Source organism: Petromyzon marinus, unplaced genomic scaffold (genome assembly GCF_048934315.1).
Source record: "Petromyzon marinus isolate PM22_M1 ecotype Great Lakes invasive population unplaced genomic scaffold, UKy_Petmar_22M1.pri1.0 PM_G_Scaffold_84, whole genome shotgun sequence".
Taxonomy (NCBI): Eukaryota; Metazoa; Chordata; class Hyperoartia; order Petromyzontiformes; family Petromyzontidae; genus Petromyzon; species Petromyzon marinus.
Window position 1 is genome coordinate 151,280 of NW_027423040.1, and position 72,089 is coordinate 223,368.

Here is a 72,089-nt window from a genome sequence, read left to right on the forward strand (position 1 = left end):
AGAACACACACGGGAGAGAAACCCTTCAAGTGCACTGTGTGTGTGAAGGCATTTTCACAGTCATCTGCTCTTAAAACACACCAGAGAACACACACGGGAGAGAAACCCTTCAAGTGCAGTGTTTGTGGGAAGACATTTTCATGGTCATCTGCTCTTAAAACACACCAGAAAACACACACGGGAGAGAAACCCTTCAAGTGCAGTGTGTGTGGGAAGGCATTTTCACAGTCATCTGGTCTTAAATCACACCAGAAAACACACAGGAGAGAAACCCTTCAAGTGCACTATGTGTGGGAAGGCATTTTCACGGTCATCTGCTCTTAAAACACACCAGAGAACACACACGGGAGAGAAACCCTTCAAGTGCAGTGTTTGTGGGAAGACATTTTCACAGTCATCTGCTCTTAAAACACACCAGAGAACACACACGGGAGAGAAACCCTTCAAGTGCAGTGTTTGTGGGAAGACATTTTCACAGTCATCTGCTCTTAAAACACACCAGAAAACACACACGGGAGAGAAACCCTTCAAGTGCAGTGTGTGTGGGAAGGCATTTTCACAGTCATCTGGTCTTAAATCACACCAGAAAACACACACGGGAGAGAAACCCTTCAAGTGCAGTGTGTGTGGGAAGGCATTTTCACAGTCATCTGGTCTTAAATCACACCAGAAAACACACTGGAGAGAAACCCTTCAAGTGCACTGTGTGTGGGAAGGCATTTTCACGGTCATCCGCTCTTAAAACACACCAGAGAACACACACGGGAGAGAAACCCTTCAAGTGCACTGTGTGTGTGAAGGCATTTTCACAGTCATCTGCTCTTAAAACACACCAGAAAACACACACGGGAGAGAAACCCTTCAAGTGCAGTGTGTGTGGGAAGGCATTTTCACAGTCATCTGGTCTTAAATCACACCAGAAAACACACACGGGAGACAAACCCTTCAAGTGCAGTGTTTGTGGGAAGACATTTTCACGGTCATCTGCTCTTAAAAAACACCAGAGAACACACACGGGAGATAAACCCTTCAAGTGCACTGTGTGTGTGAAGGCATTTTCACAGTCATCTGCTCTTAAAACACACCAGAGAACACACACGGGAGAGAAACCCTTCAAGTGCAGTGTTTGTGGGAAGACATTTTCATGGTCATCTGCTCTTAAAACACACCAGAAAACACACACGGGAGAGAAACCCTTCAAGTGCAGTGTGTGTGGGAAGGCATTTTCACAGTCATCTGGTCTTAAATCACACCAGAAAACACACAGGAGAGAAACCCTTCAAGTGCACTATGTGTGGGAAGGCATTTTCACGGTCATCTGCTCTTAAAACACACCAGAGAACACACACGGGAGAGAAACCCTTCAAGTGCAGTGTTTGTGGGAAGACATTTTCACAGTCATCTGCTCTTAAAACACACCAGAGAACACACACGGGAGAGAAACCCTTCAAGTGCACTGTGTGTGGGAAGGCATTTTCACGGTCATCTGCTCTTAAAACACACCAGAGAACACACACGGGAGAGAAACCCTTCAAGTGCAGTGTTTGTGGGAAGACATTTTCACGGTCATCTGCTCTTAAAAAACACCAGAGAACACACACGGGAGAGAAACCCTTCAAGTGCACTGTGTGTGTGAAGGCATTTTCACAGTCATCTGCTCTTAAAACACACCAGAGAACACACACGGGAGAGAAACCCTTCAAGTGCAGTGTTTGTGGGAAGACATTTTCACAGTCATCTGGTCTTAAATCACACCAGAAAACACACACGGGAGAGAAACCCTTCAAGTGCAGTGTGTGTGGGAAGGCATTTTCACAGTCATCTGGTCTTAAATCACACCAGAAAACACACGGGAGAGAAACCCTTCAAGTGCACTGTGTGTGGGAAGGCATTTTCACGGTCATCCGCTCTTAAAACACACCAGAAAACACACGGGAGAGAAACCCTTCAAGTGCAGTGTGTGTGGGAAGGCATTTTCACAGTCATCTGGTCTTAAATCACACCAGAAAACACACACGGGAGACAAACCCTTCAAGTGCAGTGTTTGTGGGAAGACATTTTCACGGTCATCTGCTCTTAAAAAACACCAGAGAACACACACGGGAGAGAAACCCTTCAAGTGCACTGTGTGTGTGAAGGCATTTTCACAGTCATCTGCTCTTAAAACACACCAGAGAACACACACGGGAGAGAAACCCTTCAAGTGCAGTGTTTGTGGGAAGACATTTTCATGGTCATCTGCTCTTAAAACACACCAGAAAACACACACGGGAGAGAAACCCTTCAAGTGCAGTGTGTGTGGGAAGGCATTTTCACAGTCATCTGGTCTTAAATGACACCAGAAAACACACAGGAGAGAAACCCTTCAAGTGCACTATGTGTGGGAAGGCATTTTCACGGTCATCTGCTCTTAAAACACACCAGAGAACACACACGGGAGAGAAACCCTTCAAGTGCAGTGTTTGTGGGAAGACATTTTCACAGTCATCTGCTCTTAAAACACACCAGAGAACACACACGGGAGAGAAACCCTTCAAGTGCAGTGTTTGTGGGAAGACATTTTCACAGTCATCTGCTCTTAAAACACACCAGAAAACACACACGGGAGAGAAACCCTTCAAGTGCAGTGTGTGTGGGAAGGCATTTTCACAGTCATCTGGTCTTAAATCACACCAGAAAACACACACGGGAGAGAAACCCTTCAAGTGCAGTGTGTGTGGGAAGGCATTTTCACAGTCATCTGGTCTTAAATCACACCAGAAAACACACTGGAGAGAAACCCTTCAAGTGCACTGTGTGTGGGAAGGCATTTTCACGGTCATCCGCTCTTAAAACACACCAGAGAACACACACGGGAGAGAAACCCTTCAAGTCCAGTGTTTGTGGGAAGACATTTTCACGGTCATCTGCTCTTAAAAAAAAACACCAGAGAACACACACGGGAGAGAAACCCTTCAAGTGCACTGTGTGTGTGAAGGCATTTTCACAGTCATCTGCTCTTAAAACACACCAGAAAACACACACGGGAGAGAAACCCTTCAAGTGCAGTGTGTGTGGGAAGGCATTTTCACAGTCATCTGGTCTTAAATCACACCAGAAAACACACACGGGAGACAAACCCTTCAAGTGCAGTGTTTGTGGGAAGACATTTTCACGGTCATCTGCTCTTAAAAAACACCAGAGAACACACACGGGAGATAAACCCTTCAAGTGCACTGTGTGTGTGAAGGCATTTTCACAGTCATCTGCTCTTAAAACACACCAGAGAACACACACGGGAGAGAAACCCTTCAAGTGCAGTGTTTGTGGGAAGACATTTTCATGGTCATCTGCTCTTAAAACACACCAGAAAACACACACGGGAGAGAAACCCTTCAAGTGCAGTGTGTGTGGGAAGGCATTTTCACAGTCATCTGGTCTTAAATCACACCAGAAAACACACAGGAGAGAAACCCTTCAAGTGCACTATGTGTGGGAAGGCATTTTCACGGTCATCTGCTCTTAAAACACACCAGAGAACACACACGGGAGAGAAACCCTTCAAGTGCAGTGTTTGTGGGAAGACATTTTCACAGTCATCTGCTCTTAAAACACACCAGAGAACACACACGGGAGAGAAACCCTTCAAGTGCACTGTGTGTGGGAAGGCATTTTCACGGTCATCTGCTCTTAAAACACACCAGAGAACACACACGGGAGAGAAACCCTTCAAGTGCAGTGTTTGTGGGAAGACATTTTCACGGTCATCTGCTCTTAAAAAACACCAGAGAACACACACGGGAGAGAAACCCTTCAAGTGCACTGTGTGTGAAGGCATTTTCACAGTCATCTGCTCTTAAAACACACCAGAGAACACACACGGGAGAGAAACCCTTCAAGTGCAGTGTTTGTGGGAAGACATTTTCACAGTCATCTGGTCTTAAATCACACCAGAAAACACACACGGGAGAGAAACCCTTCAAGTGCAGTGTGTGTGGGAAGGCATTTTCACAGTCATCTGGTCTTAAATCACACCAGAAAACACACGGGAGAGAAACCCTTCAAGTGCACTGTGTGTGGGAAGGCATTTTCACGGTCATCCGCTCTTAAAACACACCAGAAAACACACGGGAGAGAAACCCTTCAAGTGCAGTGTGTGTGGGAAGGCATTTTCACAGTCATCTGGTCTTAACTCACACCAGAAAACACACACGGGAGACAAACCCTTCAAGTGCAGTGTTTGTGGGAAGACATTTTCACGGTCATCTGCTCTTAAAAAACACCAGAGAACACACACGGGAGATAAACCCTTCAAGTGCACTGTGTGTGTGAAGGCATTTTCACAGTCATCTGCTCTTAAAACACACCAGAGAACACACACGGGAGAGAAACCCTTCAAGTGCAGTGTTTGTGGGAAGACATTTTCATGGTCATCTGCTCTTAAAACACACCAGAAAACACACACGGGAGAGAAACCCTTCAAGTGCAGTGTGTGTGGGAAGGCATTTTCACAGTCATCTGGTCTTAAATCACACCAGAAAACACAGGAGAGAAACCCTTCAAGTGCACTATGTGTGGGAAGGCATTTTCACGGTCATCTGCTCTTAAAACACACCAGAGAACACACACGGGAGAGAAACCCTTCAAGTGCAGTGTTTGTGGGAAGACATTTTCACAGTCATCTGGTCTTAAATCACACCAGAAAACACACACGGGAGAGAAACCCTTCAAGTGCAGTGTGTGTGGGAAGGCATTTTCACAGTCATCTGGTCTTAAATCACACCAGAAAACACACGGGAGAGAAACCCTTCAAGTGCACTGTGTGTGGGAAGGCATTTTCACGGTCATCCGCTCTTAAAACACACCAGAGAACACACACGGGAGAGAAACCCTTCAAGTCCAGTGTTTGTGGGAAGACATTTTCACGGTCATCTGCTCTTAAAAAAAAACACCAGAGAACACACACGGGAGAGAAACCCTTCAAGTGCACTGTGTGTGTGAAGGCATTTTCACAGTCATCTGCTCTTAAAACACACCATAAAACACACACGGGAGAGAAACCCTTCAAGTGCAGTGTGTGTGGGAAGGCATTTTCACAGTCATCTGGTCTTAAATCACACCAGAAAACACACACGGGAGACAAACCCTTCAAGTGCAGTGTTTGTGGGAAGACATTTTCACGGTCATCTGCTCTTAAAAAACACCAGAGAACACACACGGGAGAGAAACCCTTCAAGTGCACTGTGTGTGTGAAGGCATTTTCACAGTCATCTGCTCTTAAAACACACCAGAAAACACACACGGGAGAGAAACCCTTCAAGTGCAGTGTGTGTGGGAAGGCATTTTCACAGTCATCTGGTCTTAAATCACACCAGAAAACACACACGGGAGACAAACCCTTCAAGTGCAGTGTTTGTGGGAAGACATTTTCACGGTCATCTGCTCTTAAAAAACACCAGAGAACACACACGGGAGAGAAACCCTTCAAGTGCACTGTGTGTGTGAAGGCATTTTCACAGTCATCTGCTCTTAAAACACACCAGAGAACACACACGGGAGAGAAACCCTTCAAGTGCAGTGTTTGTGGGAAGACATTTTCATGGTCATCTGCTCTTAAAACACACCAGAAAACACACACGGGAGAGAAACCCTTCAAGTGCAGTGTGTGTGGGAAGGCATTTTCACAGTCATCTGGTCTTAAATCACACCAGAAAACACACAGGAGAGAAACCCTTCAAGTGCACTATGTGTGGGAAGGCATTTTCACGGTCATCTGCTCTTAAAACACACCAGAGAACACACACGGGAGAGAAACCCTTCAAGTGCAGTGTTTGTGGGAAGACATTTTCACAGTCATCTGCTCTTAAAACACACCAGAGAACACACACGGGAGAGAAACCCTTCAAGTGCACTGTGTGTGGGAAGGCATTTTCACGGTCATCTGCTCTTAAAACACACCAGAGAACACACACGGGAGAGAAACCCTTCAAGTGCAGTGTTTGTGGGAAGACATTTTCACGGTCATCTGCTCTTAAAAAACACCAGAGAACACACACGGGAGAGAAACCCTTCAAGTGCACTGTGTGTGTGAAGGCATTTTCACAGTCATCTGCTCTTAAAACACACCAGAGAACACACACGGGAGAGAAACCCTTCAAGTGCAGTGTTTGTGGGAAGACATTTTCACAGTCATCTGGTCTTAAATCACACCAGAAAACACACACGGGAGAGAAACCCTTCAAGTGCAGTGTGTGTGGGAAGGCATTTTCACAGTCATCTGGTCTTAAATCACACCAGAAAACACACGGGAGAGAAACCCTTCAAGTGCACTGTGTGTGGGAAGGCATTTTCACGGTCATCCGCTCTTAAAACACACCAGAGAACACACACGGGAGAGAAACCCTTCAAGTCCAGTGTTTGTGGGAAGACATTTTCACGGTCATCTGCTCTTAAAAAAAAACACCAGAGAACACACACGGGAGAGAAACCCTTCAAGTGCACTGTGTGTGTGAAGGCATTTTCACAGTCATCTGCTCTTAAAACACACCAGAAAACACACACGGGAGAGAAACCCTTCAAGTGCAGTGTGTGTGGGAAGGCATTTTCACAGTCATCTGGTCTTAAATCACACCAGAAAACACACACGGGAGACAAACCCTTCAAGTGCAGTGTTTGTGGGAAGACATTTTCACGGTCATCTGCTCTTAAAAAACACCAGAGAACACACACGGGAGAGAAACCCTTCAAGTGCACTGTGTGTGTGAAGGCATTTTCACAGTCATCTGCTCTTAAAACACACCAGAGAACACACACGGGAGAGAAACACTTCAAGTGCAGTGTTTGTGGGAAGACATTTTCATGGTCATCTGCTCTTAAAACACACCAGAAAACACACACGGGAGAGAAACCCTTCAAGTGCAGTGTGTGTGGGAAGGCATTTTCACAGTCATCTGGTCTTAAATCACACCAGAAAACACACAGGAGAGAAACCCTTCAAGTGCACTATGTGTGGGAAGGCATTTTCACGGTCATCTCTTAAAACACACCAGAGAACACACACGGGAGAGAAACCCTTCAAGTGCACTGTGTGTGTGAAGGCATTTTCACAGTCATCTGCTCTTAAAACACACCAGAGAACACACACGGGAGAGAAACCCTTCAAGTGCAGTGTTTGTGGGAAGACATTTTCATGGTCATCTGCTCTTAAAACACACCAGAAAACACACACGGGAGAGAAACCCTTCAAGTGCAGTGTGTGTGGGAAGGCATTTTCACAGTCATCTGGTCTTAAATCACACCAGAAAACACACAGGAGAGAAACCCTTCAAGTGCACTATGTGTGGGAAGGCATTTTCACGGTCATCTGCTCTTAAAACACACCAGAGAACACACACGGGAGAGAAACCCTTCAAGTGCAGTGTTTGTGGGAAGACATTTTCACAGTCATCTGCTCTTAAAACACACCAGAGAACACACACGGGAGAGAAACCCTTCAAGTGCACTGTGTGTGGGAAGGCATTTTCACGGTCATCTGCTCTTAAAACACACCAGAGAACACACACGGGAGAGAAACCCTTCAAGTGCAGTGTTTGTGGGAAGACATTTTCACGGTCATCTGCTCTTAAAAAACACCAGAGAACACACACGGGAGAGAAACCCTTCAAGTGCAGTGTTTGTGGGAAGACATTTTCACAGTCATCTGGTCTTAAATCACACCAGAAAACACACACGGGAGAGAAACCCTTCAAGTGCAGTGTGTGTGGGAAGGCATTTTCACAGTCATCTGGTCTTAAATCACACCAGAAAACACACGGGAGAGAAACCCTTCAAGTGCACTGTGTGTGGGAAGGCATTTTCACGGTCATCCGCTCTTAAAACACACCAGAGAACACACACGGGAGAGAAACCCTTCAAGTCCAGTGTTTGTGGGAAGACATTTTCACGGTCATCTGCTCTTAAAAAAAAACACCAGAGAACACACACGGGAGAGAAACCCTTCAAGTGCACTGTGTGTGTGAAGGCATTTTCACAGTCATCTGCTCTTAAAACACACCAGAAAACACACACGGGAGAGAAACCCTTCAAGTGCAGTGTGTGTGGGAAGGCATTTTCACAGTCATCTGGTCTTAAATCACACCAGAAAACACACACGGGAGACAAACCCTTCAAGTGCAGTGTTTGTGGGAAGACATTTTCACGGTCATCTGCTCTTAAAAAACACCAGAGAACACACACGGGAGAGAAACCCTTCAAGTGCACTGTGTGTGTGAAGGCATTTTCACAGTCATCTGCTCTTAAAACACACCAGAGAACACACACGGGAGAGAAACCTTTCAAGTGCAGTGTTTGTGGGAAGACATTTTCATGGTCATCTGCTCTTAAAACACACCAGAAAACACACACGGGAGAGAAACCCTTCAAGTGCAGTGTGTGTGGGAAGGCATTTTCACAGTCATCTGGTCTTAAATCACACCAGAAAACACACAGGAGAGAAACCCTTCAAGTGCACTATGTGTGGGAAGGCATTTTCACGGTCATCTGCTCTTAAAACACACCAGAGAACACACACGGGAGAGAAACCCTTCAAGTGCAGTGTTTGTGGGAAGACATTTTCACAGTCATCTGCTCTTAAAACACACCAGAGAACACACACGGGAGAGAAACCCTTCAAGTGCAGTGTTTGTGGGAAGACATTTTCACAGTCATCTGCTCTTAAAACACACCAGAAAACACACACGGGAGAGAAACCCTTCAAGTGCAGTGTGTGTGGGAAGGCATTTTCACAGTCATCTGGTCTTAAATCACACCAGAAAACACACACGGGAGAGAAACCCTTCTAGTGCACTGTGTGTGGGAAGGCATTTTCACAGTCATCTGCTCTTAAAACACACCAGAGAACACACACGGGAGAGAAACCCTTCAAGTGCAGTGTTTGTGGGAAGACATTTTCACGGTCATCTGCTCTTAAAAAACACCAGAGAACACACGGGAGAGAAACCCTTCAAGTGCACTGTGTGTGTGAAGGCATTTTCACAGTCATCTGCTCTTAAAACACACCAGAGAACACACACGGGAGAGAAACCCTTCAAGTGCAGTGTTTGTGGGAAGACATTTTCATGGTCATCTGCTCTTAAAACACACCAGAAAACACACACGGGAGAGAAACCCTTCAAGTGCAGTGTGTGTGGGAAGGCATTTTCACAGTCATCTGGTCTTAAATCACACCAGAAAACACACAGGAGAGAAACCCTTCAAGTGCACTATGTGTGGGAAGGCATTTTCACGGTCATCTGCTCTTAAAACACACCAGAGAACACACACGGGAGAGAAACCCTTCAAGTGCAGTGTTTGTGGGAAGACATTTTCACGGTCATCTGCTCTTAAAAAACACCAGAGAACACACACGGGAGAGAAACCCTTCAAGTGCAGTGTTTGTGGGAAGACATTTTCATGGTCATCTGCTCTTAAAACACACCAGAAAACACACACGGGAGAGAAACCCTTCAAGTGCAGTGTGTGTGGGAAGGCATTTTCACAGTCATCTGGTCTTAAATCACACCAGAAAACACACAGGAGAGAAACCCTTCAAGTGCACTATGTGTGGGAAGGCATTTTCACGGTCATCTGCTCTTAAAACACACCAGAGAACACACACGGGAGACAAACCCTTCAAGTGCAGTGTTTGTGGGAAGACATTTTCACGGTCATCTGCTCTTAAAAAACACCAGAGAACACACACGGGAGAGAAACCCTTCAAGTGCACTGTGTGTGAAGGCATTTTCACAGTCATCTGCTCTTAAAACACACCAGAGAACACACACGGTAGAGAAACCCTTCAAGTGCAGTGTTTGTGGGAAGACATTTTCATGGTCATCTGCTCTTAAAACACACCAGAAAACACACACGGGAGAGAAACCCTTCAAGTGCAGTGTGTGTGGGAAGGCATTTTCACAGTCATCTGGTCTTAAATCACACCAGAAAACACACAGGAGAGAAACCCTTCAAGTGCACTATGTGTGGGAAGGCATTTTCACGGTCATCTGCTCTTAAAACACACCAGAGAACACACACGGGAGAGAAACCCTTCAAGTGCAGTGTTTGTGGGAAGACATTTTCACAGTCATCTGCTCTTAAAACACACCAGAGAACACACACGGGAGAGAAACCCTTCAAGTGCAGTGTTTGTGGGAAGACATTTTCACAGTCATCTGCTCTTAAAACACACCAGAAAACACACGGGAGAGAAACCCTTCAAGTGCAGTGTGTGTGGGAAGGCATTTTCACAGTCATCTGGTCTTAAATCACACCAGAAAACACACACGGGAGAGAAACCCTTCTAGTGCACTGTGTGTGGGAAGGCATTTTCACAGTCATCTGCTCTTAAAACACACCAGAGAACACACACGGGAGAGAAACCCTTCAAGTGCAGTGTTTGTGGGAAGACATTTTCACGGTCATCTGCTCTTAAAAAACACCAGAGAACACACGGGAGAGAAACCCTTCTAGTGCACTGTGTGTGGGAAGGCATTTTCACAGTCATCTGCTCTTAAAACACACCAGAGAACACACACGGGAGAGAAACCCTTCAAGTGCAGTGTTTGTGGGAAGACATTTTCACGGTCATCTGCTCTTAAAAAACACCAGAGAACACACGGGAGAGAAACCCTTCAAGTGCACTGTGTGTGTGAAGGCATTTTCACAGTCATCTGCTCTTAAAACACACCAGAGAACACACACGGGAGAGAAACCCTTCAAGTGCAGTGTTTGTGGGAAGACATTTTCATGGTCATCTGCTCTTAAAACACACCAGAAAACACACACGGGAGAGAAACCCTTCAAGTGCAGTGTGTGTGGGAAGGCATTTTCACAGTCATCTGGTCTTAAATCACACCAGAAAACACACACAGGAGAGAAACCCTTCAAGTGCACTATGTGTGGGAAGGCATTTTCACGGTCATCTGCTCTTAACACACACCAGAGAACACACACGGGAGAGAAACCCTTCAAGTGCAGTGTTTGTGGGAAGACATTTTCACGGTCATCTGCTCTTAAAAAACACCAGAGAACACACACGGGAGAGAAACCCTTCAAGTGCACTGTGTGTGTGAAGGCATTTTCACAGTCATCTGCTCTTAAAACACACCAGAAAACACACGGGAGAGAAACCCTTCAAGTGCAGTGTGTGTGGGAAGGCATTTTCACAGTCATCTGGTCTTAAATCACACCAGAAGACACACACGGGAGAGAAACCCTTCTAGTGCACTGTGTGTGGGAAGGCATTTCCACAGTCATCTGGTCTTAAATCACACCAGAGAACACACACGGGAGAGAAACCCTTCAAGTGTAGTGTGTGTGGGAAGGCATTTTCACAGTCATCTACTCTTAAAAAACACCAGAGTACACACGGGAGAGAAACCCTTCAGGTGCACTCTGCGGGAAGGCGTTTGCACATTCATAAAATCTTCAAGTACACCAGAAAAACACGGAAGCATCAGAAGATCTGCAAGGAGTAGAATCTGAAATCAGCTTGTGAAAGTCAAAGTGCCACAATAAGCCCATCCCTCATGAAACAAGAACCGGACGAAAATCGCATCTTGGACACTTTTAAAGGTATCGAGGTGAAATATGAAGAGGTGAAGGTGAAATGTGAAGAAGTGATGGTGAAGAGGGAAGAAGTGATGGTGAATAGCGAAGAAGTGAAGGTAAAATGTGAAGATGAAGATTCAACTCCAAAATGGGACCTTCACATCGATGGAGGCAACGTGAAGCAGGAGGAGAATTCTGACTGTGAGGCAGAGCGAGGCAACTCCCAGCAGTTTGTGGAAGTGGAGGTGTGGGTGGACTTCCTCCGAGACAATCCAAAGTCAAGTGGAGACCCGGTAGATGTGTAAGCCAGAGACGATGTCGCTACAATATATGCAACTTTGTCACAGGCCTTTAATGACAAGAATGTGAAGTTGAACACTTTGTGGGCCTGTGGGTTGGGTAGATCTCTAACCAGGAGCAAGAGCCAATAAGCTCCCAAGCATTCACTATGTTATCATAATAATTGCTTTTACACGGTGCTTGCTTAATCGCCTCAGCAACTCGGAGTTTTGTGTCGTACCTCGCCTGAAACACTCAAAAGAGCATCCCCAAGTAGCAGCTGCCCCTGTGTGGCACAAGGTGGTGGCCCTGCACCGGCCTGCATGTGGACAAGAGCCTGTTAGTAGGGGGCGATGATTGATGTGTCATCTCAGTTGTGTAGTTTGTAGGTAATGTTTAGAATTTGCTACATTTTCACTCCGACGCCAGCATGCAATGGCCTACTCGTTTTGAATGACACAATAGTATGTTTTACATACACGGTGAAGCAGACTGTGCAACTTTTTTAAAAAGCTTCTTGTTAATACGATGTAACGTGATGCAGTATATTTCACTGCAGTAATCCAATTTTGTTAATATGCCTGTCAATAATTTAGAATGTATACTTGTCTGGTTTTGTGCATACGTGTAACATTTGATCTATAAGGGTCAAACATTGATTAAGTGATGTTAGGACAAAGTATGTGTGTGTTTGAAAGTAACCTGTACAGAGAACTCAGGTGAGACCCGTTGTTCTTGTGATACAGGTCAAAGGGTACTTTTGTGTTCCACGAAGCATCTGGAGCAACTCATTGTCTTTGAAATAGGTAGCACGCTCGGATCATTCATCAGTTACAAGGCATACCACTTAAAAGTTACACGTATAGGAGGAGGTACATTCTCTACAACACGAATTGTAGTTTTGTCTTACGTGTTGAGGCCACGTGATGTGTCGAAGGCTCTCTGCCAGCTCACAGGACAGACCCAAGTTGCCATGTGCTCAATAAGATGACTTACAGAGGCACCACTGCACCGACTTGGTGTGGCTGACGCTCCGCTCGTTGTCGTGAGCGTCGCTCATCCGCCCTCCGTTGTTACTGGAGGGCGACTGCCTCCAACTGCCCAGCAGCGTGCTTCACGAGCCTCCTCCACAGAGGCCGATCTTGACATCGCTGGTACCGGTCATTGGCAAGTCCACTCAGCTCCACATCCTTCTGTACAGCATCAGTCCATACATCTTTAAGAGGGTTATCGAAATGCCATGCTACAGACAGATGGGCAGATATGAACGAACAGGGCTAATGCATTAACATCTCAACCTTGGTTGGAAAGTGTTAAAAAGGAATGTCTTATTTGACCTGAACTGCATATTGTTTGATTTGAGTTAAGGACAATAAAAAAAACATACAGAGATCGTGCACTCACATCAGTCTGGGTTAGCGCATGAGAGGACCTCCTGTAATACTATGATCTTACCAGATACGGAGACAAATTGGCATTAATGCAGATTTGAGGCTATGCGGATGGCTTTGAACCCAATGCACCCTTCAATGGTAATGCACATAATAGAGACATGCTTTGTTCACTTTTCTAAACCCATGCTTTTAAAATAATCTGGAGCAATTTTCTCCGCCAGTCATGTTGCCTGATCTTATTGCATTCACACAAAGACAAAGATCCCCCATATAGCCTTAACAGACTGTAGGGGCAAGTGCTGTTAGTGAGCACCTATGAAGGCCGGAACGGTACACGAGGGGGTGGGTGGCCAGCACCACGCCCGACTGCCTTTGTCTCCCTAGTGGCAATGTTTACACACCGTACCAGGTACTCACACACTCACACACAAAGATCCCCCGTACAGCCTTCAACAGACTGTTGGGGCAAGTGCTGTTGGTGAGCTCCTATAAACGCCGGCACGCACGGCACTCGAGGGGGAGAGTGGCCAACACCGCACCGGGCCGCCTTTGTCTCCCCTGGTATTTACCACACTAGGAAGTCATTCAAGACTACATCGGTGTAGGGAAAACCCAGGACTGGTTTAAATATCTGCCACTGTTGTGTGTCATGAGCAGGAATCTAATTTGGGTCACCGGGTTACGGAGTGCAGTGCGATAGCCACTAAATTACCGCTCCCCACTCGTACACAACGACAAGAACAAAGATCCCCGGTAGAGCATTAACAGACTCTCGGGGCAAGTGCTGTTAGCGAGCACCTATGAAGGCTGGCACGGCACACGAGGGGGGTGGGTAGCCAGCACCGCGCCCGGCCGCCTTTGTATCTTGAGTGGCGATGCTCACATCACACTGGGTACTCATCTTTAGGCTGAGTCGACCTAGGGAAGGCCCAGGACCGGTTCAGATAATCGTCACTGGCGGTGTTGGCCGTGAGCGGGAAACGAACCCGGGTCTCCGGGTTCGTAGCGCAGCGTAGCGGTAACCGCTGCCCTACCGCTCGTACAAAGATACGTTTAAACACGCGCACGCAAATACACATTATGTTTGACTAACACTTCTTTCAAACCGTACGTAGCCAAACATTTCTGTTGTAGAGTTTCTGGATAATGTTTGGAATTACCCCAATTTTGACCGTGACACCAACATGCAATGTGCGTTGTGAGTGACACAATACTCTGTTTTACATCTGCCGTGAAGCAGAACAGCGCATATTGTGGTGATTGTTACTGGGGTAGCCAGGTGTGCCTGTCGGATTTGAACTTTGAACCTCTGCAACAAATAGAGAATGCGCTACCATATTCCTGGTTCTTTCGGTAAAGTCACGTAAAGAGAATATAAAAAATAAACTAAATTAAAGATTAAAAAATATACAAATAAATAAAATTCAAAATTAATTGATGATAAGATGCCATGGGTCGACTGACTGAGATGACTGGCCAATGCACCGCCTTTGCCCCCCACTACACACACACAGTGTACACACACACAGTGTACACACACACAGTGTACACATACACAGTGTGTACGTACACACACAGTGTGTACGTGTACACTGTGTACACACACAGTGTATACACATAGTGTACATACACACAATGCGTACACACAGTGTATACACAATAATGTCCACGTTGTTGTTGCTGAGTTCACGCACTCAAGGGAGGGGGCAATGAAAAATGAAGCTAAATCAACTTAAATTGCATCCCCGCTCTGTGACGTCACCACTCAGCATGACCTCATCGGCATGAAGTGCCAACGGGAGGTGTACCTCTCTAGTGACGTCATGTCACCAAGGTATTCACACTCCCCCAACCTTCCGCGTGACGTCGCGAGGTAACAGGAGACTGCCGATCCGCGCTTGCACTGAAATCCGAGGTGAGAAATTCTCATGGTGGTGGTGGTTGTTGTTTACCAAGGTAGAGCCTCACTCTCGTAGGGATGTCAGTTGAGTAGCAGCGAGCATGGGAATCGATGTCCAGGTTGGAACTTTACAACGCGGGGCCTAGCCACGCGGGGCCTTGCCTCCTGCCCTCGCCTAATTGCATTCACTTTAATTATCTCGCTTAAGTTTAATTTGTCTTCACCCGGCTCGCCACTTTGTAACTTTGTTTTATTGTCAATATTCACGCAGTTTTTATTTTCTTTTGTTAGCAGGCCAAGCCCGCTTGACCTGCTATACCGCTCTTGTTATCAGAAGCGACCTGCCCACAACAACACAAGGTGGGGCTTTGTCAACGTGTGTGAATGTTTTGACTTAAAACTTTGGTGACTGTAGGAATTAATATTCTTGGTTCTTTCGGTAAAGTCACGTAGATAGAAAATTTAATGAAAATAACATATTGTAAAAATAATTAAGAATTGTAAATAAAGCAAAAACCACGTCGTTTCGATCGCAACACAAGTGGTCTTTGTTTAATTTAATTGTAGTATCTGTTGTTATTTTCTATGTACGTAACCTTCCTGTATACCAGGTGAGGTAGTTAACATCTCACCGCGGAGAGAGACACGCAAACTCCAGTTAGCCTCGGCTATGTTCGTTGATCCTCAATTAATTACTTGGTGGAGTGAGGAAGCATTCATGCCAAGCAGATGAAGGTGGCCAGGCGTGATTCTAGACACGCCACCGCCTGTTTACCCAGTGACAGTGTACAGTTTGTGTTTGCAGTAACGTCTATTAACTCTGTTGAACATGGAGGTTATATCATAACGGTAGTTTACTTTTGTTTTCCTCTGGAACTCTTTATATGAATGGAAACAGGAAGTTAACACAGCACACACATTCAGCTGAAGTCGGAACTGTTCATCCCAGCATTCAAGGACATCTTAGCCTGGATTCACACCTCTAAGTTGCGATTGAATGTTGATTTATGCATTTCTGCCTAACACAAATAGTATTGTTTTCAACACCCTTTGCTATGTCAGCTGAATTTAGCTCTCATAAATATTCCTTTTGTAGCCAGACCGCCGAAATTGTGTGCTTAGAGTTTTGGGTGAACATTCATTTTGAAGATACGAGGGCTTCCAGGCATATTTATAACCATTTGCCCTCTCATTGTGTGCCATCACAGCCCTGTGATGAATTTGGGAAACGGTTTTACTACATCATGAATATAGGAATAAGTATAGACGTGTAAGTCACATGTGACTATATATGCATTCCTCTGTGCCTCGATACTGTCGTGTAGATGGTGTGGATATTTTTTTCTGTCTGCAGCTGATGCTTCCTCTGACGCTTCCTCCGCAGAATTGGTCTGATGGAGCAAATGCACTCAGCGCAGCTCGGTATGACAAGTCAACAATGCGACCAGCGTGCATACAGCACGGATCGGACTGGAAATTTGACACAGCACCAGAGAACACACACTGGAGAGAAATCCTTCAAGTGCACTGTGTATGGGAAGGCATTTTCACGGTCATCTGTTGTTAAAAAACACCAGAGAACACACACAGTAGAGAAACCCTTCAGGTGCACTGTGTGTGGGAAGGCGTTTGCACATTCATCAAGTCTGCAAAGACACCAGAGTACACACACAGGAGAGAAACCCTTCAGGTGGACTGTGTGTGGGAAGGCATTTGCACATTCATCAAGTCTGCAAAGACACCAGAGAACACACACGGGAGTGAAACCCTTCAGGTGCACTCTGTGTGGGAAGGCGTTTGCACATTCATCAAGTCTGCAAGTACACCAGAGTACACACACGGGAGAGAAACCCTTCAAGTGCACTGTGTGTGGGAAGGCATTTTCACTGTCATCTGTTCTTAAAGAACACCAGAGAACACACACAGGAGAGAAACCCTTCAAGTGCAGTGTGTGTGTGAAGGCATTTTCACTGTCATCTGTTCTTAAAAAACACCAGAGAATACACACAGGAGAGAAACCCTTCAGGTGCATTTTGTGCAGGATGATGTTTGCACATTCATCACATCTTAAAGTACACGAGAGAACACACACGGGAGCGAAACCCTTCAGGTGCACTGTGTGTGGGAAGGCATTTGCACATTCATCAAATCTTCAACGACACCAGAGTACACACACGGGAGAGAAACCCTTCAAGTGCACTGTGTGTGGGAAGGCATTTTCACTGTCATCTGTTCTTAAAAAACACCAGAGAACACACACAGGAGAGAAACCCTTCAGGTGCATTTTGTGCAGAATGATGTTTGCACAGTCATCAAATCTTCTAGTACACCACAGAACACACATGGGAGAGAAACCCTTCAAGTGTTGTGTGTGTGTGTGAAGGCATTTGCACATTCGTTTGCTCTTAAAAAACACCAGAGAACACACACGGGAGAGAAACCCTTTAGGTGGACGATGTGTGGGATGGCGTTTACACAGTCTTATAATCTCGTATTACACCAGAGAGCACACACGGGAGAAAAACCCTTCAAGTGCAGTGTGTGTGGGAAGGCATTTTCAGATTTATCTACTCTTAAAAAACACCAGAGAACACACAGGAGAGAAACCATTCAAGTGCAGTGTGTGCGTGAAGGCATTTGCACAGTCATCTGATCTTGTAACACACCAGAGAACACATGGGAGAGAAACCCTTCAGGTGCACGATGTGTGGAATGGCGTTTACACAGTTATATAATCTCGTATTACACCAGAGAACACACACGGGAAAGAAACCCTTCAAGTGCAGTGTTTGTGGGAAGGCATTTTCATGGTCATCTACTCTTAAAAAACACCAGAGAACACACACAGGAGAGAAACCTTTCAGGTGCACTCTGTGCGGGAATGCATTTGCACATTCATCAAATCTTCAAGTACACCAGAGAACACATCAGAAGATCCACAAGGAGTGGAGTCTGAAATCAGCTTGTGAAAGTCAAAGTGCCGCAATGAGCCCATCCCTCATGAAACAAGAACCGGACGAAAATCCCAACTTGGACACTTTTAAAGGTATCGAGGTGAAATATGAAGAGGTGAAGGTGAAATGTGAAGAAGTGATGAGCGAAGAAGTGAAGGTAAAATGTGAAGAAGATTCAACTCCAAAATGGGACCTTCACATCGTAAAGCAGGAGGAGAATTCTGACTGAGGCAGAGTGAGGCAACTCCCAGCAGTTTGTGGAAGTGGAGGTGTGGGTGGACTTCCTCCTAGACAATACAAAGTCAAGTGGAGACCCAGTAGATGTGTAAGCCAGAGACGATGTCACTACAATAGATGCACCTTTGTAAATAGGCCTTTAATGACAAGAATGTGAAGTTAAACACTTTATGGGCCCGTGGGTTGGTTAGATCTCTAATCAGGAGCAAGAGCTAATAAGCTCCCAAGCATTCACTATGTTATAATTGCTTTTACATGGTGCTTGCTTAATCGCCTCAGCAACTCGGAGTTTTGTGTCGTACCTCATCTGAAACACTCGAAGAGCATCCCCAAGTAGCAGCTGCCCCTGTGTGGCACAAGGTGGTGGCCCTGCACCGGCCTGCATGTGGACAAGAGCCTGTCAGTAGGGGGCGATGATTGATGTGTCATCTCAGTTGTGTAGTTTGTAGGTAATGTTTAGAATTTGCTACATTTTCACTCAGGCGCCAGCATGCAATGGCCTCGTTTTGAATGACACAATAGTATGTTTTACATACACTGTTAAGCAGACTGCAACTTTTTTTTAAATGCTTCTTGTTAATACGATGTAACGTGATGCAGTATATTTCACTGAAGTAATCCAGTTTTGTTAATATGCCTGTCAATAATTTAGAATGTATACTTGTCTGGTTTTGTGCATACTTGTAACATTTGATCTGTAAGGGTCAAACATTGAATAAGTGATGTTAGGACAAAGTGTGCGTATGTGTTTGAAAGTAACCTGTACAGAGAACTCAGGTGAGACCCGTTGTTCTTGTGATACAGGTCAAACGGTGTTTTTGTGTCCCACGAAGCATCTGGAGCAACTCATTGTCTTTTTAAATAGGTAGCACACTCGGATCATTCATCAGTTACAAGGCATACCACTTAAAAGTTACACGTATAGGAGGAGGTACATTCTCTACAACACGAATTATAGTTTTGTCTTACGTGTTGAGGCCACGTGATGTGTCGAAGGCTCTCTGCCAGCTCAGGACAGACCCAAGTTGCCATGTGCTCAATAAGATGACTGACAGAGGCACCACTGCACCGACTTGGTGTGGCTGACGCTCCGCTCGTTGTCGTGAGCATCGCTCATCCGCCCTCTGTTGTTACTGGAGGGCGACTACCTCCAATTGCCCAGCAGCGTGCTTCACAAGCCTCCTCCACAGAGGCCGATCTTGACACCGCTGGTACCAGTCATCGGCAAGTCCACTCAGCTCCACATCCTTCTGTACAGCATCAGTCCATACATATTTAAGAGGGTTATCTAAATGCCATGCTACAGACAGATGGGCAGATATGAACGAACAGAGCTAATGCATTAACATCTCAACCTTGGTTGGAAAGCGTTAAAAAGGAATGTCTTATTTGACCTGAACTGCATATTGTTTGATTTGAGTTAAGGACAATAAAAAAACTAATACAGAGATCGTGCACTCACATCAGTCTGGGTTAGCGCGTGAGAGGACCTCCTGTAATACTATGATCTTACCAGATACGGAGACAATTTGGCATTAATGCAGATTTGAGGTTATGCGGATGGCTTTGAACCCAATGCACCCTTCAATGGTAATGCACATAATAGAGACATGCTTTGTTCACTTTTCTAAACCCATGCTTTTAAAATAATCTCAAGCAATTTTCTCTGCCAGTCATGTTGCCTGATCTTATTGCACTCACACAAAGACAAAGATCCCCCATATAGCCTTAACAGACTGTAGGGGCAAGTGCTGTTAGCGAGCACCTATGAAGGCCGGAACGGTACACGAGGGGGTGAGTGGCCAGCACCACGCCCGACTGCCTTTGTCTCCCTAGTGGCAATGTTTACACGCCGTACTAGTTACTCACACACACACAAAGATCCCCCGTACAGCCTTCAACAGACTCTGGGGCAAGTGCTGTTGGTGAGCTCCTATAAACGCCGGCACGCACGGCACTCGAGGGGGAGGGTGGCCAACACCGCACCGGGCCGCCTTTGTCTCCCCTGGTATTTACCACACTAGGAAGTCATTCAAGACTACATCGGTGTAGGGAAAACCCAAGACTGGTTTAAATATCTGCAACTGTTGTGTGTCATGAGCAGGAATCCAATTTGGGTCACCGGCTTACGGAGTGCAGTGCGATAGCCACTAAATTACCGCTCCCCACTCGTACACAACGACAAGAACAAAGAACCCGGTAGAGCATTAACAGACTCTAGGGGCAAGTGCTGTTAGCGAGCACCTATGAAGGCTGGCACGGCACACGAGGGGGGTGGGTAGCCAGCACCGTGCCCGGCCGCCTTTGTATCCCGAGTGGCGATGCTCACATCACACTGGGTACTCATCTTTAGGCTGAGTCGACCTAGGGAAGGCCCAGGACCGGTTCAGATAATCGTCACTGGCGGTGTTGGCCGTGAGCGGGAAACGAACCCGGGTCTCCGGGTTCGTAGCGCAGCGTAGCGCTAACCGCTGCCCTACCGCTCGTACAAAGATACGTTTAAACACGCGCACGCAAATACACATTCTGTTTGACTAACACTTCTTTCAAACCGTACGTAGCCAAACATTTCTGTTGTAGAGTTTCTGGATAATGTTTGGAATTACTCCAATTTTGACCGTGACACCAACATGCAATGTGCGTTGTGAGTGACACAATACTCTGTTTTACATCCGCCGTGAAGCAGAACAGCGCATATTGTGGTGAATGTTACTGGGGTAGCCAGGTGTGCCTGTCGGATTTGAACTTTGAACCTCTGCAACAAATAGAGAATGCGCTACCATATTCCTGGTTCTTTCGGTAAAGTCACGTAGATAGAAAACAAAATAAACAATAAAAGAAGATGAGGCTTTGTCAACGTGTGTGAATGTTTTGACTTAAAACTTTGGTGACTGCAGGAATTAATATTCTTGGTTCTTTCGGTAAAGTCACGTAGATAGAAAATAAAATAAAAATAACATAATGAAAATAAATAAAAATATATTGTAAATAAAGCAAAAAAACTCACGTTTTGATCGCAAGACAAGTAGTCTTTATTTAATGTAATTGTATTATCTGTTATTGTTATTTTCTATCTACGTAACTTTACCGAAATCAACAAGAATACGTGTGTCAATGTCTATCGGTCAAAGATGCTAAACGGAGTGACGCGCAAACTCCAAATATACAGCAGGTGTCAGGGTCGGGATCGAACCCACGACTTCCTGTATACCAGGTGAGGTAGTTAACATCTCACCACGGAGAGAGACACGCAAACTCCAGTTAGCCTCGGATATGTTCGTTGATCCTCAATTAATTACTTGGTGGAGTGAGGAAGCATTCATGCCAAGCAGATGAAGGTGGTCAGGCGTGATTCTAGACACTCCACCGCCTGTTTACCCAGTGACAGTGTACAGTTTGTGTTTGCAGTAACGTCTATTAACTCTGTTGAACACGGAGGTTATAGCGTAACAATAGTTTACTTTTGTTTTCCTCTGGAACTCTTCATAGAAATGGAAACAGGAAGTTAACACAGCACACACATTCAGCTGAAGTCGGAACTGTTCATCCCAGCATTCAAGGACATCTGAGCCTGGATTCACACCTCTAAGTTGCGATTGAACGTTTATTTATGCATTTCTGCCTAACACAAATAGTATTGTTTTCAACACCCTTTGCTATGTCAGCTGAATTTAGCTCTCATAAATATTTCTTTTGTAGCCAGACTGCCGAAATTGTGTGCTTAGAGGTATGGGTGAACATTCATTTTGAAGATACGAGGGCTTCCAGGCATATTTATAACCATTTGCCCTCTCATTGTGTGCCATCACAGCCCTGTGATGAATTTGGGAAACGTTTTTACTACATCATGAATATATGAATAAGTATAGACGTGTAAGTCACATGTGACTATATATGCATTCCTCTGTGCCTCGATACTGTCGTGTAGATGGTGTGGATATTTTTTTCTGTCTGCAGCTGACGCTTCCTCTGACGCTTCCTCCGCAGAATTGGTCTGATGGAGCAAATGCACTCAGCGCAGCTCGGTATGACAAGTCAACAATGCGACCAGCGTGCATACAGCACGGATCGGACTGGAAATTTGACACAGCACCAGAGAACACACACGGGAGAGAAACCCTTCAAGTGCAGTGTGTGTGGGAAGGCATTTTCACGGTCATCTGTTGTTAAAAAACACCAGAGAACACACACAGGAGAGAAACCCTTCAAGTGCAGTGTGTGTGGGATGGCGTTTGCACAGTCCCCACATCTTAAAGAACACCAGAGAACACACACGGGAGTGAAACCCTTCAGGTGCACTGTGTGTGGGAAGGCATTTGCACATTCATCAAATCTGCAAAGACACCAGAGAACACACACGGGAGTGAAACCCTTCAGGTGCACGATGTGCGGGAAGGTGTTTGCACATTCATCAAGTGTGCAAAGACACCAGAGTACACACACGGGAGAGAAACCCTTCAAGTGCACTGTGTGTGGGAAGGCATTTTCACAGTCAACTGTTCTTAAAAAACACCAGAGAACACACACAGGAGAGAAACCATTCAAGTGCACTGTGTGTGGGAAGGCGTTTTCACTGTCATCTGTTCTTAAAAAACACCGGAGAATACACACAGGAGAGAAACCCTTCAGGTGCATTTTGTGCGGGATGATGTTTGCACATTCATCAAATCTTCAAGTACACGTCAAGTGGAGACCCGGTAGATGTGTAAGCCAGAGACGATGTCGCCACAATAGATGCACCTTTGTCACAGGCCTTTAATGACAAGAATGTGAAGTTGAACACTCAATTCCTAGGTTCAACCTGCAGAGTAAGAGCGAGCGGCCAGTCTTTTTGGACCCGTGGATTGGGGAGATCTCTTACCAGGAGTGAGAGCCAAGAAGCCCCCAAGCATTCACTATGTTATAATAATTGCATTTACACGGTGCTTGCGTAATCGCCTCGGCAACTCGGAGTTTTGTATTTCGTCTGAAGCACTCGAAGAGCATCCCCAAGTAGCAGCTGCCCCTGTGTGGCACAGGGTGGTGGCCCTGCACCGGCCAGCATTTATTATTTTTTCCGCCTGAGGACGACCGCTTGTGTTACGATCGAAACGTCGTGATCTATTATTATTTATTCTACCTACGTGGCTTTACTGAAAGAACCAAAGAGTATGTGAACAAGAAGCTGTCAGTAGGGGGCGATGATTGATGTTTCATCTCAGTTTTGTAATTTGTCGCTAATGTTTAGAATTCGCCAGCATGTAATGGCCTATTCGTTTTGAATGGCACAATAGTATGTTTTACATCCACTGTTAAGCAGATTGTGCGTATTTTTAAAATAGCTTCTTGTTAATACGATGTAACCTGATGCAGGATATTTCACTGCAGTAATTCAATTGTGTTAATATGCCTGTCAATAATTAAGAATGAATACTTGTCTGATTGTGCGTGTACATGTAACATTTTGTCTATGAGGGTCAAACATTGATTAAGTGTTCAAATCTAGATTGATTAAGTAATGTTAGGACAAAGTGTGTGTGTTTGGAAGTAACCTGTACAGAGAACTCAGGTGAGACACGTTGTTCTTGTGATACAGGTCAAAGGGTACTTTTGTGTTTCACGAAGCGTCGGCCTCTGCAGCAACTCATTGTCTTTGAAATAGGGAGCACGCTCGGATCATTAATCAGTTACAAGGCATACTGCTTAAAAGTTACACGTAGAGGAGGTTCATTCTCTACAATACGAATTGTAGTTTTGTCTTACGTGTTGACGTAGATTTTGTCGAACTAGGACGTGAAATGCTCCTTGCTGATTCACGTCTGGATGTTCACGACCAAGGGTTGAAGCAAGCCTGCGGCGCCCCTCTCAACCATTTGCGGCCTTGGGCCAGGAAAGTCACGAAAAAAATTGCACAAGAACGATGCCTCCACGCAAGCTCCCGATGCTCCGTCTTGAAGTTTGAAAATGAAACAGCTTTTAATTGTATTATGTCTTGAATTGTATAATTGTATTTCTTCATTAAAAGCTTATTCATTGAAAACGATATTTCGCGTTAATTTTCTCTCGTCGTTAAGTTAGACGATGGCCTTGCCGGGGGTTCGGTTCGATGCGGACTTTCACCTGTTTGGGATTGCGGGATCGAGATAAGGCGACATCGAGCTGCTGGCCGTGCGAGAAGACCGGCGTCTGCAGATCGATTCCAACGTAATCGAACGTCTGTCCCTGCGCCTCCGTCGTCCATGCAGGGGGTGCGTAGGTTTGCAGCGCCCCCTGCATGAAAACAACGGAAAGTGCAGCGCTCATCACAGATAGATAAAGTTATGCGCTTATATTTAAAATGTTATTCTTTTATAAGGTGATGTTGAAATCGAAAAGTGTTTAGCCAGTTGATGATTTCAATCAGATTGATTAATTTATTATGAACCAATATCTGAGCTTTTGTGGTCCTGTTGAGCTAAAGTTGGAAAAAGTCCGTGACTATAACTTCGCTAAATATTGTAAATGTGTTTCTATTATTTAGTTATTGTTTAATACAAAGTACTTCAGATAATGGGTTTCAAGATGTACTTGAATGGCACGTTCGTTGTTCCGGTGTTTAATGGCTTGGACGTCATGGCAAATGGCTTCCATCGATGTGGAAGTCAATGGTGGATGATAATTTGACATTTCGGTGTTGATTTGGAGTAGATTGTTTAACTGTTGCATACCGGTTGGTGAAGTGCTTTGCCGAGTACCTGAACTGTTTGACCAAGTGAATTCATGAAGAGTTCGATACGAGTTTGAGCGTTAATATTCTTGCGGAACAACAAAGGTCTGATATTTTAAAGATTCCTGATCGTACGTTTATTGCGACAATGTTTACGGGGAACACGTGTGGAGGAGAGTTCCAGGTGAGGTCTCCCCTTACCTGGCAACCATGGTGGCTGTCCGCTGATCACTCTCGCTCCGTCACATCTACGAGCTGTAGGGACAGGATTCTCCACTCTGGCGCTGTTTTAATTCATAGCACCAAGAGCGGAGAGCCTCATCCCTGCAGTTCCCTCCTGTTGTGCCGCATCATTTATCGCGTAACGAGGCAACTTTTTCATGAGCAGTGCGTTCCACTACACACCCACACGAGCGAACCATGTGTAACTGTGCGTACATACAGACACGAACAAACACGCGGGTGCACATGCACACACGAGCGCTTACTTGCAGACACGGACGAGTGGACATGCACGCACGGGTGTGGTCACCACCTGGCTAGCTACACTAGTCACGTAATAACTAGTATGCTAAACTATACACTACACTATACACTACAATAAACACTATTATACACTACACTTCTATACACTACACTATACACTACACTATACACTACACCACTATACACTACGCTATACACTACACTAAACACTTTTATACACTACACTAAACACTATTATACACTACACTATAAACTACAATAAACACTATTATACACTACACTATACACTACAGTACTACACACTACACTATACACTTATACACTACTATACACTACACTATACACTACTATACACTACACTATACACTACTATACAATACACTATTATACACTACACTATACTATACACTACACTATACACTACACACTATACACTACACTACAATATACACTACACTATACACTACACTACTATACACTACTATACACTACACTATACACTACTATACACTACACTATACTACTATACACTACTATACACTACACTATATACTACACTATACACTAAACTACTATACACTACACTATACACTACTACACACTAGTGCTGCACTAGTCCCCAAACTGCAAAGACAAAGGCTCCCCAATGTAGACTGACGCATCCACAGACCCACACGTGGACCCACGGACTCACACAGAAACCCACGGACTCATCGACTCCCACTGGGCGTGCGCTGTTAGCGAGCACCGGTGAGGGTCGTGATGGAACAACACCAGGGGCTGGCGTGGACAGAACCACGTCTGGCCGCTCGTCTCTCCAATTCTGATGTTAGCACCCCCACCCACCTCACCACCTCCTTAATTATGGCTGAGTCCACCTAAGTGACGCTCAGGACTGCTTCAGGTAAGGGGCCGACCTTAAATGACGTCACGCGATTTTAGAGGATTTTTGACCCCGCCCCCATCATCACACGACGTCACAAAGTCAGACCCCTCCCCCCTCAATTATGACGTCACAAAGCTCTGCCCCCCCCCCAAAAAAAATATAAAACATGCTTCAAACCGCTTTAAACTATTGTTGTCACTGTAGTGCGTAGTTAATGTGGCGCTGCATACTGATGTAGGTAGAAAACATTTATTACAAAGTCTAATTAAGTTGAACGTGTTTATATTTATTTAAAGTTGCGCAATTTGATGTGACGTCACTTTTCTCAACCCCCCCCCCCCTTGTCACACATCGTCACAAACGTCTGACCCCGCCCCCCCCCCCCCCCTAGGTGCGTGACGTCATTCACGGACGGCCCCTAATTGTCGCTGGTATTGGCCGTGAGCGAGAATGGCGCAGCGCCGCTAACCGCTACGCCGTGATGGTGCCCTTACCTGCATGAACGGAGACGCGGTCAGACGATGCGTGAGCCGCTGGTGCGGGCAGGACGAGTATCTCGGGCGTACCTCCTGACGTGGAAGGCGAGGGAGGTCGGAGTGCGCGAGTGAAGAGAGACGGCAAGGGGCGGGAGGAGAGGGGGGCGATCGGACGGAGCGGAAGCAGGAGGATGAGGGCAGGAGAGACAGCGGAGCCGTGGAGGAGTCTGGGCGCGCTTGATGGTGAAAGTTGACGTGGATGCACGCCGCAGAAGTGAAGAAAATCTTCACGCTCGGCGCCACACACAGCCACACGTAGCTCACCTCATCCGTCTTGCTGACGATGTGTAGGACGACTAGACTCTGATTGTCTTGTAGCTCTGTGGAAAGAAGGAGAGGTGTCTTGGGTCCAACAAGGCCCTCTGCCACCGGTGTGGGCGGGGGGGGGGGGGGTACCCTAGTGGAGGGCTGAGCGTGGGAGTGAGTCGAGGGGAGGGTGAGTGGTGGTTGACATGAATATGAATTCTTATACATGCTATGTATTGTAACATTTATTGTCGTATGGGTTTACATATGGTAGAACATATAGGCTATTAGACGAGGACCAATTCAGTGCTTACATCGTTAACACGGACCCAAATCGTGATCAGGGACCCACATCATCAACAGGGATGCTCGCCTCGTCAATAGAGACCCACATCAAAAGGGACGCTCACCTCTTTAATCCGGACCCATATCTTCAATCAGGACCCACAACATGAATATGGACACTCACCTCGTCAGTAGGGACCCACAACATGAATATGGACACTCACCACGCCACTAGGGACCCACATCGTCAACAGTGACCCACAACATGAATATGGACACTCACCACGTCACTAGGGACCCACATTGTCAACAGCGACCCACAACATGAATATGGACACTCACCTCGTCAGTAGGGATCCACGTCAACAGTGACCCACAACATGAATATGAACACTCACCTCGTCAGTAGGGACCCACATCGTCAACAGTGACCCACAACATGAATATGTTCACGTTTTTGTTTTGTTGCGGTTGTACCCGAGTCAAGGGCCTCACGGCTCACAGGGCTCTACACCTGACACGTGAAACTTAAATTAAACTGAAGACGACGTCCCGTCAGCATGCATCTATCCTCCACTCGTGGCTTCTGTCATGCGACTTCCACGATTTCACCTGAGAGTCTCCCGCCGCGTGCCCCCATAGGTCTTCTCCATCGGTCGCTCGACTCGCGTAGACCATTCATCCGCGTGGTCCACGTGGTCAAAGAAGAAGTTGGTACCAGCCGAGGCAGCACAACACCAGTCACACAGACTCATGTTAATGGTCGATAAGAGTGAAGTACAGTCAGTCTTAACCCACTCATTTCAAATGCTTGCCACATTATTCGTTGCTATTGGTCACATAAAGAACTTGGAATTGCTAATGCTATCCCAACCTCAGGTTCTAAGGCAAAGTGAAATGTCTGCTCTGGGCCGGTCAAGAACACCATTTCTGGGATGAAACTATCACATTCACGACACGTGATGAAGCATATAAGCAGTATGCAATGCTGTAACCTTAGCAGGTACCCACCACAGTCAGTATGCACTGCTGTAGTGAAAGCAGGTACCACCACAGTATGCACTGCTGTAATCATATCAGGTACCAACACAGTCAGTATGCACTACTGTAATTATAGGTACCACCACAGCCAGTATGCACTGCTGTTATAGCATAAACAATATAACGATACTATCATAGAATGTTAACTAAACGAGCATACATTATTAACTAATTTAGGATAAACATTAAACTTAATGAGTATGGATAAATATACCGCATTAGCATACAGATTAAAATTAATTAGCATACCAAAATTAGCATAGGACAACCGTTGACCAATCGCTGCGCACCATCGCCGGAGACGCGCCCAGGTTTGCCTCTCGACCAATCGGATTGCTGGCCCTCCCCCCCTCCCCACTTTGGCACGCGGCGACCAATCAGATCGCGGGAGGACGCTACCATTTTTAATGCCCTACACGCTGAACGCCGCGCGCCCATGTGCGTGCGAGTGTTTAGTTTTGTTTTAATTATTTTAATCATTAAAGTTCGCGAGTGTCAAGGTAAGCTACGTTGACTTTATTTTTTTAAGTATTTTCTCAAGAGAACCGTTGTTGCTGCTGCTGCTGTTGTGAAAGGCCCGGTACACCCTGAGGCCTTGCCTAGACTAGGACAGCTTTGATGTCACGTGGGTCCACACTCTTTGCGTCTTTCGGTAAAGTCACGGAGGTAGAAAATAAAAACAATGTATTATTTAATTTAATTACATTTTATTTTATACCTACGCGAAAGTTTGTATTATTAATTTAATTAAAATTTCTTTTATGCCTACGTTAAATTTAATTTAAAATGTTAATTAATTAAAAATTTATTTTATACATACGTAATTTTTTATACATGATTATTTTTTTATAATTTTAATTAATTTTATTTTTTACTTACGTTAAATTTAATTTAAATTTGTAATAAAAAAATTATTTTATACATACGTTAAATGAAATTGAATTTTTTAATAATTTAAATTTATTTAAATTTATTTTATACCTACGTTTAATTTAATTGTTAATGAATTACATTTATTCAAATTACATTTATTTTATTTTATACCTACGTTAATTTAAATTTTTAATAAATTACATTTATTTAAATTTATGTTATACCTACGTTAAATTTCATTTTTTAGTGAATTAAATTAATTTTATTTAAATTTATTTTATACCTACGTTAAATGAAATGCTTTAATAAATAAAATTTATTTTATTTAAATCTATTTTATTTCATACCTACATATGTGCAGTCATTTTAACTGCTTTGACTGCTACAAGCTAAGTGCGGCCTGGAAGCGTATTATTAAGTAATACATTTTACAATTACAATTCCTTATAGAGGAACCCCATACTAATTAACTGACTACGTATCTATATAATTAAAAGACCGCACGCAGATATCGCAAAAGCGGACCCCGTTGTCAATGATATAATTCGATGTACGTACAGCAGTTGCTGTACGTACATCATTAAAATAACACCGATTGCAATACGTCACCAAAGACGACACAATTTTTATTTGACCCCCGGGTCTGATCGCGTTAACTGTGCAGGTGGCGGGTCGAGAGGTTACTTGCACGTGTGTGCAGCTTGTTGAATAATGACGTGCGATGACTTGTGGAGAGGAAGAATGATGATGATGATGGCGATGCAAGTCTTGAAGTCTGACGCTGTGCTCCGAGTCGTGTAGCCTACCGCGTGCGACTTTGGGGATTGCTGCGTAATGTCATTTTAGTTTCCTCTGTGGAACTTTTTATTTTGTTGATCATAACGCTTTAACTAACGTAGGGCGGGCTTGGGAGCGGCGTTGACGATGTGTTTTGGCGTTGCACCAACCAGCACCTTTGCATTCAGAAGTTGGAGGTGCTTTGATTGTTACAGCGAGAGGTGGAATCGTCACCGTCATGGGTTTAAGTGGGCACGGAGCCCGTCAAGGGAATGGGTAGGTAGAGGAATGGGGTTGGAGAGTATACACAACTTGCATTTCTAGTAATTTCAACAATTTATGGGCATGCGCATCATTAACAGTATCCTGATTGATGAGCAAAACAAAATCGCAATTTAATCATCAATCTATTGTCATAAATGAGTCCGAAATATCAATAGTCATGCTCAAAACCGCATTCCTATTATAAAAAATAATTGAACCCCCATTCATGACAATTCCAATATGGTCATTATGATGCTCAGAATTACACTTATATTCTCAGAATCATGAACATTTATTAAAACAGTAGTGTGCTCAAAATGCTCATTTACCAATTTCAACATGTACACAATCAATTCCAAGATTCTAATCAAAGTAAGTCCTATGTATCGTGGAGTTTTCATGCTTATCCATTATTGCGTGGCCCCCCCAAAAAATATACAAAAGTCTATTTGTATAATGTTTGCATGGTGTACAGTCTGGAAATTACCCACATGGCAAATTTCAAGCTTGGTGCGTGTCGGGAAGTACGCTAAACATTTTAAACAGACACACACATTCACAACTTTGCCTTTGATGTATATGCAGATTAGTAATAAATTGTTAATTTAACTACTTTCATGTTGACGGATTGGAAATAGGAATAGCACTGTCTCACCACGGGGCTTATCGCGTGGTATCTGGGCACTTTATTTGAAACGTAAACCCCACAGTGTTTGAGTACAATTCCTCGCAAGTTGCGTCCACAGAGACAGACAGACAATGACGTTTCTAGTGTGTACTGTTCGTGTGTGTGTATTGTGCGTGTGTCGTGTGTGTGTGTACCGTGTGTGTGTACTGTGCGTGTGTGTGTACTGCGCGTGTGTACTGTGCGTGTGTGTGTACCGTGTGCGTGTGTGTGTACCGTGCGTGTGTGTGTGTACTGTGCGTGTGTGTGTACTGTGTGTGTGTACTGTGCGTGCGTGTGTACTGTGTGTGTGTACTGTGCATGTGTGTGTATTGTGTGTGTGTGTACCGTGTGTGTGTACCGTGTGTGTGTACCGTGTGTGTGTGTAGTCTAGCGGTTAGTGCGCTGCTCTACAAACATGACGACCCGAGTTTGATTCCCGCTCACAGCCAACACCCAGTGACGATTCTTTAGGATATGTTTTTCAAACGAACAGTTGTTTGGGTTGCGTTGTGTTCATTAAAGTTACTTGCAATTCAAATACAGGTGTGTTGTTGGTGGTTGTGATGCCAGACGATAACATTGCGAGGAGCAATGCCTGAATCCTTACCCTTGGGGTTCCTCTAGAAATGGCAAAAAACCACTGAGAGTGGCCACGTGGAGGAGAGGCTGCTACTCTGTACAGAGCTGGACCGGTACCGCCTGGATCTCTGTGGCATTCAGGAGATCCAGTGGACCGGCTCTGACTCCAATCATCATGAGGGGTGCAGAGTCCTCCACTCGGGGCAGGAGACTGCCAAACAACAAGGAGTGGCTCTTATTCTGATAAAAAGAATGAAGGCGGCGTGGGAAGGTGGCGGCGAGGTGTGGGAAGCTGTAAGCCCCAGGCTACTTTGGGCTCGCCTCCCCATCAACAGGAGGCAGAGAATGGTGGTGGTGGCTGCTTACGCCCCCACCAAAGATGAACATCAGTGGAGGGATGCAAGCAAGCCCGTGGATTCAGATTCCTTCCATGACCTCCTGTCACAGGTGTTAGCTAAAAGTGGCCCCTCGGGATAGAGTCATCATGTTGGGTGACTTCAATGCCCGAGTTGGTTATGATACTGGCACCTGGTCTGGAGCGATTGGAAGGCATGGGCCAGATCAACTCAATAACAACGGTAGGAGGCTGTTAGACTTCTGTGCAGCCTGTGGGCTTGTCATGGCCAACACGCTGTTCTGGCATCTGTGCATCCAGACAACATCATGGATTCACGCCGGGTCCAAGCAAGAACATCCGCTGGACTATATAGCAGTGGACCAGCGAATGCGGGCCCATGTGCTTGACACCAGAACCTACAGTGCTGCTGACCTCACTGACCGTTAGCTTTTCATATGTAAGATCTGTGGGCTGGGTAAATCTGTGAGCAGGAGCAAGAGACAATTAAGCTCTCAAGCATTCACTACGTTATAAACAACATATTTGCACTCAAAAGTCGCTTGCCTAATTGCCTCAGCAACTCGGTCAGTGGTTCTTAACCTGGGTTCGATCGAACCCCAGGGGTTCGGTGAGTCGATCTCAGGGGTTCGGCAGAGCCCCCGCCACGGAGGTCCGGACACACTTGAATTATTGTGTAAATTTGTGATGACACACACGGCCCGCTTGGCCATCACTGGCTGCAGATGATCATGCTACACTGCTTGGCCAATCAGCGCTGCGGGGAATTTAGTGCGTACTCAGTAGTCAACGTGTGACTGTTGTTGTCGTACGTCGTGTGATTTCTTTAATATTTTATCCATACTAACTATGTCGGGCAAAAGAGGAAAGTGGTCGGACGAATATGTACAACATGGATTCTCATGTATCACGGAACGTGATGGGAGTGAGCGTCCTATCTGCATGATTTGCAACGCCAAGTTGAGCAACTCTAGTCTTGCACCGGCAAAACTAAAGGAACACTTCTTGAAGCTGCATGGAGACGGGGAATACAAGAACACAACACTTGCTGAATTCAGGGTGAAGAGAGCCAGATTCGATGAAAGGGCCACTCTGCCTGCTCTTGGATTTGTACCTGTTAACAAACCGATCCTGACAGCATCGTACGAAGTTGCTTACCTGATCGCAAAGCAGGGCAAGCCACACACCATTGGTGAAACACTTGTGAAACCAGCTGCATTAAAGATGGCGAATCTTATACTCGGAACAGCGGCCGAAGGTAAATTATCCCAAATTCCCCTTTCAAATGACACCGTCAGTGACAGAATAGAAGACATGAGTAAAGACATCTTGGCTCAAGTAGTCGCGGATCTGATTTCAAGCCCGGCAAAATTCAGCCTTCAACTCGACGAAACCACAGACGTTTCTGATCTAAGCCAGCTTGCTGTTTTTGTACGCTATGTGAAAGACGACATGATAAAAGAAGAGTTTTTATTTTGTAAGCCTCTTACAACAACGAAGGCAGCCGATGTGAAGAAGCTTGTGGATGACTTCTTCAGAGACAACAATCTTTCATGGGATATGGTTTCTGCAGTTTGTACGGACGGAGCTCCAGTCATGCTGGGAAGAAAGTCTGGTTTTGGTGCGCTAGTAAAGGCCGATGCACCACACATCATTGTGACGCATTGTATTCTGCACAGGCATGCGTTGGCAACAAAAACCTTACCTCCAAAAATGACAGAAGTATTAAAAACTGTGGTGGAATGTGTGAACTATGTGCGAAAAAGTACTCTGAGGCACCGCATCTTCAGTGAGCTGTGTAAAGAAATGGGCTCTGAATTTGAGGTACTTCTGCTCCATTCTAATATTCGGTGGTTATCCCGGGGACAGGTGCTGAATCGTGTTTTTGCCATGCGTGTGGAATTAGCCCTGTTTTTGCAAGAGCACCAACACTGCCATGCAGATTGCTTCAAAAATCCTGAGTTCATTCTCATTTTAGCGTACATGGCTGATATATTCGCAGCTCTCAATCATCTCAATCAGCAGATGCAGGGTGGTGGAGTCAATATCATGGAAGCGGAAGAACACCTGAAGGCTTTTCAAAAAAAGCTACCGTTATGGAAACGACGAACAGAGAACAATAACTTCGCAAACTTCCCGCTTCTGGACGACTGTGCAAGTAAGATCGAAGATGTGTCTGGAATCGGAGATATTTCTGTATCCACGGAACTGAAGCAAACAATTGCCACGCACTTAGATGAGCTTGCAAAGTCTCTCGACGGATATTTCCCTACAAGAGAGTCATATCCAGCATGGGTGAGACAGCCGTTCACGTTTGCTGTTGAAACAGCAGATGTCAATGATGAATTCCTCGACGAAATCATTGAAATTCAGCAGAGCCAGGTTCAACAGCAACTCTTCAGAACAACAACGCTCTCAACGTTTTGGTGTCGACAAATGAACAAGTATCCAGTTATTGCTAAGAAAGCCCTGGATTTTTTTATACCATTTGTTACAACATATCTTTGTGAGCAATCCTTTTCGAGGATGCTGGACATAAAAACGAAGAAAAGGAACAGACTTTGCTGTGAAAATGACATGAGAGTGGCACTTGCCAAGGTGAAGCCACGCATATCTGAACTGATCTCTCAAAGGCAACAGCAGAAGTCACATAGATTTCCAGGTATGTAATTTGTTGTGAGTTTATGCATTGTGTTGGTTTTATTCTTTGAACAAGGTAATGTTCATGCACGGCTCATTTTGTGTACCAGTAAAAAACATATCTATGTCTTGAATTTGAAAAAAATCACATTTTATTTTTCACTAAAGAGGGGTTCGGTGAATGCGCATATGAAACTGGTGGGGTTCGGTACCTCCAACAAGGTTAAGAACCACTGAACTCGGTGTTTCGTATCGAACCTCATCTCAAACAATCGAAGGCCGCCCCCTAGTGGCAGCTGCCCCTGTGTGGTACAAGGTGGCCCTCCACCAGCCTGCACGTGGCATGAGTCTGTCGGTAGAGGGCGATCATTGACGCGTCATCTACATTGTGGAGTTTCCGGATAATGTCTGGAATTAACCACAATTTTGACCGTGACACCAACATGCAATGACCTGTGCGTTGTGAATGACACAATACTCTGTTTGACATCCGCCGTGAAGCAGAACAGCGCATATTGTGGTGAATGTTACTGGGGTAGCCAGGTGTGCCTGTCGGATTTGAACTTTGAACCTCTGCAACAAATAGAGAAGACGCTACCATATTCCTGGTTCTTTCGGTAAAGTCACGTAGATAGAAAACAAAATAAAAGATTTAAAAAATAAAAAAATTTATACAAATAAAAATAAATTTAAATAAATAAGTTGATGATAAGATGCCATGGGTCGACTGACTCAGATGACTGGCCAATGCACCGCCTTTGCCCCCCACTACACACACAGTGTGTGTACGTACGTGGACAATAATGTCCACGTTGTTGCTGAGTTCACGCACCCAAGGGAGGGGGCAATGAAAAATGAAGCTAAATCAACTTAAATTCCATCCCCGCTCTGTGACGTCACCACTCAGCATGACCTCATCGGCATGAAGTGCCAGCGGGAGGTGTACCTCGCTAGTGACGTCATGTCACCAAGGTATTCACACTCCCCCAACCTGCTTTCGCGTGACGTCGCGAGTAACAGGAGGCTGCCGATCCGCGCTTGCACTGAAATCCGAGGTGAGAAATTCTCATGCTGGTGGTAGTGGTGGTTGTTGTTGTTTACCAAGGTAGAGCCTCTCTCTCTCGTAGGGATGTCAGTTGAGTAGCAGCGAGCATGGGAATCGATGTCCAGGTTGGAACTGTTGTATATGTAGTGATTGTAGAATCACTACTGTGTACACACGCACAAGCGTGACGTCACTATGCGGGGGAGCGTCATGACCACGCGGGTCTACACACACGCATGACGTCATCCCGGCTGGAGGCGGGAATGACGTCAGGGCCGGTTCTGGGCTCCGGGAGGCCACGAGGGTGGTGTGAGGCCGTGGCACTCTCTGTGACCCCGGCTGGACACGTGACTGGACCCCAGTGGGGGCTGGGGGCCTAGGGGGCACCTCGGAGGGCACGTGGACAGCAGGGGGGCTTCGAGAGGGTTCTCGAAGGGAGGCGTGGCCGGGGTGGGGCCCGGGCACGGCGAGGCCCATATAAGCAGCCTCCTCACGAGGTTCGAGGCTGCCCGTATCAAGAACGAAGATGCATCGTGAAGACGCCAAGAAGAGTCAAGCCTCCAGTCAGCGGACCTGGCAGTAGCCACCTGGCTGGGTCACGCTAGAGTATTTGAGAAGTATGTGTTAGCTAGAGTAGGTCGGTGGTCACCATCTTATGTGCAGTGTTATATTACTTACCGTTCTAATAAATCAGCGTTGCCTCCCAAAGGAGTCGTGTGTGCACCTAATTCGAACTCACTACATTTGGTGTCAGAAGTTGCGGAAAAATAAATAACGTTAGGTGTTATCCTAGTCAGTATAATATGTGCACGATTACTACAACTTACCTGCTCGCTTTCACACGACGAGGAGGCGAGACGATCATCTTCGGGGCAGCCCCGGGGTTCTGCAGCCTCGGTGAAGGAGGGAGATGGCGCTGCAGGCGGGGCAGCAGCACGCACGTCACGTCGCTGCTTCGCCGCCATCAAGAGAGAGGAGAGAGAGTGACGGAGCTGGAGGAGAGAGGACGCCGCCGCCGCCGCTGCTGCGGGTGCCTGGGCGGGAAATTCGCGCGCGCATGGTGCACGCGCGGCCGCCATCTTGGCGGGCGGTCGGGACGCGGTTCCCGCCAAAACGCCGCTCCCGCCATTCTCAACGCCTGTGGAGGGAGATCTTGGGCCGTCTTGGTGGCATCCTGTGCTCACCATCCAAGAGTCTTCAAGTTCCACAGTGCAGCCTCCGTTCCTCACAGCCTCTCAGGCGAGTCGTGACACAATGCACCCGGCCCTAAAAACACACTTCACCCATCTTGCGTGCGCCGGGTTGCGATTAGGTGTTTTTTTTACTCGCTGGGTTGCGAAGCGTGTTAGTTGGGTTGGGTGCGTGGCAGATTGATGCGGCGCCCGTGCATGTGTCTGCTTTGTAACAGTGTTAAGTACTGCGTCGGGATTGTTATCTTAAGGAGCCAGTTCATTATTAATTCGGCTATGTGGGGGGTCTCGGGCTCCGTTAAGGTCCAGTGAATTGCCGGGTTAATGATTTGATGACACTTTGTTTGATTGACGTTGCGGAGTCGCGATTGTTTTTGGATATACAGTATGGAGCTTCGCTCGTGAATGTTGTCAATGTGTGACTGTGCGAAACTTTGCTTGTGAGTGTTAACAATGTATGCTTTGTATGGAGCTTTGTTCGTGATTGTTAATATATAGCTTGTGCCACATTTGTTAAGGAAGTGTTTGTATGGGATTTTTCTCGAGATCGCGATGTGTGGACTGTATGTACTGCATAGACTCTCTCTCTGCACTGATACGGGTTGTGACGTACATTGTTGTGATCCTTGGTACGGATCGTTAAATTGTGATGATGACATGGTGCCAGTGATTTGGATTGTGTGCTGGCTGTGGCTAATCTGGGCCAAAGATCCTGACCAGAATGCCCCTGTCATTGTTGCGTGTTGACACGAGTGTGGTCCCGTCATGGTGTGGCTGACGGCTTGACCTGACAGCCCGGAGATTGAGACACTCCGTGGCGTGTCTATCCTAGTGGGCAGTTCGCTCACATGGCTCGGAGAGTGTGGTCCCGTCATGCTGTGGCTGATGGCTTGACCTGGCGGCCCGGAGATCGAGACACTCCGAGGCACGTCTGAGACAGTGAACCAGAGGCTCAGGGAGCTTGTGGTGAGTTGCTCTCTCAGCTCGGTTGGTACAGCTAAATGCAGCAATGCGAGGCTTGGAGAGAGTGGTTGGTGTGTCCTCTCAACCCGGTTGGGACAGCTGATTGCTGCAATGCCAGTCCTGGAGAGAGGTGTTCTTGGCTTCTCAGCTCAGTCGGAACAGCTACATGCTGCGATGCGAGTCTTGGAGAGAGACTGGGTTATAATTCCCCCGATACGGCCGACACGTGCGCGTCGGAAAGGCGGGGGGTGCTACCGAGTGGCATGAGATGTCTGGGTTGGCCTTCAAGGGAGGGCTTCTGAGTTGTGCGAGCGCGGAAAACGCGCGTGGGGCTGCCATTTTGTGTGAGCGCGGGAAACCGCAGGGGATGCGGCTCGTGCATGCGGCCGCCATTTTGTACGTGCATGGGTATTTGTGTGAACCATTTCTGGGCAAGAGCAGGCATTTTTTTGTCACGTCGATTTAACATTTTTTTTAACAAAAAATGTACAAAAAATGTAGATACTGAGGCAACGCTGAAGTGCGACTTCTTTGCCCAGTACATGGGTCAACCTGGAAGCATGACTTCCTTGACCCGGGATGTTGTACAACATCCAACGGTTGTACCTTTGGTTGCAGCATACTGGCTCGACCTTGGAAGAGTGACTTCCTTGAGCCAGTACATGGGTCGACCCTGAAGTGCGACTTCTTGACCTGGGACGTAGGGAGACGTCCGGAATGTTAAGTGGTGTTTGTAGGTGGGTGTTAGACTTTCGGTCTTCGCCCTATTGCCACCTGTGTGGTGGAACGGTAAGAGGGCGGTGTGAGACCCTGCCATCTATGGGGTGGTTGTGTGGTTTTGGTTTGATTTACCGGTGTTGGTTGTGCATACAACGCGTCGGAATCTATGTATTTTTGTTTTTATTTCTTCCGCCGGGCGAAATACGATCATCTCCACTTCCCTGGGCCGGGTGGCTGTCGTGTCCGATGAGCTGAGGCGTGGGCTTGTGGTGCTGTGCCTCAGGAGGTGGTTTCTCCTTGTCACAGGATTCCTGCACCTGCCGCCCTTGGAGTCGCCGGTTGTGCTGACCGGATGTGGACTTGAAGGGAGGAGTGGAGCGCCCGTACGTCACTCCTGCTCATCCTGTTGCCCAACTCCTGGGGAGGGGCCGTGCCCTTTTTGGGCCTTTTTCAAGTTCCCCCAGGACCTCCAGGGAGAGCGTGCTTGCCTCCCCTGGAGGCTCGGCCACGCGAATTCGTTTGAAGACTGGCCGCTGTCCATGACTCTCACACCTTGTTGATTGCCTACACCGTTGTAAAGCAGCCACATTCATATGTCGGTGCATGCGTACAAATTCACACGGATGGGCTGTGCTAAGGGATAAGTGGGTTGACCAGTTCTTTTGGTGTACATGTTGTTGTTGGTTCCCCTCATTCCATACATTCTTCCCTTCCCCTCTCGGTGTGTGTACGTATGTTTCTCGGGGTGATTATTGTCGGTCGCCGGTTGTTTGTTGACGTTGTTGTTGGAGGCACACTGTTTTTTTTCCTGTATTGTCACAGCCGAGACGGCTGGTTTTTTTTTACATGGGGGAGGGTGATGTAGTGATTGTAGAATCACTACTGTGTACACACGCACAAGCGTGACGTCACTATGCGGTGGAGCGTCATGACCACGCGGGTCTACACACACGCATGACGTCATCCCGGCTGGAGGCGGGAATGACGTCAGGGCCGGTTCTGGGCTCCGGGAGGCCACGAGGGTGGTGTGAGGCCGTGGCACTCTATGTGACCCCGGCTGGACACGTGACTGGGGGCCTAGGGGGCACCTCGGAGGGCACGTGGACAGCAGGGGGGCTTCGAGAGGGTTCTCGAAGGGAGGCGTGGCCGGGGTGGGGCCCGGGCACACCGAGGCCCATATAAGCAGCCTCCTCACGAGGTTCGAGGCTGCCCGTATCAAGAACGAAGATGCATCGTGAAGACGCCAAGAAGAGTCAAGCCTCCAGTCAGCGGACCTGGCAGTAGCCCACCTCGCTGGGTCACGCTAGAGTATTTGAGAAGTATGTGTTAGCTAGAGTAGGTTGGTGGTCACCACCTTATGTGCAGTGTTATATTACTTACCGTTCTAATAAATCAGCGTTGCCTCCCAAGGAGTCGTGTGTGCACCTATTTCGAACTCACTACACACCCAAGGGAGGGAGCAATGGAAAATGAATCTAAATCAACTTAAACTCCAACTCTGTAACGTCACCACTCTGCATTACTTCATCAGCGTGAAACGCCAGGGGGAGGTGTACCTGGCTAGTGACGTCATGTCACCACGGTATTCATCCCTCCTCCGTCCACCGCGCTCTTGAGCATGACGTCACCTCCGTTTGGGTCACTGCCTATATCGTTCCAGTGGCAATCCTTATTTGGGCAAAGCTACGCCCAGTGACTAGTGGCTCATTAACATAATGTGTCCGTTAAAGCCGTCGCGAGATTATTGCGACGGGCTCGGCGCTCACGCTCCCATCCCTCGCAGTTTGGCCCGGTCTCATTAACATAATTTATTCATATTCTTAGTTTTTTCGGTAAAGTCACGTTGAAGAGAAACAACAAAATAACAAAATATATATAAAACAATAAAAAAAAATTCTCACGACGTTTCGACCATAACTCAAACGGTCATCATCAGGTGTGTCGGTTTGCATAAATTTATTTTGAAAACGGCATATTTATTTATATATATAAAAATAACGTTTGCGTCACGCGCAACGATGGCAGTTTGCCAGGACTAGTCCATCTATTTTTTGAAAAGAGGAGGGGGGAGACGAAATTTGTTTTTATGTATGCTGTCTGAAAGGCACTGTAAGCGTGAACAATCAATCAAGAACTGAAATGATTTATCAAATCTTTCCAATGATTGCTAAGATAGAATCCATCTTCTCGGTTGAAATTGTCTCTGTGTTTGTATATGTGGATAGCCTCATGAACGAATCTCTCATGGAAGCCAGATGGCTTACAAAGAACCTCCGTCTTGGAAAAGTCAATGGCATGTGAGCCTACTGAATTAGAACAATGATCTGCTACGGCCGAGGTGTTGGTCCTACCGTGTTTAAGGTCTGCTTTATGTTCACGAATGCGGTCCGAGATATGGCGTTTGGTTTCTCCAATGTAACTACTACCACAGAGGCAACTTAGTTTGTAGACACCAGGGTATTGTATGTCCGGAATCACATCTTTTACAGACGGAACCAGATCACGGATTTTATGTAATGTGTTGAAACGGACCTGGATCTTGTGATCTGGTTCCGTCTGTAAAAGATGTGATTCCGGACATACAATACCCTGGTGTCTACAAACTAAGTTGCCTCTGTGGTAGTAGTTACATTGGAGAAACCAAACGCCATATCTCGGACCGCATTCGTGAACATAAAGCAGACCTTAAACACGGTAGGACCAACACCTCGGCCGTAGCAGATCATTGTTCTAATTCAGTAGGCTCACATGCCATTGACTTTTCCAAGACGGAGGTTCTTTGTAAGCCATCTGGCTTCCATGAGAGATTCGTTCATGAGGCTATCCACATATACAAACACAGAGACAATTTCAACCGAGAAGATGGATTCTATCTTAGCAATCATTGGAAAGATTTGATAAATCATTTCAGTTCTTGATTGATTGTTCACGCTTACAGTGCCTTTCAGACAGCATACATAAAAACAAATTTCGTCTCCCCCCTCCTCTTTTCAAAAAATAGATGGACTAGTCCTGGCAAACTGCCATCGTTGCGCGTGACGCAAACGTTATTTTTATATATATAAATAAATATGCCGTTTTCAAAATAAATTTATGCAAACCGACACACCTGATGATGACCGTTTGAGTTATGGTCGAAACGTCGTGAGAATTTTTTATTGTTTTATATATATTTTGTTATTTTGTTGTTTCTCTTCAACGTGACTTTACCGAAAAAACTAAGAATATGAATTACTGCAGTCACGAAAGCTTTAAATCAAAATATAATTTATTCAGTTAGAGAGCCGTTCGTGGGAGGGAAGTGACGTCATACTACTTCCTGCTGTCGCGAGGCAACAGGAAGCTGCCGTGTGTGCACTTGCACTGAAATCCGAGGTGAGAAATTCTCATCGTTGTGGTGGTGGTCGTGGTGGTGGTTGTGGTGGTTGCTGTTGTTGTTTACCAAGGTAGAGCCTCTCTCTCTCGTGGGGATGTCAGTTGAGTAGCAGCGAGCATGGGAATCGATGTCCAGGTTGGAACTTTACAACGCGGGGCCTAGCCACGCGGGGCCTTGCCTCCTGCCCTCGCCTGATTGCGTTCACTTTAATTATCTCGCTTAAGTTTAATTTGTCTTCACCCGGCTCGCCACTTTGTAACTTTGTTTTATTGTAAATATTCACGCAGTTTTTATTTTTTTGTTACCAGGCCAAGCCCGCTTGAGCTGCTATACCGCTCTTGTTATCAGAAGCGACCTGCCCACAACAACACAAGGTGAGGCTTTGTCAACGTGTGTGAATGTTTTGACTTAAAACTTTGGTGACTGCAGGAATTAATATTCTTGGTTCTTTCGGTAAAGTCACGCAGATAGAAAGTTAAATGAAAATAACAATGAAAATTAACAAATAATTGTAAATAAAACAATAGGAATAGGTTTTACCCTTTTAAATGGCACAAAAACTGACACCTTTATTCAAGGCATGTTTGCAATAACCACAACACAAGCAGTCAAAATGCAAACAAAAAAGACAACTCTGATAATAATATGCACTGTCCTTGAATTTGATTGGTCCACACCCGAGACAGCTTTTCTTAGAGCCTAGTCTCCATTGATGTTGGACCAGAAGACGCCAAAAGGCGTACAACTCAAAAACAGCGCACTATCAGAGTATTGAGGGCTCGGGGTGAGCATTAACATTATGAGACCTCCTTTGCCAGAAACAAGATATAGGAATTGGTTTTACCCTTTTAACTGGCACAAAGATTCAGGACAATCAAATTCAAGGACAGTGCATATTATTATCAGAGTTGTCTTTTTTGTTTGCATTTTGACTGCTTGTGTTGTGGTTATTGCAAACATGATGCCTTGAATAAAGGTGTCAGTTTTTGTGCCAGTTAAAAGGGTAAAACCTATTCCTATATCTTGTTTCTGGCAAAGGAGGTCTCATAATGTTAATGCTCACCCCGAGCCCTCAATACTCTGATAGTGCGCTGTTTTTGAGTTGTACGCCTTTTGGCGTCTTCTGGTCCAACACCAATGGAGACTAGGCTCTAAGAAAAGCTGTTTCGGGTGTGGACCAATCAAATTCAAGGACAGTGCATATTATTATCAGAGTTGTCTTTTTTGTTTGCATTTTGACTGCTTGTGTTGTGGTTATTGCAAACATGATGCCTTGAATAAAGGTGTCAGTTTTTGTGCCAGTTAAAAGGGTAAAACCTATTCCTATATCTTGTTTCTGGCAAAGGAGGTCTCAATGAAAAAAGCAAAACAACTCACGTCGTTTTGATCGCAACACAAGTAGTCTTTAATTTTCGATTTAAAGCTTTCGTGACTGCAAGGATTCATCTTCTTTGGTTCTTTCGGTAAAGTCACGTAGAATGAGAATAAAATAATAAATTGATGAAATAAAATAACACAATAATATTCTCACGACGTGTCGGCCACAACGATGAAGGCCGCTTGTGTTGTGGCCGAAACGTCGTGAGAATATTATTGTGTTATTTTATTTTATCAATTTATTATTTTATTCTCATTCTACGTGACTTTACCGAAAGAACCAAAGAAGAAGTAGTCTTTATTTAATGTAATTGTATTATCTGTTATTGTTATTTTCTGTCTACGTAACTTTACCGAAAGAAACAAGAATACGTGTGTCAATGTCTATCGGTCAAAGACGCTAAACGGATTGACGCGCAAACTCCAAATATACAGCAGGCGTCAGGGTCGGGATCGAACCCACGACTTCCTGTATACCAGGTGAGGTAGTTAACATCTCACCACGGAGAGAGACACGCAAACTCCAGTTAGCCTCGGATATGTTCGTTGATCCTCAATTAATTACTTGGAGTGAGGAAGCATTCATGCCAAGCAGATAAAGGTGGCCAGGCGTGATTCTAGACACGCCACCGCCTGTTTACCCAGTGACAGTGTACAGTTTGTGTTTGCAGTAACGTCTATTAACTCTGTTGAACACGGAGGTTATATCATAACAATAGTTTACTTTTGTTTTCCTCTGGAACTCTTTGTAAGAATGGAAACAGGAAGTTAACACAGCACACACATGCAGCTGAAGTCGGAACTGTTCATCCCAGCATTTAAGGACATCTGAGCCTGGATTCACACCTCTAAGTTGCGATTGAACGTTAATTTATGAATTTCTGCATTACAAAAATAGTATTGTTTTCAACACCGTCTGCTATGTCAGCTGAATTTAGCTCTCATAAATATTCCTTTTGTAGCCAGACAGCTGAAATTGTGTGCTCGGAGTTTTGGGTTAACATTCATTTTGAAGATACGAGGACTTCCAGGCATGTTTATAACCATTTGCCCTCGCATTGTGTGCCATAACAGCCCTGTGATGAATTTGGGAAACGTTTTTACATCCTGAATATATGAATAAGTATAGACGTGTAAGTCACATGTGACTATATATGCATTCCTCTGTGCCTCGATACTGACGTGTAGATGGTGTGGATATTTTTTTTCTGTCTGCAGCTGACGCTTCCTCTGACGCTTCCTCCGCAGAATTGGTCTGATGGAGCAAATGCACTCAGCGCAGCTCGGTATGACAAGTCAACAATGCGACCAGCGTGCATACAGCACGGATCGGACTGGAAATTTGACACGGCACCAGAGAACTCACACAGGAGAGAAACCCTTCAAGTGCACTGTGTGTGACAAGGCATTTTCAGATTCATCGACTCTTAAAAAACACCAGAGAACACACACGGGAGAGAAACCCTTCAAGTGCAGTATGTGTGTGAAGACATTTTCAGATTCATTTGCTCTTAACACACACCAGAGAACACACACGGGAGAGAAACCCTTCATGTGCAGTGTGTGTGGGAAGGCATTTCCAGATTCATCTAATATTAAAAAACACCAGAGAACACACACGGGAGAGAAACCCTTCAAGTGCAGTGTGTGTGGGACGGCATTTTCATGGTCATCTGCTCTTAAAGCACACCAGAGAACACACACAGGAGAGAAACCCTTCAAGTGCACTGTGTGTGGGAAGAAATTTTCAGATTTATCTACTCTTAAAACACACCAGAGAACACACACGGGAGAGAAACCCTTCAAGTGCAGTGTGTGTGGGAAGGCATTTTCACGGTCATCTGCTCTTAAAACACACCAGAGAACACACACGGGAGAGAAATCCTTCTTGTGCAGTGTGTGTGGGAAGACATTTTCTGATTCATCTGCTCTTAACAAACACCAGAGAACACACACGGGAGAGAAACCCTTCAGGTGCAGTGTATGTGGGAAGGCATTTTCAGATTCATTTGCTCTTAAAACACACCAGAGAACACACACGGGAGAGAAACCCTTCAAGTGCAGTGTGTGTGTGAAGGCATTTTCACAGTCATCTGCTCTTAAAACACACCAGAAAACACACACGGGAGAGAAACCCTTCAAGTGCAGTGTGTGTGGGAAGGCATTTTCACAGTCATCTCCTCTTAAAACACACCAGAGTACACACGGGAGAGAAACCCTTCAAGTGCAGTGTGTGCGGGAAGGCATTTGCACATTCATCAAATCTTCAAGTACACCAGAGAACACAGAAGCATCAGAAGATCCACAAGGAGTGGAGTCTGAAATCAGCTTGTGAAAGTCAAAGTGCCGCAATGAGCCCATCCCTCATGAAACACGAACCGGAAGAAAATCCCAGCTTGGACACTTTTAAAGGTATCGAGGTGAAATATGAAGAAGTGAAGGTGAAGAGGGAAGAAATGATGGTGAAGAGCGAAGAAGTAAAGGTGAAATGTGGTGAAGTGATGGTGAAGAGCGAAGAAGTGAAGGTAAAATATGAAGATGAAGATTCAACTCCAAAATGGGACCTTCACATCGTGAAGCAGGAGAATTCTGACTGTGAGGCAGAGCGAGGAAACTCCCAGCAGTTTGTGGAAGTGGAGGTGTGGGTGGACTTCCTCCTAGACAATACAAAGTCAAGTGGAGACCCGGTAGATGTGTAAGCTTGAGATGATGTCGCTCCAATAGATGCACCTTTGTCACAGGCCTTTAATGACAAGAACGTGAAGTTGAACACTCAGTTCCTAGTTCAACCTGCAGAGTAAGGGCGGCCAGTCTTTGTGGGCCCGTGGGTTGGGTAGATCTTTAACCAGGAGCGAGAGACAATAAGCTCCCAAGCATTCACTATGTTATAATATTTGCATTTACACGGTGCTTGCTTCACCGCCTCAGCAACTCGGAGTTTTGTGTCGTACCTCGTCTGAAACACTCGAAGAGCATCCCCAAGTAGCAGCTGCCCTTGTGTGGCACAAGGTGGTGGCCCTGCACCAGCCTGCATGTGGACAAGAGCCTGTCAGTAGGGGGCGATGATTGATGCGTAATCTCAGTTGTGTAGTTTGTAGGCAATCTTGATTCGAAGCTTTCGTGACTGCAGGAATCCACACTCTTGAGTTCTTTCTGTAAAGTCACCACGTGGGTAGAAACATAACAGATCATGGCGTTTAGATCACAACACAAGCAATCGTCATCAGGTGGGACAACCACAGCAAGAGAAACTGCTGAAGTAGTAGGCGCCTACTCCAGCAGTTTGTTCTTATTGCTGCTGTGCTTGTCCCACCTGATGACGATTGCTTGTGTTGCCATCGAAGTGCCCTCATCTATTATTTGTAGCGTAATGTTTAGAATTTGATACATTTTGACCCAGACGCCAGCATGCAACGGCCTACTCGTTTTGAATGACGCAACAATAGTACGGTGTACATACACTTTTGATTTAAAGCTTTCGTGACTGCAGGGATTCATATTCTTGGTTGTTTTGGCAAAGTCACGTAGAAGGGAAACAATAAAATAATAAAAATATAAAACAATAGAATTCTCACGACGTTTCGACTGCAGTGAGAATTTTATTGTTTTATATTTTTTATTATTTTATTGTTTCCCTTCTACGTGACTTTACCGAAAGAACCACGAATATGTACATACACTGTTAAGCAGACGGTGCGTATTTTTAAAAATAGCTTCTTGTGAATACGATGGAACCTGATGCAGGATATTTCACTGCAGTAATTCAATTTTGTTAATATGCCTGTCAATAATTAAGAATGAATACTTGTCTGATTGTGCGTGTACATGTAACATTTTTTTCTATGAGTGTCAAACATTGATTAAGTGTTCAAATATAGATTAAGTGATGTTAGGACAAAGTGTGTGTGTGTGTGTGTTTGGAAGTAACCTGTACAGATCACTCGGGTGAGACCCGTTGTTCTTGTGATACAGGTCAAAGGGTGTTTTGTGTTTCACGAAGCGTCGGCCTCTGGAGCAACTCATCGTCTTTGAAATAGGGAGCACGCTCGGATCATTCATCAGTTACAAGGCATACCACTTACAATTTACACGTAGCGGAGATGCATTCTCTACAACAAGAATTGTAGTTTTGTCTTATGTGTTGATGTAAATTTTGTCTAACTGGGACTAGAAATGCCCTTTGCTGATTCACGTCTGGATGTTCGTACCTATCGGTTGAAGCAAACCCCACTGCTGTTGTTGGGACGCTGTGCACCATTTAATGGTCCAACACATTGACGGCCTTCAGGCCAGGAAAGTCACAACATTTGCACACGAAGGACGCATTCACGCAAGTTCTGAAGTTTTAAAATGAAACATCTTTGAATTGTGTTGTGTTTTGATTTAGATTATTTTATTTCTTCATTAAAAGTTAATTTTACATCTGGAAGACTTCGTTGAAAAGGACATTTCATGTGAATTTTCTGTCATCGTTAAGTAGACGATGGCCTTGCCGGGGGTTCGGTTCGATGCGGACTTTCACCTGGTAGGGGATCCCGGGATCGGACACACACAGGAGAGAAACCCTTCAGGTGCACTCTGCAAGAAGGTGTTTGCACATTCATAAAATCTTCAAGTACACCAGAGAACACAGAAGCATCAGAAGATCTGCAAGGAGTGGAGTCTGAAATCAGCTTGTGAAAGTCAAAGTGCCACAATAAGCCCATCCCTCATGAAACACGAACCGGAAGAAAATCCCAGCTTGGACACTTTTAAAGGTCTCAAGGTGAAATATGAAGAGGTGATGGTGAAGAGGGAAGAGGTGATGGTGAAATGTGAAGATGATTCAACTCCAAAATCGGACCTTCACATTGATGGAGGCAACGTGAAGCCAGAGGTGAATTCTGACTGAGGCAGAGCGAGGCAACTCCCAGCAATTCATGGAAGTGGAGGTGTGGGTGGACTTGCTCCTAGACAATACAAAGTCAAATGGAGACCCGGTAGATGTGTAAGCTTGAGACGGTCGCTACAATAGATGCACCTTTGTCACAGGCCTTTAATGAAAAGAATGTGAAGTTGAACACTCAATTCCTAGGTTCAACCTACAGAGTAAGAGCGAGCGGCTAGTCTTTGTGGGCCCGTGGGTTGGGGAGATCTCTGACCAGGAGCGAGAGCCAAGAAGCCCCCAAAGCATTCACTATGTTATAATAATTGCATTCATTCGGTGCTTGCTTAATCGCCTCGGCAACTCGGAGTTTCGGATCTCGTCTGAAACACTCGAAGAGCATCCCCAAGTAGCAGCTGATACTGTGTGGCACAGGGTAGTGGCCCTGCACCGGCCTGCATTTATTATTTTTTTCCGCCTGAGGATGACCGCTTGTGTTACGATCGAAACGTCGTGATCTATTATTATTTTTTCTACCTACGTGACTTTACTGAAAGAACCAAAGAGTATGTGAACAAGAGGCTGTCAGTAGGGGGCGATGATTGATGTTTCATCTCAGTTTTGTAATTTGTTGCTAATGTTTAGAATTCGCCAGCATGCAATGGCCTACTCGTTTTGAATGACACTACAATAGTATGTTTTACATCCACTGTTAAGCAGACGCTGCATATTTTTTAAAAATAGTTTCTTAATCAGATGTTATCTGATGCAGTATATTTCACTGCAGTAATTAAATTTTGTTAAAATTCCTGTCAATAATTTAGAATGAACACTTGTCTGATATTGTGTGTACATGCATCACTTTATTTTTTATAAGGGTCAAGCATTGAATAAGTGATGTTAGGACAAAGTGTGTGTGTGTTTGGAAGTAACCTGTATAGATAACTCAGGTGAGACCCGTTGTTCTTGTGATACAGGTCAAAGGCTATTTTTGTGTTTCAGGAAGCATCTGGAGCAACTCATTGTCTTTGACATAGGAAGCACACTCGGATAATTCATCAGTTACAAGGCATACCACCTTAAAGTTACACGTAGAGGAGATACATTCTCTACAACACGAATTATAATTTTGTCTTACGTGTTGACGTAGATTTTGTCGAGCTCGGACTAGAAGTGCTCCTTGCTGATTAACGTCTGGATGTTCACAACCATGGCTTGAAGCAAGCCCCACTGCTGTTGAGACATTGTCCACCTAAACCGGTCCACAGTTGGCTTGCACACACAGTGTACACACACACAGTGTACACACACACAGTGTACACACACAGTGTCCACCAAAACCGGTCCACAGTTGGCTTGCACTGAAGCAATGCTGCAGTAATTATGGACTTGCACGAAGGCCGTGGGATTTATATTTCGTGTTCAACATTCCTTTGTTTCGTGGAGAGACCGATTAAATTAAATACGTCTTGTCTGCTAATCTTGTTCATATCTGTGTACATCGATATCCCACATTGCTTGCACGTACACACCACACGCAATTAAATCAATAAAAATAAGAACGACTTCAATGGAGCGAGTTCAGTGTGTTCGATTCAACATCTCTCTGTCTCTGTCCGTCTGTGTCATATGTTTGCCTCTGTGTTTCTCTTTGCCTGTGTCTCTCTGTCGTCTCTGTGTTCCTCTTGTCTGTGTCTGTCCGCCTGTCTTGTCTGTGTGTGTGTCTATCAGCGTCTATCCAACCGTATTCAACGACTGTCAGTAGCAACACGCGCCCGGTCAACTTGCACGCCCCGTGACTTAAACTTGCTCAAAGGAGTGTTTATCTGTAATTTATTTCGCACCGTATGTTGCCAACCGTGATAATCGATGGGTCTCTGTGTGAGTCTCTGTGTGCGTATCTGTGTGTGTATCTGTGTGAGTCTCTGTGTGTGTATCTGGAACTTATTTCGCACAGTACATAACCGAACCTGCCCAGGAGGAGCGTCTGGTATCTGTGGAGCTGTGGGCTGGGTAAATCTGTGAGCAGGAGCGAGAGACAATTAAGCTCCCAAGCATTCACTACGTTATAAACAACATATTTGCACTCATAAGTCGCTTGCCTAATTGCCTCAGCAACTCGGTGTTTCGTATCGAACCTTATCTCAAACAATCGAAGGGCGCCCCCTCGTGGCAGCTGCCCCTGTGTGGCACAAGGTGGCCCTGCACCGGCCTGCACGTGGACATGAGTCTGTCGGTAGGGGGCGATCATTGACGCGTCATCTCCCTGTGGAGTTTCTGGATAGAGTCTGGAATTGCCACAATTTTGACCGTGATACCAACATGCAATGTGCGTTGTGAGTGACACAGTGGTTTGTTTGACATCCGCTGTTAAGCAGACTGCGCATGTTGTTGTGAATGTTACTGGGGTAGCCAGATATGCCTATCGGATTTGAATCTTGAACCTCGGCAATAAATAGAGAAAGCGCTACCATATTCCTGGTTCTTTCGGTAAAGTCACGTAGATAGAAAAATAAATTATAAAAATAATAAATTAACATTTTAATAATAAATAAAAATAATAAATTGAAAATAAATTGATGAAAAGATGCCATGGGTCGACTGACTGAGAAGACTGGCCAATGCACCACCTGTGCCCCCCACTACACACACACAGTGTACACACACAGTGTACACACACACAGTGTACACACACAGTGTACACACAGTGTGTATGTACATACATAGTGTATATACGTACACACAGTGTACACACACACTGTACACACACAGTGTATACACACAGTGTACACACACACGGTGTACACACACACGGTGTACACACACAGAGTACACACACACAGTGTACACACACACGGTGTACACACACACACAGTGTACACACACAGAGTACACACAGTGTACACACACACACAGTGTACACACACACAGAGTACACACACACAGTGTACACACACACGGTGTACACACACACAGTGTACACACACAGAGTACACACACACAGTGTACACACACACAGTGTACACACACACACAGTGTACACACACACGGTGTACACACACACAGTGTACACACACACATTGTACACACACACAGTGTATACACACAGTGTACACACACAGAGTACACACACACAGTGTACACACACACAGTGTATACACACAGAGTACACACACAGTGTACACACAGACACAGTGTACAAACACAGTACACACACACAGAGTGCACACACAGTGTACACACACACAGTGTACACAGACACAGTGTGTACACACACACAGTGTACACACACACAGTGTACACACACACAGTGTATACAAACACATACACAGTGTACACACACACAGTGTACACACACAGTGTACACACACAGTGTACACACACACAGTGTACACACACAGTGTATACACAATAATGTCCACGTTGTTGTTGTAGCTGAGCCCACGCACCCAAGGGAGGGAGCAATGTAAAATGAATCTAAATCAACTTAAACTCCAATCCCGCTCTGTGACGTCACCACTCAGCCTTACTTCATCGGCGTGAAACGCCAGGGGGAGGTGTACCTCGCTAGTGACGTCATGTCACCACGGTATTCCACCGCGTTCTTGAGCGTGACGTCACCTCCGCTGGGGTCACTGCCGATATCGTTCCAGTGCCAATCCTTATTTGGGCAAAGCTACGCCCAGTGACTGGCGGCTCATTAACATTATGTATCCGTTAAAGCCGTCGCGAGTTTATTGCGACGAGTTCAGCACCTACGATATATCGGATGATGTCAATGCCGCTGATGACACCGCAACAACTGATGGTGGCAATGTCAATGCCGCTGCTAATGAAGATGGCCATGTTTTTGTTTATTGTAGTACGGAGTTAGACTGATGGCCTTAATCTTAGTTTTTTCTTGTGGTTGTTGTTGTTTGACTTGCATCCCACTGGGATTTTTGCACACAGCGTTGGTGTACGGTACTATCTCAGGAATTTTTGATGTTTTTTTCTCCTGGATTTTCTGTTTGGACAGTCACATGATCACTTTAAGATGTTTTCTTGTTCATGTTTTTTGTTTGTTGCGGTTGCACCCGATTCAAGAGCCGAATGGCTCACAGGGCTATACCAAATTAATAGAGCTATGGGCTATGTGACATTAACATAATATAATCATTCTCTAATTTATTTATCTACGGAGCAGCTCATTGTGGGAGGAGCGTGTCTCGTTTCCCGGAAAGTGACGCCATGTCACCTGCTGCTGCGTGACGTCACGGGGTAACAGGAAGCTATCGCTTCCTGCACTGAAATCCGAGGTGAGAAATTCTCATTGCGATTGTGGTTGTTGTGGTGGTGGTTGTGGTGGTTGTTGTTGTTTACCAAGGTAGAGCCTCGCTCTCTCGTAGGGATGTCAGTTGAGTAGCAGCGAGCATGGGAATCGATGTCCAGGTTGGAACTTTACAGCGTGGGGCCTAGCCACGCGGGGCCTTGCCTCCTGCCCTCGCCTGATTGCGTTTACTTTAATTATCTCGCTTAAGTTTAATTTGTCTTCACCCGGCTCGCCACTTTGTAACTTTGTTTTATTGTAAATATTCACGCAGTTTTTATTTTTTTCAACAGGCCAATCCCGCTTGAGCTGCTATACCGCTCTTGTTATCAGAAGCGACCTGCCCACAACAACACAAGGTGAGGCTTTGTCAACGTGTGTGAATGTTTTGACTTAAAACTTTGGTGACTGCAGGAATTAATATTCTTGGTTCTTTCGGTAAAGTCACGTAGATAGAAATTTAAATAACATAATAAAAATAAAAAATAGTAAATAAAGCAAAAAAAACACGTTTTGATTGCAACACAAGTGGTCTTTATTTAATGTAATTGTAGTATCAGTTATTGTTATTTTTTATCTACGTAACTTTACCGAAAGAAACAAGAATACGTGTGTCAATGTCTATCGGTCAAAGACACTCAGCGGAGAGACGCGCAAACTCCAAATATACAGCAGGCGTCAGGGTCGGCATCGAACCCACGACTTCCTGTGTACCAGGTGAGGTAGTTAACATCTCACCACGGAGAGAGACACGCAAACTCCAGTTAGCCTCGGCTATGTTCGTTGATCCTCAATTAATTACTTGGAGTGAGGAAGCATTCATGCCAAGCAGATGAAGGTGGCCAGGCATGCCACCGCCTCTTGACCCATGCCAGTGTGTGACAGTGTCAAGTTTGTGTTTGCAGTAAAGTCTATGCTAAATTATCCTGTTATGTAAACCCCTTTGTCAAGGTGCCTCACTTCTCTCAACCAGCTTAAAAGACGCTGCGAATCTTAGCAGCGTTCATTGTAGCTCTGTCGTCCTGACAGGTTTGTTCCTTTCACCTGAAGAAGGCCACTTGTGTTGTGGCCGAAACGTCGTGAGAATTTTGTTTTATTTTATTATTTTATTCTCATTCTACGTGACTTTACCGAAAGAACCAAAGAAGATCTATTAACTCTGTTGAACACGGAAGTTATATCAAAACAATAGTTTATTTTTGTTTTCCTCTGGAACTCTTTGTAAGAATCGAAACAGGAGGTGAACACAGCACACACATTCAGCTGAAGTCGGATCTGTTCATCCCAGCATTTAAGGACATCTGAGCCTGGATTCACACCTCTAAGTTGCGATTGAACATTAATTCATGCATTTCTGCAAAACACAAATAATATTGTTTTCAACACCCTTTGCCGAAATTGTGTACTCGGAGTTTTGAGTTAACATTCATTTTGAAGAGACGAGGACTTCCAGGCATATTAATGATATTTGCCCTCTCATTGTGTGCCATAACAGCCCGTGTGAGGAATTTGGGAAACTTTTTCACTGCATCATGAATACATGAATAAGTATAGACGTCGAAGTCACATGTGACTATATATGCATTCCTCTGTGCCTCGATATTGACGTGAAGATGGTGTGGATATTCTTATTTTCTGTCTGCAGCTGACGCTGGTCTGATGGAGCAAAGGCAGTCAGCGCAGCTCGGTACGACAAGTCAACATTGCGACCAGCGTGCATACAGCACGGATCGGACTGGAAATTTGACACAGCACCAGAGAACTCGCACAGGAGAGAAACCCTTCAAGTGCACTGTGTGTGACAAGGCATTTGCATGGCCATCAGTTCTTGAGACCCACCAGAGAACACACACAGGAGAGAAACCCTTCAAGTGCAGTGTGTGTGGGAAGGCATTTTCACAGTCATCTGCTCTTAAAAAACACCAGAGAACACACACGGGAGAGAAACCCTTCAAGTGCAGTGTGTGTGGGAAGGCATTTCCAGATTTATCTAATCTTCAAAGACACCAGAGAACACACACGGGAGAGAAACCCTTCAAGTGTAGTGTGTGTGGGAAGGCATTTTCACGGTCATCTGCTCTTAAAAGACACCAGAGAACACACACGGGAGAGAAACCCTTCAAGTGCAATCTGTGCGGGATGGCGTTTGCACAGTCCCCACATCTTCAAGTACACCAGAGAACACACACTGGAGAGAAACCCTTCAAGTGCACTGTGTGTGGGAAGGCGTTTGCACATTCATCAGTTCTTCAGACCCACCAGAGAACACACACGGGAGTGAAACCCTTCAGGTGCACCTTGTGCGGGAAGGCGTTTGCACATTCATCAGTTGTTCAGACCCACCAGAAAACACACACAGGAGAGAAACCCTTCAAGTGCAGTGTGTGTGGGAAGGCATTTCCACTGTCATCTGTTTTTAAAAAACACCATAGAACACACACAGGAGAGAAACCCTTCAGGTGCACTCTGTGCGGGATGGCGTTTGCACAGTCATCACATCTTAAATTACACCAGAGAACACACACAGGAGAGAAACCCTTCAGGTGCATTCTGTGCAGGATGGCGTTTGTACATGTGTCACATCTTCAAAGACACGAGAGAACACACACGGGAGAGAAACCCTTCAGGTGCACTCTGTGCGGGATGGCGTTTGCAGATTCATCAAATCGTCAAAGACACCAGAGAGCATACACGGGAGAGAAACCCTTTAAGTGCAGTGTGTGTGGAAAGGCATTTTCACAGTCATCTGTTCTTCAAAAACACCAGAGAACACACACAGGAGAGAAACCCTTCAAGTGCACTCTGTGCGGGAAGGCATTTTCACAGTCACCACATCTTAAAGTACACCAGAGAACACACACGAGAGAGAAACTCTTCAGGTGCACTCTGCAGGAAGGCGTTTACACATTCATCAAATCTTCAAGTACACCAGAGAACACAAAAGCATCAGAAGATTCACAAGGAGTGGCGTCTGAAATCAGCTTGTGAAAGTCAAAGTGCCGCAATCAGCCCATCCCTCATGAAACAAGAACCGGAGGAAAATCCCAGCTTTGACACTTAAAGGTATCGAGGTGAAACGTGAAGAGGTGATGGTGAAGAGGGAAGAAGTGATGAGCGAAGAAGTGAAGGTAAAATGTGAAGATGAAGATTCAACTTCAAAATCCGACCTTCACATCGATGGAGGCAACATGAAGCAGGAGGAGAATTCTTACTGTGAGGCAGAGCGAGGCAACTCCCAGCAGTTTGTGGAAGTAGAGGTGTGGGTGGACTTCCTCCTTGACAATACAAAGTCAAGTGGAGACCCGTTAGATGTGTAAGCTTGAGACGATGTCGCTACACTAGATGCACCTTTGTCACCGGCCTTTAATGACAAGAACGTGAAGTTGAACACTCAGCTCCTAGGTTCAACCTGCAGAGTAAGGGCGGCCAGTCTTTGTGGACCTGTGGGTTGGGTAGATCTCTAACCAGGAGCGAGAGACAATAAGCTCCCAAGAATTCACTATGTTATAATAATTGCTTTTACACGGTGCTTGCTTAACCGCCTCAGCAACTCGAAGTTTCGTGTCGTACCTCGTCTGAAACACTCGAAGAGCATCCCCAAGTAGCAGCTGCCCCTGTGTGGCACAAGGTGGTGGCCCTGCACCAGCCTGCATGTGGACAAGAGCCTGTCAGTAGGGGGCGATGATTGATGCGTCATCTCAGTTGTGTAGTTTGTAGGCAATCTTGATTCGAAGCTTTCGTGACTGCAGGAATCCACACTCTTGAATTATTTCGGTAAAGTCACCACGTGGGTAGAAACATAACAGATCACGGCGTTTAGATCACAGCACAAGCAATCGTCATCAGGTGGGACAACCACAGCAAGAGAAACTGCTGAAGTAGTAGGCGCCTACTCCAGCAGTTTCCTCTTATTGCTGCTGTGCTTGTCCTACCTGATGACGATTGCTTGTGTTGCCATCGAAACGCCGTGATCTATTATTTGTAGCGTAATGTTTAGAATTTGCTACATTTTGACCCAGACGCCAGCATGCAACGGCCTACTCGTTTTGAATGACGCAACAATAGTACGTTGTACATACACTGTTAAGCAGACGGTGCGTATTTGTAAAATAGCTTCTTGTTAATACGATGTAACGTGATGCAGTCAATTTCGCTGCAGTAATTCAATTTTGTTTATATGCCCGTCAATTATTTAGAATGAATACCGTGTCTGATTGTGCGCGTGCATGTAACATTTTGTCTGAGGGTCAAACATTGAATAAGTGATGTTAGGACAAAGTGTGTGTGTGTGTTTGGAAGTAACCTGTACAGATCACTCGGGTGAGACACGTTGTTCTTGTGATACAGGTCAAAGGGTATTTTTGTGTTTCACGAAGCGTCTGCCTCTGGAGCAACTCATTGTCTTTGAAATAGGGAGCACGCTCGGATCATTCATCAGTTACAAGCCATACCATTTAAAAGTTACACGTATAGGAGGAGGTACATTCTCTACAACACGAATTGTAGTTTTGTCTTACGTGTTGACGTAGATTTTGTCTAACTGGGACTAGAAATGCTCCTTGCTGATTCACGTCTGGATGTTCGTACCTATCGGTTGAAGCAAACCCCACTGCTGTTGTTGAGACGCTGTGCACCATTTAATGGTCCAACACATTGACGGCCTTCAGGCCAGGAAAGTCACAACATTTGCACACGAAGGACGCATTCACGCAAGTACCTCATGCTCCGTTTTGAAGTTTTAAAATGAAGCATCTTTGAATTGTGTTGTGTTTTGAATTAGATTATTTTACTTCTTCATTAAAAGCTTGTATCAATTTACATCTGGAAGGCTACATTGAAAAGAACATTTCGAGTGAATTTTCTCTCAACGTTAAGTAGATGGCCTTGCCGGGGGTTCGGTTCGATGCGGACTTTCACCTGTTTGGGATTGCGGGATCGAGATAAGGCGACACGGAGCTGGCCGTGCGAGAAGACTGCCATCTACAGATCGATTCCAACGTAATCGAACGTCTTTCCCTGCGCCTCCGTCGTCCATGCAGGGGTGCGTAGGTTTACAGCGCCCCTTGCATGAAAACAATGGAAAGTGCAGCGCTCATCACAGATAGATAAAGTTGTGCGCTTATATTTAAAATGTTATTTTTTAAGGTGATGTTGAAATCTAAAAGTGTTTAGCCAGTTCATGATTTTAATCAGATTGATTCATTGATTATGCACCACATATCTGAGCTTTTGTGGTCCTGTTGAGCTAAAGTTGGAAAAAGTCCGTGACTATAACTTCGCTCAATATTGTAAACGTGTTTCTATTATTTAGTTATTGTTTAATACAAACTACTTCAGATAATGGGTTTCAAGATGTACTTGAATGGCACGTTCGTTGTTCCGGTGTTTAATGGCTTGGACGTCATGGCAAATGGCTTCCATCGATGTGGAAGTCAATGGTGGATGATGATTTGACATTTCAGTGTTGATTTGGAGTAGATTGTTTAACTGTTGCATACCGGTTGGTGAAATGCTTTGCCGAGTACCTGAACTGTTTGACCAAGTGAATTCATGAAGAGTTCGATACGAGTTTGAGCGTTAATATTCTTGCGGAACAACAAAGGTCTGATATTTTAAAGATTACTGATCGTACGTTTATTGCGACAATGTTCACGGGGAACACGTGTGGAGGTCGAGTTCCAGGTAAAGTCTCCCCTTACCTGGCAACCATGGTGGCTGTCCGCTGATCACTCTCGCTCCGTCACAGCTACGAGCTGTAGGGACGGGACTCTCCACCCTGGCGCTGTTTTAATTCACAGCACCAAGAGCGGAGAGCCTCATCCCTGCAGTGCCCTCCTGTCGTGCCGCATCATTTACCGCGTAACGAGGCAACGTTTTCACGAGCAGTGCGTTCCACTACACACCCACACGAGCGAACCATGTGCAACAGTGTGCGTACATACAGACACGAACAAACACGCGGGTGCACATACACACACGAGCGCTTACTTGCATACACGGACGAGTGGATATGCACGCACGAGTGTGGTCACCACCTGGCTAGCTACACTAGTCACGTGATAACTAGTATACTAAACTATACACTACACTATACACTACACTACTATACACTACACTATACTAAACACTATTATACACTACATTATACACTACACTATATACTACTATACAATACACTATTATACACTACACTATACACTTATACACTACACTATACACTATTATACACTACACTACTATACAATACACTATTATACACTACACTATACACTACAATATACACTACAATATGCACTACTATACACTACACACTACTATACACTACACTATACACTACACTACTATACACTACACTATACACTACACCATACACTACTATACACTACACTATACACTACTATACACTACACTACTATACACTACACTATCCACTACACTATACACTACTATACACTACACTATACACTACACTATACACTACACCATACACTACTATACACTACACTATACACTACTATACACTACACTATACACTACTACACACTAGTGCTGCACTAGTCCCCAAAATGCAAAGACAAAGGCTCCCCAATGTAGACTGACGCATCCACAGACCCACACGTGAACCCATGGACTCGCACAGAAACCCACGGACTCATCGACTCCCACTGGGCGTGCGCTGTTAGCGAGCAACGGTGAGGGTCGCGATGGAACATCACCAGGGGCTGGTGTGGACAGAACCACGGCTGGCCGCTCGTCTCTCCAAATCTGATGTTAGCACCCCCACCCACCTCACCACCTCCTTAATTATGGCTGAGTCCACCTAAGTGACGCTCAGGACTGCTTCAGGTCAGGGGCCGACCTTAAATGACGTCACGTGATTTTAGAGGATTTTTGACCCCCCCCGCCCCCATCGTCACACGACGTCACAAAGTCAGACCCCTCCCCCTCAAATATGACGTCACAAAGCTCTGCCCCCCTCCGCCCCCTCCACCCAAAAAAAAGATAAAACATGCTTCAAATCGCTTTAAACTATTGTTGTCATTGTAGTGCGTTGTTAATGTGGCGCTGCACTCTGATGTAGGTAGAAAACATTTATTACAAAGTCTAATTAAGTAGAACGTGTCTATATTTATTTAAAGTTGCGCAATTTGGTGTGACGTCACATTTCTCAAACCCCCCCCCTCGTCACACATCGTCACAAACGTCTGACCCCGCCCACCCCCCCCCCCCTCTAGGTGCGTGACGTCATTCACGGACGGCCCCTAATTGTCGCTGGTATTTGCCGTGAGCGAGAATAGCGCAGCGCCGCTAACCGCTATGCCGTGATGGTGCCCTTACCTGCATGAACGGAGACGCGGTCAGACGATGCGTGAGCCGCTGGTGCGGGCAGGACGAATGATCTCGGGCGTACCTCCTGACGTGGAAGGCGAGGGAGGTCGGAGTGCGCGTGTGAAGAGAGACAGCAAGGGGCGGGAGGAGAGGGGGGCGATCGGACGGAGCGGAAGCAGGAGGACGAGGGCAGGAGAGGCAGCGGAGCCGTGGAGGAGTCTGGGCGCGCTTGATGGTGAAACTTGACGTGGACGCACGCTGCAGAAGAGAAGAAAATCTTCACGCTCGGCGCCACACACAGCCAGACGTAGCTCACCTCATCCGTCTTGCTGACGATGTGTAGGACGACTAGACTCTGATTGTCTTGTAGCTCTGTGGAAAGAAGGAGAGGTGTTTTGGGTCCAACAAGGCCCTCTGCCACCGGTGTGCACGGGGGGGGGTACCCTAGTGGAGGGCTGATCGTGGGAGTGAGTCGAGGGGAGGGTGAGTGGTGGTTGACATGAATTTGAATTCTTATACATGCTATGTATTGTAACATTTATTGTCGTATGGGTTTACATATGGTAGAACATATATGCTATTAGACGAGGACCAATTCAATACTAACATCGTTAACACGGACCCACATCGTCATCAGGGACCAACATCGTCAACAGGGATGCTCGCCTCGTCAATAGAGACCCACATCAAAAGAGACGCTCACCTCTTTAATCCGGACCCATATCGTCAATCGGGACCCACATCGTCAACAGTGACCCACAACATGAATATGGACACTCACCTCGTCAGTAGGGACCCATATCGTCAACAGTGACCCACAACATGAATATGTTCACGTTTTTTGTTTGTTGCGGTTGCACCCGAGTCAAGGGCCGCACGGCTCACAGGGCTCTACACCTAAAACGTGAAACTTAAACTGAAGACGACGTCTCGCCAGCATGCGTCTATCCTCCACGCGTGGCCTCTGTCACGCGACTTCCACAATTTCGCCTGAGAGTCTCCCGCCGCGTGCCCCCATAGGTCTTCTCCATCGGTCGCTCGACTCGCGTAGACCGTTCATCCGTGTGGTCCATGTGGTCAAAGAAGAAGTTGGTACCAGCCAAGGCAGCACAACGCCAGTAACAGACTTATGTAAATGGTCGATAAGAGTGAAGTACAGTACGTCATAACCCACTCATTTCAAATGCTTGCCACGTAATTCGTTGCTATTGGTCACATAAAGAACTTGGAATTGCTAATGCTGTGCCACCTCTGGTTCTAAGGCAAAGTGAAATGTCTGCTCTGGGCCGGTCAAGGACACCATTTCTGGGATGAAACTATCACATTCACGACACGTGATAAAGCATATAAGCAGTATGCACTGCTGTAACCTTAGCAGGTACCACCACGGTCAGTATGCACTGCTGTAGTGAAAGCAGGTACCACCACAGTATGCACTGATGTAATTATAGCAGGTACCACTAGTCAGTATACCTGCTGTAATCATAGCAGGTAACACTAGTCAGTATGTACTGCTGTAATCATAGCAGGTACCACCACAGCCAGTATGCACTGCTGTTATAGGATAAAAAATATAACGATACTATCATAGAATGTTAACTAAACGAGCATACATTTTTAACTAATTTAGGATAAACATTAAACTTAATGAGTATGGATAAATAAACTACAATAGCATACAGATTAAAACTAATTAGCATACCAAAATTAGCATAGGACACCTGTTGACCAATCGCTGCGCACCACCGCCGGAGACGCGCCCAGGTTTGCCTCTCGACCAATCGGATCGCTGGCCCTCCCCCCTCCCCACTTTGGCACGCAGGGCGACCAATCAGATCGCGGGAGGACGCTACCATTTTTAATGCGCTGCACGCTGAACGTTGCGCGCCCATGTGCGTGTGAGTGTTTAGTTTTGTTTTAATTATTTTAATCTTTAAAGTTCGCGAGTGTCAAGGTAAGCTACGTTGACTTTTTTTTTAAAGCATTTTCTCAAGAGAACCATTGTTGCTTCTGCTGCTGTTGTGAAAGGCCCGGTACACCCTGAGGCCTTGCCTAGACTAGGACAGCCTTGATGTCACGTGGGTCCACACTCTTTGTTTCTTTCGGTAAAGTCACGGAGATAAAAAATGAAAATTATTAATTAATTACTTTAATTACATTTTATTTTATACCTACGTTAAATTTCATTTACATTTTTATTTAATTAAAATGTATTTTATACCTACGTATTTTTTTTATAAATGAATGAGTTTTTTTATTTAAATTAAATTAATTTTATTGTATACCTACGTTACATTTAATTTAAATGTATTTTATTTCATACCTACGTTAAATTAAATTGAAATTTTTAATACATTTATTTTATTAAAATAACATTTATTTTATTTAATACCTACGTTTAATTTATTTATTTTGAATTAATTTCATTTATTTAAATTAATTTTATTTTATACCTACGTTAAATTTTTTTTTTTTATAAATTAAATTTATTTTATTTCAATTAAATTTATTTTATACCTACGTTAAATTAATTTTTTACATTTTTATTTTATTTAAATTAAATTTATTTTATACCTAAGTTAAATTAAGTGTCTGTATGTAAGTGTCTGTATGTAAGTGTCTGTATTTAAGTGTCTCAGTGTCTGTAAGTAAGTGTCTAAGTAAGTGTCTGTATGTAAGTGTCTCTATGTAAGTGTCTGTATATAAGTGTCTGTATGTAAGTGTCTGTATGTTAAGTGTTTGTATGTAAGTGTCTGTATGTAAATATCTCAGTGTCTGTATGTAAGTGTCTGTATGTAAGTGTCTGTATGTAAGTGTCTCAGTGTCTGTATTTAAGTGTCTGTATGTAAGTGTCTGTATGTGTCTGTATGTGTCTGTATGTAAGTGTATGTAAGTCTCTGTATGTAGGTGGCTGTATGTAAGTGTCTGTAAGTGTCTGTATGTAAGTATCTGTATGTAAGTGTCTGTGTGTAAGTTTCTGTATGTAAGTGTCTGTTTGTAAGTGTCTGTATGTAAGTGTCTGTATGTAAGTGTCTGTATGTAAGTGTCTTCGTGTCTGTATGTAAGTGTCTGTATGTAAGTGTCTGTATGTAAGTGTCTCAGCGTCTGTATGTGTCTGTATGTAAGTGTCTGTATGTAAGTGTCTCAGTGTCTGTATGTAAGTGTCTGTATGTAAGTGTTTGTATGTAAGTGTCTCAGTGTCTGTATGAAAGTGTCTGTATGTAAGTGTCTGTATGTAAGTGTCTGTATGTAAGTGTCTCAGTGTCTGTATGTAAGTGTCTCAGTGTCTGTATGTAAGTGTCTGTATGTAAGTGTCTCAGTGTCTGTATGTAAATGTCTGTATGTAAGTGTCTGTATGTAAGTGTCTTAGTGTCTGTATGTAAGTGTCTGTATGTAATTGTCTGTATGTAAGTGTCTTTATGTAAGAGTCTGTAAGTGTCTGTATGTAAGTGTCTAAGTGTCTGTATGTAAGTGTCTTTATGTAAGAGTCTGTATGTGTCTGTATGTAAGTGTCTAAGTGTCTGTATGTAAGGGTCTGTATGTAAGTGTCTATGTAAGTGTCTGTATGTAAGTGCCTGTATGTAAGTGTCTGTATGTAAGTGTCTGTATGTAAGTGTCTGTATGTAAGTGTCTCAGTGTCTGTATGTAAATGTCTTTATGTAAGTGTCTGTATGTAAGTGTCTGTATGTAAGTGTCTGTATTTAAGTGTCTCAGTGTCTATAAGTAAGTGTCTAAGTAAGGGTCTGTATGTAAGTGTCTGTATGTAAGTGTCTGTATTTAAGTGTCTCAGTGTCTGTAAGTAAGTGTCTAAGTAAGTGTCTGTATGTAAGTGTCTGTATGTAAGTGTCTGTATGTTAAGTGTTTATATGTAAGTGTCTGTATGTGAATATCTCAGTGTCTGTATGTAAGTGTCTGTATGTAAGTGTCTGTATGTAAGTGTCTCAGTGTCTGTATGTAAGTGTCTGTATGTAAGTTTCTGTATGTAAGTGTCTGTATGTAAGTGTCTGTATGTTAAGTGTCTGTATGTAAGTGTCTGTATGTAAGTATCTCAGTGTCTGTATGTAAGTTTCTGTATGTAAGTGTCTGTATGTAAGTGTCTCAGTGTCTGTATGTAAGTGTCTGTATGTAAGTGTCTGTATGTAAGTATATGTATGTAAATGTCTGTGTGTAAGTGTCTTAGTGTCTGTATGTAAGTGTCTGTATGTAAGTGCCTGTATGTGTCTGTATGTAAGTGTCTGTATGTAAGTGTCTGTATGTAAGTGTCTGTATGTAAGTGGCTGTATGTAAGTGTCTGTAAGTGTCTGTATGTAAGTATCTGTAAGTGTCTGTATGTAAGTTTCTGTATGTAACAGTCTCTATGTAAGTATCTGTATATAAGTGTCTGTATGTCAGTGTCACAGTGTCAGTATGTAAGTGTCTGTATGTAAGTGTCTGTATGTAAGTGTCTGTATGTAAGTGTCTGTGTGTAAGTGTCTGTATGTAAGTGTCTCAGTGTCTGTATATAAGTGTCTGTATGTAAGCGTCTGTATGTAAGTGTCTCAGTGTCTGTATGTAAGTGTCTGTATGTAAGTGTCTGTATGTAAGTGTCTCAGTGTTTTATGTAAGTGTCTCTATGTAAGCATCTGTATGTAAGTGTCTATGTAAGTGTCTCAGTGTCTTTATGTAAGTGTCTGTATGTAAGTGTCTCAGTGTCTGTATGTAAGTGTCTCAGTGTCTGTATGTAAGTGTCTCAGTGTCTGTATGTAAGTGTCTGTATGTAAGTGTCTCAGTGTCTGTATGTAAGTGTCTGTATGTAAGTGTCTGTATGTAAGTGTCTGTATGTAAGTGTCTCAGTGTCTGTATGTAAGTGTCTGTATGTAAGTGTCTCAGTGTCTGTATGTAAGTGTCTGTATGTAAGTGTCTGTATGTAAGTGTCTGTATGTAAATGTCTCAGTGTCTGTATGTAAGTGTATGTAAGCATCTGTATGTAAGTGTCTATGTAAGTGTCTCAGTGTCTGTATGTAAGTGTCTGTATGTAAGTGTCTGTATGTAAGTGTCTTAGTGTCTGTATGTAAGTGTCTGTATGTAATTGTCTGTATGTAAGTGTCTTTATGTAAGAGTCTGTATGTAAGGGTCTGTATGTAAGTGTCTTTATGTAAGAGTCTGTATGTAAGTGTCTGTATGCAAGTGTCTAAGTGTGTGTATGTAAGGGTCTGTATGTAAGTGTCTGTATGTAAGTGTCTGTATGTAAGTGTCTGTATGTAAGTGTTTGTATGTAAGTGTCTGTATGTACGTGTCTTAGTGTCTGTATGTAAGTGTCTGTATGTAAGTGTCTGTATGTAAGTGTCTGTATGTAAGTGTCTCAGCGTCTGTATGTGTCTGTATGTAAGTGTCTGTATGTAAGTGTCTGTATGTAAGTGTCTATGTAAGTGTCTGTATGTAAGTGCCTGTATGTAAGTGTCTGTATGTAAGTGTCTGTATGTAGATGTGTGTATGTAAGTGTCTGTATGTAAGTGTCTGTATGTAAGTGTCTCAGTATCTGTATGTAAATGTCTTTATGTAAGTGTCTGTATGTAAGTGTCTGTATGTAAGTGTCTGTATGTAAGTCTCAGTGTCTGTATGTCAGTGTGTGTTTGTAAGTGTCTGTATGTAAGTGTCTGTATTTAAGCGTCTCAGTGTCTGTAAGTAAGTGTCTAAGTAAGTGTCTGTATGTAAGTGTCTGTATGTTAAGTGTTTGTATGTAAGTGTCTGTATGTGAATATCTCAGTGTCTGTATGTAAGTGTCTGTATGTAAGTGTCTGTATGTAAGTGTCTCAGTGTCTGTATGTAAGTGTCTGTATATAAGTGTCTGTATGTAAGTGTCTCAGTGTCTGTATGTTAAGTGTCTGTATGTAAGTGTCTGTATGTAAGTATCTCAGTGTCTGTATGTAAGTTTCTGTATGTAAGTGTGTGTATGTAAGTGTCTGTATGTAAGTGTCTGTATGTAAGTGTCTCAGTATCTGTATGTAAATGTCTTTATGTAAGTGTCTGTATGTAAGTGTCTGTATGTAAGTCTCAGTGTCTGTATGTCAGTGTGTGTTTGTAAGTGTATGTAAGTGTCTGTATTTAAGTGTCTCAGTGTCCGTAAGTAAGTGTCTAAGTAAGTGTCTGTATGTAAGTGTCTGTATGTAAGTGTCTGTATGTTAAGTGTTTGTATGTAAGTGTCTGTATGTGAATATCTCAGTGTCTGTATGTAAGTGTCTGTATGTAAGTGTCTGTATGTAAGTGTCTGTATATAAGTGTCTGTATGTAAGTGTCTGTATGTTAAGTGTTTGTATGTAAGTGTCTGTATGTAAATATCTCAGTGTCTGTATGTAAGTGTCTGTATGTAAGTGTCTGTATGTAAGTGTCTCAGTGTCTGTATTTAAGTGTCTGTATGTAAGTGTCTGTATATGTCTGTATGTAAGTGTCTGTATGTAAGTCTCTGTATGTAGGTGGCTGTATGTAAGTGTCTGTAAGTGTCTGTATGTAAGTATCTGTATGTAAGTGTCTGTGTGTAAGTTTCTGTATGTAAGTGTCTGTTTGTAAGTGTCTGTATGTAAGTGTCTGTATGTAAGTGTCTGTATGTAAGTGTCTTCGTGTCTGTATGTAAGTGTCTGTATGTAAGTGTCTGTATGTAAGTGTCTCAGCGTCTGTATGTGTCTGTATGTAAGTGTCTGTATGTAAGTGTCTCAGTGTCTGTATGTAAGTGTCTGTATGTAAGTGTCTGTATGTAAGTGTCTCAGTGTCTGTATGTAAGTGTCTGTATGTAAGTGTCTGTATGTAAGTGTCTGTATGTAAGTGTCTCAGTGTCTGTATGTAAGTGTCTCAGTGTCTGTATGTAAGTGTCTGTATGTAAGTGTCTCAGTGTCTGTATGTAAATGTCTGTATGTAAGTGTCTGTATGTAAGTGTCTTAGTGTCTGTATGTAAGTGTCTGTATGTAATTGTCTGTATGTAAGTGTCTTTATGTAAGAGTCTGTAAGTGTCTGTATGTAAGTGTCTAAGTGTCTGTATGTAAGTGTCTTTATGTAAGAGTCTGTATGTAAGTGTCTGTATGTAAGTGTCTAAGTGTCTGTATGTAAGGGTCTGTATGTAAGTGTCTGTATGTAAGTGTCTGTATGTAAGTGTTTGTATGTAAGTGTCTGTATGTAAGTGTCTCAGTGTCTGTTTTTGTCAGTATGTAAGTGTCTGTATGTAAGTGTCTATGTAAGTGTCTGTATGTAAGTGCCTGTATGTAAGTGTCTGTATGTAAGTGTGTGTATGTAAGTGTCTGTATGTAAGTGTCTGTATGTAAGTGTCTCAGTGTCTGTATGTAAATGTCTTTATGTAAGTGTCTGTATGTAAGTGTCTGTATGTAAGTGTCTGTATTTAAGTGTCTCAGTGTCTATAAGTAAGTGTCTAAGTAAGCGTCTGTATGTAAGTGTCTGTATGTAAGTGTCTGTATTTAAGTGTCTCAGTGTCTGTAAGTAAGTGTCTAAGTAAATGTCTGTATGTAAGTGTCTGTATGTAAGTGTCTGTATGTTAAGTGTTTATATGTAAGTGTCTGTATGTGAATATCTCAGTGTCTGTATGTAAGTGTCTGTATGTAAGTGTCTGTATGTAAGTGTCTCAGTGTCTGTATGTAAGTGTCTGTATGTAAGTTTCTGTATGTAAGTGTCTGTATGTAAGTGTCTGTATGTTAAGTGTCTGTATGTAAGTGTCTGTATGTAAGTATCTCAGTGTCTGTATGTAAGTTTCTGTATGTAAGTGTCTGTATGTAAGTGTCTCAGTGTCTGTATGTAAGTGTCTGTATGTAAGTGTCTGTATGTAAGTATATGTATGTAAATGTCTGTGTGTAAGTGTCTTAGTGTCTGTATGTAAGTGTCTCAGTGTCTGTATGTAAATGTCTTTATGTAAGTGTCTGTATGTAAGTGTCTGTATGTAAGTGTCTGTATTTAAGTGTCTCAGTGTCTATAAGTAAGTGTCTAAGTAAGGGTCTGTATGTAAGTGTCTGTATGTAAGTGTCTGTATTTAAGTGTCTCAGTGTCTGTAAGTAAGTGTCTAAGTAAGTGTCTGTATGTAAGTGTCTGTATGTAAGTGTCTGTATGTTAAGTGTTTATATGTAAGTGTCTGTATGTGAATATCTCAGTGTCTGTATGTAAGTGTCTGTATGTAAGTGTCTGTATGTAAGTGTCTCAGTGTCTGTATGTAAGTGTCTGTATGTAAGTTTCTGTATGTAAGTGTCTGTATGTAAGTGTCTGTATGTTAAGTGTCTGTATGTAAGTGTCTGTATGTAAGTATCTCAGTGTCTGTATGTAAGTTTCTGTATGTAAGTGTCTGTATGTAAGTGTCTCAGTGTCTGTATGTAAGTGTCTGTATGTAAGTGTCTGTATGTAAGTGTCTGTATGTAAGTATCTGTAAGTGTCTGTATGTAAGTTTCTGTATGTAACAGTCTCTATGTAAGTATCTGTATATAAGTGTCTGTATGTCAGTGTCACAGTGTCAGTATGTAAGTGTCTGTATGTAAGTGTCTGTATGTAAGTGTCTGTATGTAAGTGTCTGTGTGTAAGTGTCTGTATGTAAGTGTCTCAGTGTCTGTATATAAGTGTCTGTATGTAAGCGTCTGTATGTAAGTGTCTCAGTGTCTGTATGTAAGTGTCTGTATGTAAGTGTCTGTATGTAAGTGTCTCAGTGTTTTATGTAAGTGTCTCTATGTAAGCATCTGTATGTAAGTGTCTATGTAAGTGTCTCAGTGTCTTTATGTAAGTGTCTGTATGTAAGTGTCTCAGTGTCTGTATGTAAGTGTCTCAGTGTCTGTATGTAAGTGTCTCAGTGTCTGTATGTAAGTGTCTGTATGTAAGTGTCTCAGTGTCTGTATGTAAGTGTCTGTATGTAAGTGTCTGTATGTAAGTGTCTGTATGTAAGTGTCTCAGTGTCTGTATGTAAGTGTCTGTATGTAAGTGTCTCAGTGTCTGTATGTAAGTGTCTGTATGTAAGTGTCTGTATGTAAGTGTCTGTATGTAAATGTCTCAGTGTCTGTATGTAAGTGTATGTAAGCATCTGTATGTAAGTGTCTATGTAAGTGTCTCAGTGTCTGTATGTAAGTGTCTGTATGTAAGTGTCTGTATGTAAGTGTCTTAGTGTCTGTATGTAAGTGTCTGTATGTAATTGTCCGTATGTAAGTGTCTTTATGTAAGAGTCTGTATGTAAGGGTCTGTATGTAAGTGTCTTTATGTAAGAGTCTGTATGTAAGTGTCTGTATGCAAGTGTCTAAGTGTGTGTATGTAAGGGTCTGTATGTAAGTGTCTGTATGTAAGTGTCTGTATGTAAGTGTCTGTATGTAAGTGTTTGTATGTAAGTGTCTGTATGTACGTGTCTTAGTGTCTGTATGTAAGTGTCTGTATGTAAGTGTCTGTATGTAAGTGTCTGTATGTAAGTGTCTCAGCGTCTGTATGTGTCTGTATGTAAGTGTCTGTATGTAAGTGTCTGTATGTAAGTGTCTATGTAAGTGTCTGTATGTAAGTGCCTGTATGTAAGTGTCTGTATGTAAGTGTCTGTATGTAGATGTGTGTATGTAAGTGTCTGTATGTAAGTGTCTGTATGTAAGTGTCTCAGTATCTGTATGTAAATGTCTTTATGTAAGTGTCTGTATGTAAGTGTCTGTATGTAAGTGTCTGTATGTAAGTCTCAGTGTCTGTATGTCAGTGTGTGTTTGTAAGTGTCTGTATGTAAGTGTCTGTATTTAAGTGTCTCAGTGTCTGTAAGTAAGTGTCTAAGTAAGTGTCTGTATGTAAGTGTCTGTATGTAAGTGTCTGTATGTTAAGTGTTTGTATGTAAGTGTCTGTATGTGAATATCTCAGTGTCTGTATGTAAGTGTCTGTATGTAAGTGTCTGTATGTAAGTGTCTCAGTGTCTGTATGTAAGTGTCTGTATATAAGTGTCTGTATGTAAGTGTCAGTGTCTGTATGTCAGTGTGTGTTTGTAAGTGTCTGTATGTAAGTGTCTGTATTTAAGTGTCTCAGTGTCTGTAAGTAAGTGTCTAAGTAAGTGTCTGTATGTAAGTGTCTGTATGTAAGTGTCTGTATGTTAAGTGTTTGTATGTAAGTGTCTGTATGTGAATATCTCAGTGTCTGTATGTAAGTGTCTGTATGTAAGTGTCTGTATGTAAGTGTCTGTATATAAGTGTCTGTATGTAAGTCTCAGTGTCTGTATGTCAGTGTGTGTTTGTAAGTGTCTGTATGTAAGTGTCTGTATTTAAGTGTCTCAGTGTCTGTAAGTAAGTGTCTAAGTAAGTGTCTGTATGTAAGTGTCTGTATGTAAGTGTCTGTATGTTAAGTGTTTGTATGTAAGTGTCTGTATGTGAATATCTCAGTGTCTGTATGTAAGTGTCTGTATGTAAGTGTCTGTATGTAAGTGTCTGTATATAAGTGTCTGTATGTAAGTGTCTGTATGTTAAGTGTTTGTATGTAAGTGTCTGTATGTAAATATCTCAGTGTCTGTATGTAAGTGTCTGTATGTAAGTGTCTGTATGTAAGTGTCTCAGTGTCTGTATTTAAGTGTCTGTATGTAAGTGTCTGTATATGTCTGTATGTAAGTGTCTGTATGTAAGTCTCTGTATGTAGGTGGCTGTATGTAAGTGTCTGTAAGTGTCTGTATGTAAGTATCTGTATGTAAGTGTCTGTGTGTAAGTTTCTGTATGTAAGTGTCTGTTTGTAAGTGTCTGTATGTAAGTGTCTGTATGTAAGTGTCTGTATGTAAGTGTCTTCGTGTCTGTATGTAAGTGTCTGTATGTAAGTGTCTGTATGTAAGTGTCTCAGCGTCTGTATGTGTCTGTATGTAAGTGTCTGTATGTAAGTGTCTCAGTGTCTGTATGTAAGTGTCTGTATGTAAGTGTCTGTATGTAAGTGTCTCAGTGTCTGTATGTAAGTGTCTGTATGTAAGTGTCTGTATGTAAGTGTCTGTATGTAAGTGTCTCAGTGTCTGTATGTAAGTGTCTCAGTGTCTGTATGTAAGTGTCTGTATGTAAGTGTCTCAGTGTCTGTATGTAAATGTCTGTATGTAAGTGTCTGTATGTAAGTGTCTTAGTGTCTGTATGTAAGTGTCTGTATGTAATTGTCTGTATGTAAGTGTCTTTATGTAAGAGTCTGTAAGTGTCTGTATGTAAGTGTCTAAGTGTCTGTATGTAAGTGTCTTTATGTAAGAGTCTGTATGTAAGTGTCTGTATGTAAGTGTCTAAGTGTCTGTATGTAAGGGTCTGTATGTAAGCATCTGTATGTAAGTGTCTATGTAAGTGTCTCAGTGTCTGTATGTAAGTGTCTGTATGTAAGTGTCTGTATGTAAGTGTCTTAGTGTCTGTATGTAAGTGTCTGTATGTAATTGTCTGTATGTAAGTGTCTTTATGTAAGAGTCTGTATGTAAGGGTCTGTATGTAAGTGTCTTTATGTAAGAGTCTGTATGTAAGTGTCTGTATGCAAGTGTCTAAGTGTGTGTATGTAAGGGTCTGTATGTAAGTGTCTGTATGTAAGTGTCTGTATGTAAGTGTCTGTATGTAAGTGTTTGTATGTAAGTGTCTGTATGTACGTGTCTTAGTGTCTGTATGTAAGTGTCTGTATGTAAGTGTCTGTATGTAAGTGTCTGTATGTAAGTGTCTCAGCGTCTGTATGTGTCTGTATGTAAGTGTCTGTATGTAAGTGTCTGTATGTAAGTGTCTATGTAAGTGTCTGTATGTAAGTGCCTGTATGTAAGTGTCTGTATGTAAGTGTCTGTATGTAGATGTGTGTATGTAAGTGTCTGTATGTAAGTGTCTGTATGTAAGTGTCTCAGTATCTGTATGTAAATGTCTTTATGTAAGTGTCTGTATGTAAGTGTCTGTATGTAAGTGTCTGTATGTAAGTCTCAGTGTCTGTATGTCAGTGTGTGTTTGTAAGTGTCTGTATGTAAGTGTCTGTATTTAAGTGTCTCAGTGTCTGTAAGTAAGTGTCTAAGTAAGTGTCTGTATGTAAGTGTCTGTATGTAAGTGTCTGTATGTTAAGTGTTTGTATGTAAGTGTCTGTATGTGAATATCTCAGTGTCTGTATGTAAGTGTCTGTATGTAAGTGTCTGTATGTAAGTGTCTCAGTGTCTGTATGTAAGTGTCTGTATATAAGTGTCTGTATGTAAGTGTCAGTGTCTGTATGTCAGTGTGTGTTTGTAAGTGTCTGTATGTAAGTGTCTGTATTTAAGTGTCTCAGTGTCTGTAAGTAAGTGTCTAAGTAAGTGTCTGTATGTAAGTGTCTGTATGTAAGTGTCTG